This window comes from Mustela nigripes, chromosome 16, assembly GCF_022355385.1.
Source record: "Mustela nigripes isolate SB6536 chromosome 16, MUSNIG.SB6536, whole genome shotgun sequence".
Classification (NCBI taxonomy): Eukaryota; Metazoa; Chordata; class Mammalia; order Carnivora; family Mustelidae; genus Mustela; species Mustela nigripes.
In genome coordinates, this window is record NC_081572.1 from 29462645 (window position 1) to 29523592 (window position 60948).

Genomic DNA, 60948 nt, shown 5'->3' on the forward strand with positions numbered 1-60948 from the left:
ACACATTTTTAAGTACTACTTGAAGTTCAAACATATCCAACATGCCCAGAGCTTCTTTCTAAAGGAAAGCCACACCAAATTAATCTGGTTGCATACGGTTTGTGCCATTTGTCTGAGTTTAACCAGTTGCCTTGGCCTCTAGTAATTAGACCAGTTACCAATGTCCCAACAAAGACACCCATTTATAGGCATTTGGTTGGCCAGTCACTTATGAGATGACTCCTGTGAAGCTTTGCCCAATGTAAGACCTTCATTTAGGATGGTGACAATGTCTCTGTCGTGGGATGAAGGCACAGTGAACGGAGGGCAGCTGCTCCTCTATACCCACATGGTAAGAGGCCATTGTTCCAGTTCTCCCCAGCTCTGCAGGATGCTTGTACATGGCACATGAGCACACGTGCTCTTAGCAGTTCTGTAGTCCTCCTGTCCACCAGATAAGATAAGATGGATAAGAAATCCATCAACTCAAGGCATCTAGTCTCGTATTTCTACTGTTCCTAAAGAGCCTAACACATAGCTGGAAAACTATTTATATTTTTTAAGATTTTTAAAGAAGTTTTTACTTATTTATTTGTCATAGGGAGAGCACACGCAGGCAGAGAGGCAGGCAGAGACAGAGAGAGAAGCAGGCTCCTTGCTGGACAAGGAGCCCCATGCGGGAATTGATCCCAGGACCCTGGAATCATGACCTGAGCTGAAGGCAGTCCCTGAAAGGTGACCCTGGAAAATTGTATTTTAGAGTGTGGTTGATGTAAGTCAGTTTTGCTAAACTTGATCAACCCTGGATCCTGAGCAATACTAAATTCTGAGTCCTGGTGACTGCATGCTTCTATTACTCAGCTGTTTCTAACTTCAGCTATATTTCCTTGATTTGACATAATTTTCCCTTGTTAATTAATCCACAAATTTCTATTCCTCTCATCCTTTAGGAAGATAAAGGAAATGGGCATCCCTTCCCTACTCTGCCTGAGGGGCTATTTGGAATCTGCTATATTTTGTTTTCCCACTGAACCTCAAACTCCCGTTTCTTTCGGGTCCTGGGAGCAGTAGAAGGTGTCTGCCCTGGTGGGAGAGAGAAAGAAGTGAAGAAAAAAGGACACACGTTTGGAGGGAAAGTAGCCTCTAAGATCACAGACTACACAGAGATGCAGACTCACGGGTGGGAGCGTCTCCAGAAAATGCAAATATGCCCCAATTAGCAAGTCATCACATTTGCTTGACTTTTCCCAAGTTACCAAGCATCTCCAGATGTGTGATCTCAGTTAGTCCCCCTAGCCACTCCAGGAGCTGGGAAAACACGGGCCTTAGTTTATATTTCACATAAAGAAGGGTGAGATCAGGGAGGTTATCCAAGGTTACAGGGCAGGGGCAGAATTTGAACCGATTGGAAGCCCCGTGAGTTTATTGGGTGGATGTTTGCTATTCACTTACGGCATCCAGGTTAAGAGCACAAGCTTCAGAGCTAAGCAAAGCTGTTTTCAACTCATAGCGTCTCCATGTATTAGCTAGCCATAGGAACATGCATGTCACTAATTTCTGTGACTCTCACTGTCCTCATCTGTAGAATGGGGATAAAAATCCCACATACCCTGTATCAGGGTTGAGAGTTATAAATGAGATAATATATGAAAATTGTTTAGGGGACACCTGGGTGGCTCAGACGGTTAAGCATCTGCCTTCGGCTCAGGTCATGATCCCAGGGTCCTGGGATCGAGTCCTGCATTAGGCTCCCTGCTCAGCGGAGAGTCTGCTTCTCCCTCTCCCTCTCTCTCTGCCACTCCCCCTACTTGTGCTATCTCTCTCTCTCAAATAAATAAAAAGTCTTTATAAATAAATAAAATATCTAAAAAAAAAATTTTTTTTTAAGTGTTTAATGCTGTGCCAGAACCCAGTTAGGCACACAATAAATGTGCCTTCTCCTCATCATACTGCTGTGGTTATTATTTTGGTAGGCGTAGTAGTAAACACCAATGTCTGGCCCCAAACAATTCCATTACAAAGCCCTGCACGGATCTTTTCCCTCACCTTTTACCACACATATCCTTTCTTTCTTTCTCTTCTACGCTCTTTTCCTCCTACTACCTTCCTGTCCCCTTTACATAAAGCCTCTAACTCTTAAACACACACCCTTGGGTTGCTGCCCCTTATGTCTGTCTTAGTCTTTCTCACTGGAGTTTACTAGAGCACCACAGGACTCTGAGAAGAGGTAGGAAAGCCCAGCCTTGGTCTTTGACACGAGTCACCCTTTGGAGGGGAGCTTAGCATTCCCAACACATGTTTTTTTGTTTGTTTGTTTCAGGTTTGCATGTTCCTGTCTCAAGCAAATAGATTTGAGGGTCTCCAGGAATTAAGGCAGTGCGATATAATTTTCCTCTTCAGTGTTGTAGCTGGGTTAGAGGTTTCAGGGAGGAGGAGGACAAGCTAGGTTAGGCGTATCCTGCTGAACTCCCATGTGATGCCTTTCGCGTCTGAATTAATTCCCTGGACAAAGTGCCCTTTCTGGCAACAAGATAAACAGGTTCATCTAGAGGTTTGGCTCAGTGGTGTATAAAGCCCTTCATAACCACAAAGTTGGGCTCTTTCCACCCCAGGCTCCCAGCCCCTGGTAGGGTACAGTGGCAGGCATTGTATGCTCAGCAAGGTTTCACACCCATTGGGAATCTGAAACACAGACACTGCTTACACCTCAAATGAGCTCTTTCTGCCAACCTGTGGCGCTGGGGCCGACAATGGCCGCCTCACATCCACGCCCACTGGGCTGCGAGAAAGACTTCCCTCCCCTACCCCACTACTCAAAATCCTGAAATGACTGGACAGGTGGAAACCACTGGCTGGGCAGAAGCCGATTTCCAGAGCTTCAGAGCAGGGTCAGGCTGTGCTGGCGTCTTTTAAGAAGTTGGTTCTGAGAAACCTTTCTTCTATGATCATTCCTATTTTTAGAACCATTTCACACCTCGGGAGCCTCTACTATCCTTCCCTCCTTGAAGAGTTTTCCACTGACTTGTCAAATGTTCTTTTTATGGTCTTTATTAGTTTGGCTTTTTCCAACAAAGTATTTGATTTTGACCTTTTTTTTTCTTTTTCTCTTTAAAGCATTGAAATATTGATAGTGGTAACCAGGAGCCTCCAAGAGACAAATATTTGCTTGTGTACATAAAAAGCAAGTTGGCCATTGCTTCTGCCTCCAGGCTTTTAAGTTAATATAGATAACTTTGTAGACGGTCTTGTAACAAACCAAATGAGCCATTGAAAGCAAGCCCTTTATTTTAGCCATGAACTTTGATGAACTTTGTTCTGTTGCTTGATAACAATCAGAGCCTAGGAAACTTATAAATAAAATTATTCTATCCTTGAATATTTTGTCCCTTGAGGGCAGAGGTTTTGATCAGGAATGCCTGGGTGGCTCAGTCAGTTAAGCATCTCCCTTCAGCTCAGGTCAGGATCCCAGCATCCTGGATCAGGCTCCTTGCTCACCAGAGAACCTGCTTCTCCCTCTGCCTGCTGCTCCCCCTGCTTGTGTACTGTCTGTCTCTATCTCTCTCTCTCTCTGACAAATAAATAAATAAAATATTTTTTTAAAAAAAAGATTTGGACAACCCGCAAATATACAGTCATATAAATGCACCAGATAATTTTAAATATTTTATTTATTTATTTGACAGACAGAGATCATAGATAGGCAGAGAGACAGGCATAGAGAGAAGGCTCCCTGCTGAGCAGAGAGCCTGATGTGGGGCTTGATCCCAGGACCCTGAGATCATTACCTGAGTGAAGGCAGAGGCTTAACCCACTGAGCCACCCAGGGACCCTACACCAGATAATTTAAGGGGGAAATGAACATCTTTTCAACAGTTGCTGCTAGAACAATTGGGAGTCCTCATGAGACAAACGAGAAAAAAAAAAAAAAAACTTCAACCCCTACCTCAATTCTAGATACAAAATTAATTTGAGATAAATCATAGACCTAAATGGAAAACTTTAAACTATAACGGTTTTAAAGGAAAATATTTCCAAGACTTCAAGTGGCCAAAGGTGTCTTAGTTCACTGAAAGTAATAACCATAAAAAACAAGTTTGTAAATTGAACTTCATCAAATTTAAAAACTTCCGCTCATGGAAAGACAATGTTAAAACATTAATGGGCAAGCCACAGGCTGGAAAAAAATATCCACAACACATATATCTGGTAAGGGAACCTGTATCCCAAATATGTAAAGAACTCCTAAATTCAATAAAAACAAGACAACCCAATTTTTTTTTAAAAGATTTTGTTTATTTGACAGAGAGCACAAGCAGACAGAGAGGCAGGCAGAGGGTGGGGAGGACCAGGCTCCCTGCTGAGCAGAGAGCCCAATGTGGGGCTCAAACCCAGGAGCCTGGGATCATCACCTGAGCCAAAGGCAGAGGCTTTAACTCACTGAGCCACGCAGCCGCCCCTAGACACTCAATTTTAAAATGGGCCAGAAACTTGAACAGATACTTTTCAAAGGGACATACACAATGACTAAGGAGCACATGAAAAAGCGGTTAACATCGTTTGTCATCAGGAAAATTAACTTAAAAGCACAATGAGACATTGCTATCCACACACTTAACATGACTCAAATTTTAAGAAACCGACACCACCAAAAGTTGGTGAGAATCCAGAGAGAGCAGAACTCTCGACTGCTGCTGGCCATGCAGGAGAATTCACCTAATACAGAAAATAAAACCGGTTGGCAGTCCTTACAAAGTCAAACATAACTCTCCCCCACGTTATAGCAATTCCGCTCCGATTTCCTTATCCAAGAGAAATGAAAACATATTCACAAATTGTGTCTGCCGGTTTCCTTTCCCCGTATCTTCCCCCTGTGCCATTTGCTTCTGGAATCCCTTTTCTCCTGTTCCTGTCCCTCTGACTTCTGCCTGTGTAAATATTGTGCATCCTGAAATCCTGGTCTCATGGGACTGTCCTCAATGTGGCCCATGTCCAGAGTTGATCAGAAGAGCTGAATTGTATGAACCAAATTCCCAAGAGACTGGTTGATCAATCAGGATGCCAGTGTGTTCATTTGCAATGAGAAATCTAATTTCAAGCCACAGTGTTAGGTCCTCTCCAGTGGTAAGGACCGCGATCGCTCTGGGAAACAAGATCACTTGAACAGATAGAGGTTTCATGGGAAATGCTAATGGACTGTTACCCTTGGGCGCACCTGGGATCTGTAATCTATTTCTGACCAGTCCAAGAGGATGCTCTCAGCTATCCTACTTAATGGGTTTACAGGTAGGTAGAGGAATGAAGGCAGGGAAATAGTCTCTTCCTCTCTGAAGGATGGTGGAAGAGTCCTTTCTTCTGTGAAAAACAGTATAATAGAATTGCGGGATTTGGGAAATTCATGAAAGACCTTTAGCTCTGTGCCCAACTCAGACACCTTCTCTAGAATCCCTCTCCTCATACAAGTACCTGTGTCACCTTCGTGTACACATTTTTGTTCTATTAAGACTATATTATAGGGGCACCTGGGTGGCTCAGTGGGTTAAAGCCTCTGCCTTCAGCTCAGGTCATGATCTCAGGGTCCTGGGATGGAGCCCCAAATCGGGCTCTCTGCTCAGCAGGGAGTGTGCGTGCGTGTGTGTTTGTGTGTGTGTGTGTCTCTCTCTGCCTGCCTCTCTGCCTACTTGTGATCTCGGTCTGTCAAACAAAGAAATAAATAAATAAAATCTTAAAAAAAAAAAAAGACTATATTATAGTGTTTGCATATGTCAGGCCATAACCTATTCCATTAGAATTATGTCTTTTACATCTTTTTCTCCCCAGTCCCAGCACAGTCCTTGGCATACAGTTGGGACTCAACAAATGTAGGTGGCATTAGCTAAGAGGCTGATTTTTTCAGACTTTGGCTGAAATTTGAAACATCATCACACTATCTCAGAATGTTACTTTTTCATTATCATTTTAGAGTGAAGAGAACTTCAGAGGTCACTTGATCACAGCCCAGCTGAGAGGAGAAGGCATTCGATAGAAGTCACCATGCCTGGTGCCCATGTGTGGTCTCCTGGCTTTCCTGGCTCCTGGCTCCTGGTCTCCTGGCTTTCAGGTGCCTTTTCTCTTACACTTCTCTTCTGGGGTGAATTTCAGGAAAATTCATCGAGACTCCACCATATCCCACCTCAGAGATAGCCTTGTGTCTCATAGAAAGAACATTTTCTTTAATTTGTGCCTATACCTTCTTGCAGACCTTTCCCCAGATCATGCTGCTGTGATCTTAGCATGGAGTTGTGGGGAGAGTGGGAAGACACTGCCTGCCCACCTGGAGCTCTTCAGGCCTGAGGCCAGTGTCCAGCCCCATCGTGGGCAGAAGGCCTCGGGGCTCTAGCAACTGCAGGTGCCTTGTGCTGGAACCCTCAGGGCCAGATGCTGAAGCCACTGCAATGGCAATGAAGCCCCAGACCCTTCTTCTTCTTCTTCTTCTTTTTTTTTTTTTTTAAGATTTACTTATTTGTCAGACAGAGTGAGCACAGGCAGACAGAGTGGCTGGCAGAGGCAGAGGGAGAAGCAGGCTCTCTACTGAGCAAGGAGCCCGATGTGGGACTCAATCCCAGAACCCTGGGATCATGACCTGAGCTGAAGGCAGCCACTTAACCAACTGAGCCACCCAGGCATCCCCCGAGACCCTTCTTAAGGAATACTTTAAATAATTATTTTAATTACTGTGCAAACCTTGTAACCTGACCAGGGCACAGTCATCTGTACTCTCCTACAACACGTATTTCTTGCTCCCCAGGGAACCTGCTTCTCCCTCTGCCTGCTGCCCATATTTCTGAAACCCCATTTAGTGTGCGTGCGTGTGTGTTTGTGTGTGTGTCTCCTCTGCCTTTATTCACTCTCGGGCAAATGTGTATCCCTCTGAATGCCCTCCTGACAGCATGGGAAACTGATGACAGCGCCCCCTCTGTTACTCTCTCTTCACTCTACCTTTGTATCTCATTAGAACTTCTAAGCAAGTCGTTATTTTTCAGTAGTTTTGGGACCAGGGCAAGAGAGAGGATGTTAAGCTTGCCTGTGGCCAGGAGGGACATTTAGAGGAGCATTTACCTGCCATTCGAACTAAACCAGTCATTCTCGAACTTGCTGCTCGTTGGAATCACCCTGGGGAACTTCAGAAACTAATGATGCCTGGATGTCAGCCCAGAGGTCTGATTTAATTGATCTGAGATGCTGCCTGAGCATCTGGGTTTTTGTTTTTGTTTTGTTTTGTTTTTTTACTCCCCAGATTATTTCCATGTTGAAAACTACTGGGAAAAAAAAAAAAAATCCTCATTCCTCTTCCTCCTCTGAAAAAGTTGAGCCCAGCCCAAATCGGTGATCCAGGGGATCTGGCACCTGTCATTTCACCTTGGGCTAGCTCTGCAGGATCTTGGAAAATCCGCGCGCGCGACGACGCTAAACACGTGGCGGCGGGGCGGGCGGGGCGGGTGGGGCAGGCGGGCGGTGCCGCGCGTGGCCCCGCCCCTGCACGCCTATCGGCGCGCGGTGCGGGCCCTGACGTCACTCTTGTCAGGGCCGCGGCACATGGGCGGCCGGATGCACTGAGCCCGGCGCTGCGGGGCCGCGGAGCGCGGGGGAGCAGCGGCCGCCGGCGCGGGGAGGGGGGTGGGGTGGGACGGCGCCCAGCCTCGGGTGCTGGCGCGTGGGGGCCGGGCCGCGCGGTGCCTTCCGCCCTTCTGCAGCCATCTGCATATTTTTTCTTTCTTTTTCGCAATTTTGAACATTTTGCAGGACGAGGGGTTCGAGGCAGGTGAGAGCATCCTGCACGTAGCCGAGGAGCCCGCGGGGCGCTTGGCGCGCTCTCCGGGGACCATCTGCACTGGGAACCCGAAAGTTTTTTGTTTTTATTTTCTTATGCAGATGTATTTATAAAGATATAAGTAATTTTTTTTTCTTGTCTCCACCGCCTTGAAAGCGAGTACTTTTGGCAAAGGACGGAGGAAAAAGCTCAGCAACATTTTGGGGGGCGGTTGGGCTTTTTTTTTTTTTTTTTTTTTTTTTTAGAAAAAAAATTTGAGTGCATCGCGATGGAGAAAATGTCCCGACCGCTCCCCCTGAATCCCACCTTTATTCCGCCTCCCTACGGCGTGCTCAGGTCCTTGTTGGAGAACCCGCTGAAGCTCCCCCTTCATCACGAAGACGGTGAGCGCTGCCTTCCTGGCTGCCCCGCTCTGGGAAGAAACGACGCTCCTGGGGTCCCTTTCCCTGGCTGGGCAACCCTGCTGGAGCATCTATCCCCTCCCTCCCTGTCCCCTGGCACCCTATCCCTGCTTTGTTGAAATTTGAAGCGCTCACCCATCACCCCCCTCCTCCTCCAAAGGAGCGGGAGGGGGAATCCCCTCACTGAGCAACGTTTAAAATAGTGCTGGGACCGACCCAGGCTCTCTGGGTCCCGGTCCTCCGGCGCAGGTGGGAGTCATAACTTGACAGGTCAGTGCTCCCTAGATGGAGGCTTCCCCGCACGCAGAGTGAAACCGCCTGCGCGAGGGCAGAGCTTCGCGGGCTGGGGAGGAGAAACCAGAGGGCCTGGTTCTGTTGTGGCCCGGGGAGGGGGCGGGGGGTGTCCCGCAGCGTAGCCTGTGTATTGGGTTCGTGCTATTGTTTGTGTGTTAGTTGGCGTCCGGAGCTCGCGAGGTGTGAGCGGAGCCTCATGCTCTCCCTGCCAGGGGTAATTCAAAAAGCGGGGTGGGGGCTGGAGCTGGCGGGGGGGCGGGGGGGAGTGGTCTCCGGGCGGGAAGCTGTGCACGCCTCCAGCTCTGACACTTTCCCCGTGCACTTTTCCTGGTGGGAGGGGAGAGCGGAGTAGGCTCACGTGTAACCGCGCTGGAGCCTCCTCTGGCTTGAACCCTATCTTGGTAAGTCCCAAACCTCCCCCAGGCAACCTTGGCTGGAGCGGGAGAGGAGGGGTCGGGGCGAGAAGGCGCCCAACCGAGCTCGTGCCGCCAGGGATTTGTCAAATTGGGCTGATGCGGTTTCATGCCTTCGATGTCACAGTAGCCAATGCGAACCGTGCGGCTTTGAGTGTAAAAGTCTTGAAAGATCATTTGGCTACAAATAGCTTGGGAGTACTCGCATCTTCTAGCAGGGGGACAACTTGTTGCTTTGCAAGAGTTGAGGGGTTTGGTTCGCCTTCTGTAAAGTATAGCTTCCCTTTTAACTCTCCTTTAAGGAGTAGCACTTGGGAGGAAGGTGCTGCCTGCAGTCTTTTGCATCTGTGGGTGTTTTAAGTCAAATTCTCAGGAGATGAGACTAGAGGATTAGAATGGATGGCAGCGGAGGCTGTGTTTCTCTGAGGAAGAAACTCAGAAGCCAGATTCCCTAATCCCAGATTCCACCCGCGCCTGAGTACTAGAATGGGCAAAATCCAACCTGGGGTGAGAGGTTCTTCCAGGTAGGACAGAACGGCATACCTCCCTTAGTGGTATGTAATCACCTTTCCCATAGCTGAGCTTTTGACAGATTGCATACATGTGTAATTTTTGTGAATTGGATCATACTTAAGCTTTGGGGAGGGGGAGGGGGAAAAAAAAGCAAAACAAAAGAAAACAAAAAACCATCCTTTTGTAAAATACAAAGTTCCCCAGCGGCTTTCTAAACAAACATATGCAGGCTCAGGAAATTCTCAGTTTTCTCCTCTGTCAGCATGAGGCATTGGTCAGTTCCTTCAGGTCTTAGAGCCTCTGTGTCTTCCTTACAAATGGGGATAATAGCTCTTTGCAGGTTTATTATGAGATTTCTGGAGGCAATATGTGGAAAGTATCAGGTATATAGTAGGTGCTCAATGCATGCTTTCAAAGGAGGGTGGAGAGTCCCTACTTTACCAAAATTAGACTCCTCAGCTCACTGGCTAAGTTTGAATGACCTCATATTACTGTAATGAATTTCCTGGAAGAGAAATCATGCCTGGTTATTGGCTGTTTTCTTTAAAAATCACAGCATTTGTATGTAACTGCAGGTGTTACTTTCTCACTGTAGATCTAAATTATTTGTCTCCTCAAATCATGTACTTGAAAACTGCATTCCCTTGTTTATATCCTAGATCAGCTTGTAACCCTGTCCCAAGGACTGGGACTAGAGCTTTCTTTCCAAAGTAAATAGGAAGATGTTGAAAAACAGGCAGAGATCCATGTCCTGTCTGAACTTTTAACTCTAGATCCACAAAAGCCAGCAGCCAGAGAAGAATCCTGGTGTTTGTGAGAACATTTTGAACGTGGTGTTTTGTAGCAGAGGCCAGGAGGGGTGATTTAAAAAGCGACACTTTTTTTTTCTTTTTTAAAGTCCTAATTTCCCCTTTTTCTGCAGCATTTAGTAAAGATAAAGATAAGGAAAAGAAGCTGGATGATGAGAGTAATAGCCCGACGGTCCCCCAGTCGGCGTTCTTGGGACCCACCTTATGGGACAAAACCCTTCCCTATGACGGAGATACTTTCCAGTTGGAATACATGGACCTGGAGGAGTTTTTGTCGGAAAATGGCATTCCCCCCAGCCCGTCCCAGCACGACCACAGCCCTCACCCTCCCGGGCTGCAGCCGGCTTCCTCCGCAGCCCCCTCCGTCATGGACCTCAGCAGTCGGGCGTCTGCACCCATTCACCCTGGCATCCCGTCCCCGAACTGCATGCAGAGCCCCATCAGACCAGGTAAATTCTAAAACGATTCTCCCTTCAGGTGGGGAAGAGGGTCAAAGGGAGGGACAGGGTGGGGGGGGCGGGGAGGCACAAATACCCTCCCAGGGAAGCCAGCTGGCCTGGAAGAGGAAGCTTGTATTTCACTCACAGCCCATATCAGTGAGCATCCGCATGTCCCGGAGAGTCAGCTAATGCAGATTCTGTGGACCTACCTCTAGAAATTCAGATTTTTCAGGGCTGGGGTAAGGGCCCAGGAATATGCATTTTGAACCCAGGGGAATACTGATGCAGCTGATCTGAGGACAGCATTGAAGAAACACCAGCCTACAGTGAATGCTTTAGATACTGTAGGCACCCTTCTCTCCTGCCCTTTGGTCTCCTCCCCAAATACACAGATACGGGATCTTGCTGAACGATGTGGGTAGACTCTCCAAGGCTGTGTATGGTTCACCTACATTCATTTTTCTCTCACCTGAAGGGAAAAAAATAGGGGTGTGGGGCCAATCACCTTTTTAACCTTTTCCTTTTGCATTCTCCTTGATTGAGAAATGAATGTAAAAGCGCCTCTCCCTGTTAAGCTTGGTTTAGCCTTCTGCAGAGCCGGAACCCCATTATTCCTACAAACCAAATAGTTCTTCCAGTATCTTTTTTTCCATTTTCGTCTGTTCATTGCACTTAATCCATGTCTGGATGCCTGCAAGGTCGGCTGTAAGCAGTGTTGAACTACATAAAACATCACCTGAATTGTCCAGGACTTCAAAACCCACTGCTCAGTGCTCAGATAGAAACACAGGCTGAGGTGGACTGGCCCTGGCTTCATGCTGTTAACACTCTGTGGTGCAAAATGAACAGGAAGAAAGCGCATTTCACGTGCACAGGTAACCAGGAACAAAGATTGAGCCAGAGAAATTGCCAGGAAGGTCACTGAGCAGAGGTCCTTTGCTGCAGGGGACACAGAAAGCAGGACAATGGAGGACTTGTGCTGGAGATCATTCCTGAACTCCGTGTCCTTGCCTCGTGTAGAATTTCTGTGACATGCAGAGCAAGACTAAAATGGAAGGAAATGATTTAAAGGAGGAAACTAACACCCTTGCCTTGAAATATTAGTACCGGAGTTCAGGTCTTTATTTCTGTGCCAGCCCCCTTCTCCAGAACCTACTCTGAGTGATAACTCAAGGCCGCTGGCTGGAATAGAATTAAATCTTAACCTCTTCCCAGCCCAGAAGGCTGCAGAAGCTGGGAAATATACTCCTTGGTGTGACCCCCAAACCCCTTATTCCTTGTAGTGCACAGGGCCATGGTTTTGTTTCTTCCCAGGAACAGATAATCAGCTGAATAAACATTGAAACCAGGGAGAAGGGGCTGGAGCCCAATGAGAAGGTGCCTCGTATCTCCGTCACTCTGCTCTGCAGAGTGAGACTCAACCACTTTGTAGCTTTAGGAAGTGATGTTACCTCTCAGAGCCTCAGTTTACCTTTGTATAGAAGGGTATAATTTTTATAAGATTGGGTTAATGTGAAAGTTACATGTAGTATGTATAAAGGGTCCAATGACTAGCAGTAGATGTTCTGTTAATGAGAGCAGTAGTGATTGTTGTACCTGTCTCAACTTTTATCATTGATTTCAATCCTGTCTTCTGAAATACCTTCTTAAAATACTTAGGAACAGTATATAACCCTCCCCCCTCCTGGAAAGAAATATCAAGAGATTTTGGCCAATAGTTACTGGATTGGTACGTACCAGTCCTAACACTTAATTTCTCCATCCCCTGGCAAATACAAGATGTTTTGCCAGGTTGGAAATATGTATTTTTCTCCCCAAAGGCAGGTAAATATTGAGTCCCCACATCTTGGTCCTACTGAGAATCAAGAATTAGGGTTTGAGATTTGGAGGCTTCCTTAGAAGCCATTTGTCAGGGCTTTTAGAATCAGTGCTGACCGATGACTCTCAAAAACTTGGGGTGCCCCCCCCCGGCATTGCTCTAGCTGCAATGTCCACAATAGCCAGTCTCTGGAAAGAGCTCAGATGTTCATGGACAGGTGACGGGGTAAAGAAGATGTGGTATGTATATACAATTGAATACTGCTCAGTTATCCAGAAAATGAGATCTTGCCATTTGTGATAACATAGATGAAACTAGAGGGTATTATGCTAAGTGAGATAAGTCAGTCAGAGAAAGAGAATTATCATAGGATCTCACTCATATGTGGATTTAAGAAACAGAACAGAGGCTTAAAGGGGAAGAGAGGGGAAAATAAAACAAGATGAAATCAGAGAGGGAGACAAACCATCAGAGACTCTTAATTATAGGAAATAAATGGAGGACTGCTGGAGGGGAGGAAGGTTGTGGGGATGGGATAACTGGGTGATGACATTAAGGAGGGCACTGATGTAATGGGCACTGGGTAGATAATAAGACTATGAATCACTCATCTCTGCTTCTGAAACTAATGATACATTATATATTAATTAATTGAATTTTTAAAAATACAAAAATATAGCAATATTAAATATAATATTGGGGAGGCAAAAAAATAAATAAAATCTGCCTAAGAATAAAAGAATAAAATTTAAAAAAAAAAAACACTTGGGGTGCCCCAATCAGATTTGCAAACTGTGACAAAGAACTCCTGAGTTTCAGCAGAAATCATTTTGTTAGGTTATAGGGGAAAGGTACTAGGATTAAAGAGGGCACTGGAATCTAGAAATAAGCTCTTCACTTAAATGTCTTTTTTTGGAAATGGAAACATATTTCAAAATAATCTTCACATCGAAAACTCAGTACTACTCAATATTCCTCACAAGAAGGGGGAAAAACCTGAAGGTCTTCTTCAAGTGCCAAGTACAGAGATAGTAACACTCTTCCAATAACAACTCATACCGTGTTGGTCATTATAAAGCTTATAAAGCAAAATAAATGTCTAAGGGATGTGGACATGATGGATGGATGATGTGTCCCAAACAAAACTGAAAAGGAAGAAAGTTCTCGATCGTTCATGTAATCACAGTCGTGACCAGAACAGAAATACCAAGTTAATTTTGAGGAAAAGAATTCCCCAGAAGGGAAGAGCACGTGTGTAGCCTCGAGCGTTCTGGGAACTGGATCATTTCAGTCTAGATCAAGATTTCTCAGTCTTGGCACTGTTAAGGTTTCGCATAAGTCTTTGCTGTGGGCCACTGTCCTGAGCCTTGTAGGATGTGCAGTAGCGTCCCTGGCCCCGAGCCCTTGAATGCCAGTCACTATCTGCCCCCCTGCCCTGCCCCTGCCCTGTGACAAGTAAAAATGTCTCCAGTCACTGCCAGCTGTCCCCCAGGGGGCAAAATCACCCCTACTGATAGAGACTTTGAATTTGGACAGCAAAATCTGGGCATAACTCGGTATCCTGTCACACACACATGGATGCTTTTAGCCTCCTGTAATGCTTTCTGGCAAAACTTTTGAGAAGGTCAGGCAACATTAGGTTGCCAAGAAGAAAGATCATGTTAATAAGAGCATGGTTAGACGCTGCTAGTTGATGAAACTATGACATCCGGCGAATCGGAAGATAATTGCAAAGTAATTTTATTAAACATTTGTTTTCTGTATTTGCTCAGCATGCGGTTTTTGAGTTATGCTCAGTAGCCTGGTGTCATTAGTGCCACCTGTCTGGTTGAAAGGAAATTAAGCCATAAGCTGACAACTAATGCATTTCTAGGTCTACCCCAAGTGTGTCTTGGAGCGACAAGGTCAGCACTCTTACAAATAATCTTACCGCTTAGCATCATGGCTCCCCCAGCCCCCGTTCCTGTTTGGTGCCCCCCATCCTTATTCCTCCTTCTAGGTGTCTGATCAAAGAATAAATCAAATATCTAAGAAATGCAGTTTTCCTTGAAGAAAGAACCCAGGGATTCCCCCCCCTCAGCCACAGGAGGTGGGGTGACGGCTCAGCTGGCTGGGCTGACGTCTTGATGAGGAAAGAGTAGTGGTTGCTGGCTGCTGTAGCCACCTGCACCATCTTCTCTGGCATCCAGGGTGCCCCATTCCGGATGGCCTCAGGTCAGCGGAGATGGCAGGAGTCATCCCGACCGCTGTGAAGTTTGCCTTTCAGATCCTATCAGAGATGGTACCCGGGAGTGCTCTCCTCGAGGTATGCACCGGTACGGAAAAAATAAGAATCTGTTTGCCCAAAGAACGGAGCGATTGCTTTAAGGACAGCAGTCCCTTTAGGGAAAGTCATCTGTAGCAGACAAAGGCAGAGTTATTTTTAAATCACATGCTTGTAAAGCCAGATTTGAAATCGTTTCCTCTGGTGGTTTTTCTTTGAATAGCTTGGGGGTGTCCTACCCCTGTTAGACCCATATTCAGCTGAGAATTAAGAAGGCTGTCTTTCTAGTTGTGAGCACAGACAGCGGGTCATGATGAAGGCTGGTTACGGAGTGAAGTGAAAATCCTTCCATGTGGTGGTGTGTGGGAAGAGGAGGGTAGAAGTGGGCGGCCGACAAAGGGTGGGGAGGTGTGGGAGAACCCATTGTACCTTTGCAAGATGGCATGTGTGTTCTGTTCCTGCTGACCTTCCTTCACGATCTGGTTTTGGCATGGAAGGAGCATGCTGGCCGTGGGGTCTGAGCAAGGACAGAGGGGAATCTTGTGCTGGTGGGTCTGGGCTTGTGGGAGGTCCTGCCCAGGCGACAGGATTCTTTTGCTTTTCTCAACATCAGGAGATGAAGCTTCAGTCTCTCCCTCCCCCTTCAGGGTGTGCGGTTCTGTATTTTCCCCTCCAGCACACTGAGATGTCTGCAGGTTGGGAGCTTCGTGATGGATAGTTGCTGTGCAGCGCACCTCAAGTATCTTGGAAGTGTTTTGCATTCACTGGGATCAAGGACATCATGAAGGGGAGAGAGTCAGCTTTCTTCTGGAGGCAGGCAGCTGTTCTGTTTCTTGTGAGAATGTATCTTCCTCACCACACCCTGTAAAGGACAGGCTTGTCATTGTCTCTTCACTTTGACCTGTTGTGACATTCCCAGGACAGGAGTTCCCTGACTTCCGGCAAGAGGGGTTTTCCGGTGGTTGTGGAAGGCGGGGTGGTGGTGAAGACCGTAAGCTCTGGTCCTGGGGGCCTGGGTTCCCATCCTGGACCCACATCGGCTTCTGGCAACTTTGGGTCGATGTCCATACATCTTTAAGCCTTGGGTTACGTCTCAGGAGTGTGGAGATGATAAACAGTCCCCTTCCCATGGGGGTTTTGCAGGGTTAAATGGGGTGGCACCTGACCGTCGGGCATGGTGTGGGGCACAGGAATACTCAGGGCCTGGAGCTGCTGTTCTGATGTCAGTGATATGGGAGCAGGGAAGGAACTAGACTGTATTCCCAACCCCCGTTTTCCATTTAGGGATTTGTTTCATCCAGTCCCCTTCTCTCTGCAAAAATAGGACATGCTTTTTTTTTTTTTTTTTCCCTCCAGCATGCCCAATCCTTCTTCTGTGTAGTCTGCTTGACTTTGCTCCTTCATTCTGGGTTAGGACAAGTGACTTCCTGGTGTTAACCCAGCAGCTTCGCTGCTGGGTTAGCAGTGCCTATTCTGCCAGTGTGGAAAGAGCCACCAGCTTGGTACCCAACCCCTTCCCCACCCCTGGCTCTCGTGCAAGCCCTGCAACCCTGGCCGCCTGCCTGCATGACCGTGTGCTTCAGGCATGTGGCTGTGCCCTGTCAAGCTTGCCCAGCTCGGGGTGGCGTGCTGGCTCGCTCCCGTCCCCCGCCCCAGCCCTTGCTTCTCTTCCCAGGCGAGCTACAGCAAGCGCCAGCAAGAAATTGTAATCCTGACCCTGGCATGAGAAAGCTGAGCCCTGTAGGGCAGTTCATACACCAGGGAAACCTGCTCTGCCCGGCACTGTAGCCAGACCCCGGACTCGGCCCTCTCTGCCGTGCCTGTCTGCCCAGAGGCCCTGTCTTCTCTGCACCGCTGCAGCGGGCAGGATTCCTCGAGGCCGGCTCCTGCCAAGGGTCTTGGCAGAGTCTTTCCAGTTGAGCACTGTGCCTAGCAGACTAGAAAAATAGCAAGATGAAGACAGAACTAGGTGGAGGAGAAAGGAAGGGGTAGGCAAGGAGGGACGTGCAAAGCTTTGATAACATCCCAATGTAGAAAGCCGGAGGATGAGAAGACGGCAAGGATCCACTGGGCTTCTCTGGAAGCTCTCCTGCAACGGATCACTCTTCCCTGGGAGTCATTTTTTTATGTCTCAGCAGTGAAAATGGAGGGAAGAGGGAAGTAGCAGGGGAAGTCACAGGATTAAAAAACACTTTGGGGAGGGATAGGGTCTGCATTTGATTCTGTAATGGACATGGCTGAGAATACCTTTCACTTAGTATATATCTGATATTCCTCTAGCAAATATGTTGAACCAAAAGCCCCATTGTTTTCTAATGAACCTCAATTTCCTGAAGACCTTGATTTTTGCAGGGCGCAGGGCAGGTTTGGGGGGGCTCCTCCCATTCACAGCACCCATCCGAGCGGCCCTGTGTCTGAGGCAGTTCTGCAAGGGCCTAGAGCAATGGCTCAGAGCTTACAATCCAACCAACCCAACCCATCCGGGTGTGAACCCTGACTTGTGCTTGCTTAGGATGTGGGGCAGGTCATTTAAATGATCTGCTTCTGATTTCCCATCTGGAACTTTGGAAATAATCACTGGATCTACCTGGTGGGGTTGGGGAAGGTCCTGTGAGCCGGGGCAGAGCTCGCGCTTGGCACCATGCCTGGCACGCAGGAAGTGCTCAGCAACCGTCCCTAACTGCCTGTGAGTGGAGTCCTCACGCCGTCTCATCTTTCTCCTGGGAGGACCTAGCACTGGCCTCCTGGTGAGTCTGCAGACGCTGTCTCTCCTCGTGCATGAAGGCCTCTGGTCCAGGAACTTGAACTTCTCCTCTGCTCCTCTGCGCAGTCTTGCTTGCCCCTCTCAGCCTCTGAGTTTTAGGGAATCTGGGGTAGTTCAGTGCAACCTGTGACCGTTCCTCCTTGCTCTAGAGATTAAAAATCAAAACAGACAAAACGCAGTTCAAAGAGGTTCCCAATTAGAAGGTTTATTCTTGACATATTTGCTAGCAAATCAATCAATTGATGTTTCCATTGCATTTCTAATAATAGGCGTTCGTAATTTGACTGGAAGGCAATGGAAGGACCTCAGGAGTAAAGAAGCTATAAGGCCTGTCAGGGTGCTGGAGGAGGAGAGAAGTCTAGTTCACCCCCCTCCCGTTTACAAGCAAGACTTTGCATAAACATTCCAGAATAATAATTCCTCTTTCCCCCAAAGGGTCCTATAATGGATAAATCCTTACTCTTCCTGTACCTTCCTTTTCTCATCTGCCAGGTAACATCTTTGTTGGGTTTCTGTGAACTTGGTAGAGGCATTATGCACAAAGGGTCCAGCATGGCCCCTGGCCCACAGGGGGCCGGCCTTTACCACGCGTGAGTCTGTTCTGTTACTTTTCTCTTGTCGATGTGAAGGTTAAGGAGCGACAGAGGAAGATTTAGGAGCAGCCTGGCTTGTCCCCAGAAATAGCATCAGCTTTCACTTTGTGGTGTGCCCCGGGGAAGACAGACAAGGGTATAGCTTGGCTTCTGGTCTCAAAGAAATGGCCATTTAGTCGGGAAGATAGAACTTTTAGGTAAAAGGGTGAGTGACAGGACAGAGTAGCATGTCCTTGGTGCCAAAAGATGGGGACAGAGAGGCCTCCAATAAATCTACTGAAAAGAGGCTGTGGAAGAGTGATCAAGTAAGTGAGTAGAACGCTTAAAAATAAATAAGGGAGCAGTGCAGGCAATAGGAAACCACAACAGATCTCACAGGAAGCAGCCACTGCCTGGGGTAAGAGTGCCCGAGGCAAGTCTTCTTGGAGGCGCTGGAGCCGGAGCTGGGTCTGGGAATGAGAGGTGCAGAGCCAGAATGGTGAGTGGGAGGCCAGCGAGGCAGAGTTGAAGAGGTGGGAACGCCCACGGGGCGGTGAGGGAACAAGGTGTAGATCCAGTTTGGCTGGAGCAGGAAATGCGTATGAAGGAGTCAGGGAGAGGAGTCTGGAGAGGCAGGTGCCAGGCAGGCTGGCAGCTTCGGGAATGCCTGGCTGTGCAGCTTGAACTTTATCCAGTAGGCAGTGGGGAGCCACTGAGGGTTTGCGAGGAGGGAAGTGGCATGTGGCCGGTTCCACTCCGGTTCAAGGTTGGATCTGAGACATTTTTAGATACTTCACAATAGTTTCCTCTGGCAAACTGGGACTTCCTTATTATTATTATTTTGAAAATAAATACTCTCCCTTGAACATCAAACAGCTTTTGCAAACACAATGTTCTAATGATCTAGAGAAAGTAATTCAAAAACACAGGGTTTAGGTTTCACTTGTAAAGCCCATCATTTGGGGCTTTATGATTTTAGATTGGGGGAAACACTCTTTGACAAGAAAATAGTTGGAGGGATTTGAATGGTTCAGAATTTAAAAGTCCAAAAGCAGGCCTGGTCTCAAAGGAGTAGAGAAGTAGATTTTAATAAACCCAGCCCATTAACATTCATCACTTTTAAATGCCTCTATTTTATAAGCTTACTAGGTTTGCAAACAAGTGTATGGAACTGACTTCCAAGTGTAGTTTTGTTGTTCTGTGTGTATATATGTATGTGAGAAAAAGAAGACATTAATGCCTCAATGGTACAAATAGTAGTTGATTATAAGGATTACCTGCAGCAGTAATATCTAGCTAAAAATACTTAGCCAGGTTTCTGGCCAGCTGATTAATTTTACTCCCGAGAGACAAAGGAATCATTATAGTTTCGCATTCTTGAGTCCTGACCTTGTATTTGTGGCTTCCTTCTTCCCTGAAACCGGAATTAATTGCTCATCATGCTTGTATATGGTGGCTATGGGGTGGGTGTGTTGCTTTGAGAATGCTGCTGGAGGGAAGGGGTTTTGTGTGTGTTGTGGGGACAGGGTCTGGGGGGGGGATGGGGTTCGCCAAACGGCACGTGCATCAGGTGACTTGCCCAAATACCACTGAAGTGTACTCTGCTATGAAGCCAAGATTACAGAAAGCTGGAGGAGTTGCCGAACCCAAACCAGTTAACTTAAATAAAGAAATAACAGTCACTGTGTGCAGTTTCACCTCCGGCCATGTGCAGTAGACAATTACAGGAGTGTTGGCAGAATTGAGGGTCTGTTGGGGGAAAACCGCACAGTACTTGTTTCTGTGGAATTGGCTACTGGTGGATACATACTCTGGGACTGAAGGTGGAAATTCCTAAAATGTTTGTTTTCTTTCTCTTCTGACTTTAACAAATGTCCTTACTGTCTTGACTCTTGGATGGGAACCTCCAGCCTCTCTTTCTGTCCTGAAAAATCACACAGTTCCACTGTCACGTGAGGTTCCTGAAACTTTTGTTTTTAGAAGTTTAATCTGGGATTTTTTTTTTTTCATTAATGATTTTTGGAAGAATGCTTTGGAATTTGAGGTCTTAACTGAGAGATGGCTTGTGGCTAATGAAACCTCTTTCCCTCTCAAATCTTGCCCGGGAGACCGTAGATTCCTAAAAACAATGAGTGCCTGCTACAGAAAGATGCTCCAGGGAGCTACAACACTAAATCATCTGTGACAAAATGTTCTCTTAGAAAGTGGGATTGCATAAATGGATCAGCAAAAATAAGTGCTCTGGCAGAAAACTCCTCGAGTGGGGAAGAGCAATGCTTTCTTTTCCTAATTAGCTCTGGGTTTAACAGTCTGATTCGCTGTCTTTGCGATGGAATCCAGGCCCGGACAGCAGAGCAGAGAAGGAGAGTCTTGTTGCTGCTCTGTAAGTGCTTCTACACTTAATGGAAAGAGTTAAGAAGCGACGCTGTTCATTCATGCACGATAAAGCCTCTTGAACTGAACTGAATGGGGAGACGGAAGGTTTGTTTGGGGAAGGATGCCACCCGGTCCTGACCAATGGGAATCCATGCTAGGAACCAGAAGAACAAGATCATGTAGATATGCAGTAATCAGATTACCCAGATGGAGATCTCAGTAGCCTAAGATATGAAGAGTACTTCTAAGGAGAGTGACACAGTCCAACTCCATCTGCCCTGAGGATTAAACAGAAGACTCCCGTCCACCTTAGAATCGAGTTATTATGCTGTGGGCTTCATTAGTTAGTATCGCTAAGGAGATTATGGAGGCTTTTAGGAAAGGAAAGTTTAAAAATAGGATGGGGACCTCAGATCCAGTCAAAATAGTATTGCTTTTAAGAGGCCAAAGGCCACTGAAAGATTTGGAGAGGAAAGAGTGATGATCTAGAAAGCATAGAGAGAAGTAAAATGCCTTAATTGACTTTCCGAGGATAAATTTATAAAACTGACTTCGTAAAGAATTTCTTAGAATTTATTTCATTACAGTTATTAGTATACTTTCCCAAGGTGCCCAGGGCAGGGACGGGGGGCGGGCATTGGTGTCCTTTTTTTCCTGATAGAATCTAGCGTATGTTTATTTCAAATGGCTGGTAACCACTTGAATGATTTTTAAGATAATATTTACATCTGTGTCAAAAAGTGAGTATTTTTCAGCATTGTAAGTGAAATTTCCTCAAACGGAACAGACCATTTAGTAGCATTTAGTGACTGCATTCCTTACAAGTTTGAAGACGAATGAAAAACTTCACTACTTCAAAAACTGGGTGTGAAGAAGCAATTTAGATTTAGTTATATTGTTTCTCTTCCTACCCTTCAGCTCTCCTGACGGTCATACCGCATCGATTCAGATTTTGTGATCATTTGACCTTTTATTGATGAAGCTGAAATTTACTTCCTCTTTATGAAGAAAGATATCACCAAGCAGATTAACTGTGCAAATATAATCTTAGGCACATTTAACTTCAGTACAAACTTGTTTTTAAAGGCTTTACCTGTGTGTATATAAATTGATTGTTTGTAATTGTAGTGTGTACTAGTGAGTGGCAGGAGACTGTCTGTCCTTTGGACACTGGCCGCAGTACTGATTGGAGTTCCCACCAAATTGTTGCAGCTTCTCTCTGTCTCCCTCCCTCCCCCACCTGTTCCACCACACTTACCTTTTATATTCATTAAGCTTAAATTTTCCTATATACTAAGTGTATGGAACGCAAAGAGCATTTTTGTTCATTTACCTACCACCGAAGAGGATGTCCTAGACCAATCCCGAAGGATGGTGTTTTGTTTTGTTTTTCCTTGAATTTGACTAATGATCAGCTGTTGGTGCAGCTTCCCCTCATTCTTACTATTCTCTGCATCAAAGAGCAGCATAACATGGGGGTTAAACCTCTGGCCTGAACGTAGATCTTGGCTCTGTAACTTTTCTATCTTGTTTTTTGCTCTGAACACGGGGGAGATCATTCCTGTTCCAGAGGACTCCTGGAGGAGTAAACAAAGTGATGCATTCAAAGCCCTTGAGCAGTACTCAATATAGGAGTGGTAGCTTTCATCACTGGGACCTCTCTTTGACTCTTTCTTCTCTTCCTCTGCCTCCCTCATCGTATGGTCCTCTGAGTAGGAGCGTGTCTCATGCTATGGCACTGATGGCCTCGAAACGGCTCCCCACCTTCTGCGTCACTGTAGGGAAGAAAGAGTCACGAGGAGGCAAAAGCTAAGTATTGGGGGTGTTGACTTCTATGGAAAGATCTACTCCATCTCCAAACCCTGGCTGTGGTCCTGTAACAGTGTAACCACCTGCTTCCTTGGGTGGCTCTGCTAGATGTATGCTCCATAGGCCGGGGCTGCGTCTCTCATCTCCATCCCCCTACCAGCGTCTGACCCTGTGCCTGAAGGAGCTTGGGAGGGGGGAAGGAAGAAATGGAACTTAGAGACATCTCCCTGGGGACTCTCAAGCATTTCCAACACGCTATAAGATTTCTGAGTTGGGTTTCTTCTTTTTTAATTTAGGTGACACCTTTGGGTCATGCAGTGGAGAACTAGTAGCCTCCCCATCCCCCCCCCCCCCGTCAGTTGTTGGTGATGGACTGTTGGGTGGGGAGAAGCAGGATGGTGGGACCCAGAGGTAGCCAGGTCCCTGGCCTTCTGCTCCCCCTAGTGTAAACCTCTTAGACATGTTCTTCTTATCTCCCCCTGCAAGGTGGAAAAGTGTCATGGAGGTCTCCAGATAGGAAAAATGGACCCTTCTGTTGAAGCAGAAGGGGAATGTGAGGAAATTGAGAAAATCAAAGTAGATTATTTGGAAGGAGAGTATGAAAATAGAATTGGGATTAACCTGATATGACTTTGTTTTTCAACCAGATTAGAGATGTGGCGTTCTTGGCATAGGTCTTGCTATAGTACTTAGTGTACTGTACATATGGGTGTGGCAGGGTAAAGCTTTTCAAGGTACAACAGTCCTGTCTAAGATTAACGAAGTTTATTAAACTAAGTAAGATTTCCCCCTCTGGATTCCAGCTAGAGCTCCCTGAGCATATTTTTACATCTAATGAAATATCTCTGTGCTTTCCTAAAAGAGTAGGCACAATGCTCCTAAGTTTAAATCAGCTAAATGCATATGAAATCATAGCAATACCCATTATGTGTTAAAGCCAGGATGGTGCTAAGCACTTAATGGAAGCGGTTGTAGGAAATCAGCTCATATTAGGAATGATGTTGCTTCCTGGAGTTTAGTCTGCTCTCAAGAGGATTGCATATTGTGGCTATGTCGCCAAAGTACGTTTTCTCTTTTCTTCATCAGCCCTTCCACTCTCATTACAGGCAGCTTAAAAATAAATTTGGGCATGTCTCCGTGGCCAAAAACCATGGAGATCAGAATGAAATCATCTTCAAGGCAGAAATAACAAGCTCTGATAAAGATATTCAAAGAAACGCAGTCCTAATAGCACAAGCATGTCATGGTTGGACCCTCTAGGCACTAAACTAAATTGGATTTGGAGTTGGAGGTCTCCTGAGAACCCATGATACTTTGGGCAGGTCACTTAAATTATGAGCCCCTCCCCCACCTCTCCTACCTGGAACGTGGCAGCCAATCATAGGATGGTCATGGGGGTAAATTACATTAAATGGGCAAATCAGTGAAGGGATCTGGGATTGTGCCTGTTCACAGTTGTCACTCAGTATAAGTTTTAACTCAGAGTGACAATCTGGTACTTATTTTTTTAAATTTTATTTATTTGAGAGAGAGAGAGAGGGAGAGAGAGGGAGAAGCAGACTCCCCACTGAGCAGAGAGCCTGATGTGGGGCTCCATCCCAGGACCCCAAGCCAAAGGCAAACGCTTATCTACTGAACTACACAGCCCACCCCCCCCCCAGCCCCCTGGAGTCTGGTATTTAAAGATTACTTTCTAAAAGGTACTTGTAGTTCAGTGTTGGGACTCCTAGATTTCTGCATTGTCAGGCTGAGTCTTTGTAAAGCCCCATGATGTTTCTTTAGGTGCACCAAAAGATCTACTTTATAGTCCCAGCTGTGCTATGAAACGTCTTAAGCAAGTTGTCAACCTCTCTTGCGTTTTACTTCTTTATCTGTAAGATGAGAATAATCTATATCCTTCTAATTTATAAGTATGTCATAAATATAATTTAGCCAATTAGAAAATTGACCAAAGTAAATTCAAATTAAAGCATACATTGGGTTAGCATTATTATTTTCATTGGGTTTTAAATGGCAGGAGGGGTTGGGGCACCTGGGTGGCTCAGTCCAGCCTCTGACTTCAGCTCAGGTCATGATCTCAGGGTCCTGGGATCAAATCCCATGCTGGGCTCCCTGATCAGTGGGGAGTCTGCTTGTCCCTCCGCCCCTTGCCCCCCCAAACCCGAGCCCCATTCTCCCTCTCTCTTTCTCTCTTTCAAATAAATAAAATCTTTAAAAAAGAGAGATAGAAAAAAAAAAAAAAAAAAAAGACCTGAACTGAAAAAAGAGAGATAGAACATGTAGCAGCAATTGGAAGGCCATTTAAAAGGGCACTGCATTTGGAGTCAGCCAAATTGGGGTTCTGGAGCTAGTTTACCAGGATTAGGTTGTGTGTCCCTGGTCACCCAATCTCTCAAGGCCTCCGTTTTCTTGTCTGTAAAACATGGCTGCTATTTTTAGCTCTGTGACTCTGTTCTAAGACTACTAGGAGCTGGAAGACTAACATTCAAATCTTGGTGCAAAACATGCAGAGCCTCTTGGGCTGATGGTACTGCTCTCAGGCAAGGAGGTGGATTAAGAATCAGACCTTCTGGCTCTCATAAAGAGTGATGGGGTTTAAAAAAGTTGAGCTGAAAAGCAAAAGACATTTGACACCTTTGGGAAAAAAGAACAGCCTTAAAGCTAGTTTCTCCCTTAAAAAATGGCCTTCGTTCTGAATGGGAACCTCTGGCTTCTGGTATTCGGCATTCCCAGGTTCCCCCGTAAACAGGATATCTGGCTGGAATTACTGCTCCAGGAGTTGGATTTTTTAGCAGCAGTTGATTAGGCAGACAAAATAAATTTTTTAAGTGGGGTGGGGGGGAGGGTGGGGGGTGGATCCCTGAGGCCCACAGCTAGCTCTTTTGATAGTGACTTCTCCAGAAGGGCAGTGGCCAGCTCTGCTTTCAGCTTGCTCCCCTGCATGCCTGGATCCAGGGCTATGTGTCCCCCCGTTCCCCCACCCCGGGCACCACGGCAGCAGGTTCCAGCTCCCAGTCAGCTGCAGTGCACTGCTAGGTGGCTGGAATGTCCTCTGGAAAGACTGAAGCCTGGGCTGGGCTCAGTGGAAAGAGTTTTGTGATGAATTAGGGATGTCTGCCACAGGCACAGGTGGGACAGTATTTGTGGCAGGTATTTGCTGCCCCGACAGAGCAGGTTGGAAAGATCCTTCAGAACTTGTCCCTCCGCTGGGCAAAAGATCAAGGACTCAGGCCAGTACGGTTTCTGGTGTCCTGGAAAAGTGTTCTTCCGAGCCCCTGGCACATACTAGTTTGTGCTTTGCAGGAGGCTTCTGGGGAGTTTGATAGAATGGAAGAAGGGATATCTTTTGATTCTGCGCTGCGATCAGGGGGCAGGAGTTGCAAGATGGACAGAAGCTGTAAACGCAACACTCCCCATCAGGTTCCAGTGGACACTGCCGTAGAGGTCAGGCTTGGGTGGGCGCTCACTGCTCCAGCAAAGGTTGCTACAAACCATCGAGCCTGGCAGGTGCAGCCAGCAGTTATGGCTGCAGATTCCCTGGGAAACCTGGACCTTGGAATGACCAGGAGGCTGGGCCCCTCAGTACCCCACACTGGGATTCTTGTGCCACCACCTTCTCAAAGAAGGCACTGGAAAGTTTACCAGTCCGCTTGGGCTCGGGATGAACTTCCATTATCCAGGCTGATGGAACGGATATTCCAAAGTCTATTTCTTTCTCTTCCCTTTTAGAATGAGCTTTATGTGTTTGTGCTGTGGATCTGTCTTCCTGGTGATGTTTGAACCTGTGATGCTGCTCACAGCTCCCCAAGTATGCCTCCCATAGGCAGCCACATGTCTCCTAGCTTTAGATCCAGGCACTGAGCTGGTGGAGTAATCGTGGTCCCATTTTATTGAGAACTTACTCTGTGCTCCTTGGGATCAAGGTTACTGTGTGACAGGGGGTGGATCCAGGAGTATTTGAGGCAGTGGGGTGGTGGCCTTGAGGTTAAACATTGTGGGGAACCTTGAGGGTGGACCGAGAGAGATCGCAGAGAGTGGACCTGGCTTCCTCTGCTACTGTGGTTTCTTGATGTTTCCAATGACTGCACTTCAATTCTGCATACGATTAACTTTCAATTATCCTGAGGCTGATTAGCTGGTTTGCAGATTAACCAAGGTGAAGGCTCACCTGGGCCTGGGAAGTGCTCATCAACTCAGCTGCTCCAGAATTAGCTGGTTATGGCTGGTTGCCTGCCAGTGGTCAAGGAGCCTTGGGGCTGGGCTTCTGCAGGGGAGGTGAGCAGAAGAGCAGTATCTTCTAGGACTTTCCAGTCCTTTCAGCCACAGGAACCCTTTGGGCCATGAAGTCCTGCCTGGAGTCTCCAACATAGTCCCTGAGAGGTTCAGAAGCTCCCTGTGGTCCCTGACCTGTGGGCTCTGCCCCTGGTACCTCCAGCTTTCCACATTGGGAAGATCAGGTTGACCAGAGAGCATAGTGAATTGGAAAATCCCGGAGATTAAATGATCTCTGCTGTGTTAAAAGAGCCCCAGTGAGGGGGGAGGTTAATCCCCCTTTTCCTCCTTAGCTGGTGACCCTCCCCGCCAAAGATAGAGGTTGATGCATTGGGCAGTGATTCCTTCCTGAGGTCAGAAGGGACCAAAGTCACAGTGGTAATGAGGCAGGAGTTGGTGGCCACAGAAGCGAGGTGTTCACGGCCCAGGCTTTCCCATGGTGATTGTTCTGGTGACCTATGATTCCCTCACCATAGCTGCCTGTGTTCATAGAAAGCTGGCTGCCTTTGCTGGGCCCCTGTGGGGTGAGGGAATAGAAGTACATGTTCGCCGCCCCTTACACCCGCTCAGAATATATACCGTTGAACCTAGGAGTCAAGCTGCGTTATTTGGGGTAACCTCTGTGGAGGTGAGGTGCCCAGAATCCCAGGGACACTCCAGACCTTGAGAAGGTGTCCAGGAAGGACTACCAAGAAAGAATAAACATTTGTATGGGCTCATGGTTGATGGGATTCCATGGATTATTTTTCTTTCTCTAGCAGCATTTTCCTGACAGGTCTTTTCCTCTGGGACTCTGCTCTCCTTTTGCCCTGGCAGGCCGGGAATGCCTCACCTTGACACCAGTGAATTTGCCGGCAGTGCCGTCCCTTTGCAGCCGGGACCGTGGGTTTCCCTGGGTCCTTCTCCCTGGCTCACGTTTCCCCAGGGCTGCTGGCGTGTACCGTCTAGAGATCACATTTTATTAACACAAAGAAATCTGCTTGGGCTGCCTGGCTCTTGCAGTCACGTGGGGGGAAATGTGCTCCTTCAGTACCACCAGCCTGCAGCCCTCTGTGCAAAATACAGTCGAGAGCTGGGCGCCGGGCCAAGCTTACATTTCACTTTGGAACACACTTTCGCATCAGTCCTTGGCAGAACATCCACGGTAGTGTCTATTTGGGGAGTAAGTTAGAAAAGTGTTGTTTCCCTCTCATGAGTGCAGAGAGATAGGACCTTTAAAAAATATTTGACTTTTCCCCATCTTGGCCGTCTTCGGGGTGCGCAGGTAACAAGGCCATGCAGGCAGACGTGGAGGCCGGGCCTGAGAGACGCCCCTCTCCCTCCTGGGATGTCTTGTTTCCCTTGCTAAATCAGTAAACATAGCCAGGACCGCCTGGGACAGAGGAGCTTAGGCCAAGGTAATAACATCAAAACCAAAGTCCTGGAACTCTTGAGTAAACTCGTTACCCTCCCAGATAAAACAACTTTGTTGTCCAAATCTTTCTTTCCAAAGATCTAAGACTTTCAAGCGTTGGTCCAGAGCCAACCACTGAAGGCAGGAACTTCAGCAAACCTCCTGGAATGGCAAACACTGTGAAAATAAACAAATGGACCTCTTCCATTCAGTTTTCCCTCCCTGGTCTATTTTTATTTATTTCCCCCGCCCCTTGTACTTTACCGTTTTGTAATACCACCAGCCGCAACAACCCCCCCCCCCTTTACCTCTGGTCCTATCTGTGGCTGATCATTTTTCCTTCAGGAAAACACAGATCTAATTTCAAAAAGAGGAATCGAATCGGAGGGGAGAGGTGATAGAAAAGACTTCTTGTGGTATCCCCTCCTGCTCAGTTATTCTAGGTGGCTGTCTGGTGCCTGACTTGGGTTTGAAAATAAAATCGCTTCTGGAATTTTAAACCATCCTTAGAAAAGATGAAAATGATTCAAAAGCAAAGATTTATGGGAGTAATGCTAACTTCTCTTCTGTCAATGGAATAGACCCCTCTTGTAACAAATGACTGAGAATAAACTCCTCCTTCCCTGTCGTGCCAACCCATAAATTCTGCAGGGATTTCCCAAGTGCTGAGCCTTACTCTGATTCTAGTGTTTTCGGGTTTGGACTGTTGCTGTTGCTGTCAGTCCCATCCAGCCAAGCAACAATGAATCAAGATTTAAAGAAATTTTCCAGCAGGGTGCCTGTGCCAGGGGGCCATTTCATAGGACAGACCACCAATGGGAAGCCCCCTTATTTGTAAAAGATGCCCAGAAACTCAGGGAGCAGGCTGCAGCCTCCTGCCGGTCACCTGGTGAAGCCTTTGCTTACTCTGCGGAAGGGAAGTGACAGAAACACATTCCACCTGTCGCAAAAACCTGCTGGTAATTAGCTTTAAAAATAATGCCAAGTTCTCACATGGCTGGTAGAGGCATCAGCTCGGGGGGGGGGGGGGGGGGGGGGGGGGGGCGTGGGGGGGGGGTGGGCGGGGAACGAGTGCTCCTTGACAGAGTGATACTGTTGCAATCACATTAGTCATTCCAGGTGAGGTTAGAGAAGGTTACTGGGGAGATGGCGGTCGCCCTGCCATTTCAAAGAGGTCTCCTGAAAGTACTGAGAAACGGTTGAGGTTCAGAAGTTTATTTGAAGCTTTGTTCCCCTTCCCCTTATAAGCCAGACATGTGTTTTTTAAACGCATTTTCCTTTTCAAGGGACAGCAGCTCTAGCAGATGATGGAGATGGCCTGTGGTCAGCATCAGGTGTCAGTTCTCCCTTGCTCGTGCGGATTCTCTGCTTGGTATGTCAGCCATGGTAAATGTGTAAGCCCTGGCTAGTTGCCACTCACCACCCAGCCAGACGCTTCCCCCAGCCCTCTACCCCCTACCCTCCTCTGGGGAAGGGTTCAGGGAATGTAATTTTATTTTATAATTAACTGAGGCAATGCACTGTGCATTTCTTCACGCATTGTAACAGCAGAGCTGTTATCAGTCAGAACGCACTGCTTTGAAAATCAGTAGGTTAGGTGGTTGGTCTTGAGTCTGGTCTGTCCTCTTACCAGTGTGAGTATTTTAATCCCATAGGGTTTTGTAGCTTTTTTTTTTCATTTTACATGAAATGAAGTCCGTGAAGGTGTGTTGAAGCCTATGCTCTCGTCTCCCAGAGCACTCCTGCGGTTAGGTGCTTGTTGACTCCGCACCTGACTCGGAGTTTCCAGAGGCTTTTCTTCCCAGCACCTAAACACAGGCTTAGGACCACAGCTGGCATTCAGGAAACATTTGCTGAAATAACCAAGACATTACTTTCATTATAAGTGATTTAAAAGAGAATGTACGCTGACTTTCCTATGTTCAGGGGTGCTGGCAGGACTGTGTTGAACATGGGGAGCCTTTGCAAAGGGATAGGATGGCATGGTGAGGTCCTCTGGGACAGAGCTGAGTCAGGGTGGTCTCGGAGGAGGCGAGGCGCAGACACAGCCCTGCTGACCCGGTGAGAGCTCCCGAGTGTCTCAGAAGGCTCCGGTGAGCTGGTCTTCATGTGAACCTTTTGCTGTTTACCAGTTGATTCTTTAATAGGCAAGAATGAAGAATGTTTTCAGACAAGAGCATTTCTATGCTCACAAATAAAAGTATAAATTGACCCCTCCCCCAATTTTCCCTCCCTCCATGACAGGCGGAGTTGGAAGTGGCCAGCTCCAGCCTGCACGTTCCCAGTCACCTGGGAGAGCTCTGAAAACTCATCCAACAGGATCTTGATTGGGGTTTTAGCGGGGTAAGTAGCAGAGTTCCATGTTGGGTTGGGGGAAGGGAGAAATGGTGGGAAGAGTGCAGAGAATTATTCAAGCCACTGAGGTGTTTTAAAATACAGGGGCGCCTGGGTGGCTCAGTGGGTTAAGCCTCTGCCTTTGGCTCAGGTCATGGTCTCAGGGTCCTGGGATCAAGTCCTGCATCGGGCTCTCTGCTCAGCAGGGAGCCTGCTTCCCTTCCTCTCTCTCTGCCTGCCTCTCTGCCTACTTGTGATCTCTGTCAAATAAATAAATAAAATCTTAAAAAAAGTTTTAAAATACAAAAACATAGTACACAGCAGTCACCCTTCCTTCAGTCTCCCCAAAATAACAATGGGACATGCTGACCTTGGGTATCCATATGCAAATGTATGTACCCAGTTGTGTATGAATTGAAACATTACAGGGCGCTTTGGGGCCTTGGAGAACTTCTTAAAAAAGAGAAATGTCTTAACTCCTAAAGCAGCCCCGAAATCATTCCAAGCCTGTTTCCTCAGGTCTTAACTCCCTCCTAGCACCTTGCTTGTGTGGTATTAATAAGTCATCCTGTTTTTAGTCTAGAAAAAAGGCCAGGCCGGTTCAGTAGAACGCCACTGCCTTTTCTCAGGTTGCACTTTGTCAGAGGTGGGGAGGCTCTTCCGCAGGCCTCCTGGGTGTTTCCCTCTGAAAGTAAAAGGGACATCCTTTAACCCTTGACCTTCCTCTAAGCCAAAGACAAACAGACAACTACGCAAAACTAACATTAAAAGAAGGGCTTGGTGTGCAGCCCGAGGACTCCAGGAGGGGCCCTGTGATGCCGACTTGCCCCCAGCAACCTGGGGTTCCTGCTTGTCACTCTGCTCTTACTCTCCTGACTGATGAGATCTGGAGGATCATTTGGCAGCGGGGACCAGTTTCTTCTCTGAACCCAGGGCTTCCAACAGACAGGGTGGGCAGGAAAGACACGAGACTAGCTCACCCTTCTTCCGCACTTAGTCTGGGCACTAGGCTGCGTGCTTTAGGTGTATGATGTCATTAAAACTCAACGCCACCTCTGGGTACTACTATTATTAGCCCTGGGTAGGCACCACCGGCGTCCTTTCATGGGTGAGAAAACGGGCCCAGGGAACAGGAGACAAAGCTGAACGGCACATGCCCAGAGGACCTAGGGTGGGAACGTGAGCACATGTGGTCAGATGCTGGAACTCACCACTGCTTCTCCGCAGAGGGCACTTAGCCTGTGGAAGGCAGAAGTCTTGGAGCGTCTGAACACCTGTGTCAGGGGTACAACACAGTGACACATGCGCCCCGGGCAGCTAGAGGTGGAAGGGGCCGCCGCAGTCAGACCCCACTGCGTGTCCCTGGCCTACTCAGTTCTCGGTCAGTTGCCAGGGAAGTCTGATGTTCAAGGACACAGAGCGGCCGATTTTCAAAATACAGGCTTTACTGATACATCAAGAAGGATTTAACTGAAAAATGAATTCTGCTCTTTTGTGTGACTCTGAAATCCACCCTGCCTTCCAATATAGTTTTAAGTGTGAAACACCATGAAATGATAAACAGGCAGACCCAGGAAGACATACAGATACTCTAGTGGGGGTAGTAGGAACATTTAATGCCTCTGAAATCAGCCCACCGTATGGTTTTTGTGAGTCAAGACAGGATTCAGCCTCCCGCGGCCCACCCTCTGCCTACCTGCCCCAGTGCAACAGGGAAACCAGGGGATTTTCCGCCTTCCCCACCCAAAGACATCCTGGGGGAAACACCCATGGGTACATGGAGATGCTGGGCATCAGCTCTGCATGGCCATCAGCTGGGTGAACGCAAGCAGTTGGAGGCACTCGCTCTGCATCCGCCTCTGTGTGCTTCTCAGAAACATGCTTGGTGAGAGCTGCTTGCAGAACAAGGGGCTGAGATCTCCTGGAGGGCTGCGTAAGTGAAGCAGCAGAGAGCATGCAACCAGCACTTGGTAAATATTGGTTCCCTTCCCCTTCCTGTGTGTGAGGCGAGTTGTATGAGTGAAGCATCAGCAGTTCGGAATGCAAAAAATAGATCTCCATGTGAGGATATGGCCTCTTTTCCCCGAGTGCGGACCAGATGTCAGGCTGCCTGCTGAGGACTCCAGGAATGTGGTCGCTTCCTTCTTTGGGGCTTTGTTGCTTCTCCCCATATGGAGAAGCCTCCCTTTCAGTGCACTTCTTGGATCAGAAAAAAACAAGAATGAAAAAGAAGATGGTATAAAAGTCTTAGGAATGAACTTTCTGTATCCCCCACCCCTTAAAAGGGATTTGTACTGTTACTTAGATCTTAACGTCTGATACCTGGTCATCCCATCATGATTCCTGTTACTTACTAACATAATAAAAATTAATGGAGAATCACAAGCAAATGAACATTTGTTTTGGAGTGCATTTACCCACTTCCTCACCAGATATTTTACTGAGAACAGACTGCTTACCAGGCACTGAACTAGGAGTTGAGGATTCAGAGATGAAAAAGATACTGGCCCTTGAACTTGAGAAGCTCTTGAGGCAAGAGTGGTCAGCCCTGAATGAGGTGTATAGGGAATATCAGAGAGAATCCTTGACTGTGTCTTGAAGAATGAGCAAAAATTATGTTAATAGGAAGAATGCATTTAAGTGACTCATTGAGTTTTTCTTGACTGATGTTAAGAATTAGTCTCTATTAAATATGCAGAGAAAAAAGTGTACTGGAAACAATTCAGATCATAGTGTTATGTGATAACACTGAACTGGAATAAAAAAAAAAAAAAAAGGAGGGGAAAACAAGAGACTAAAAAGAATGTATACGGTGGTTAATCCACAAAGGGGCAAACTCCCTCCAACCTAGAGAAAGGAAACTTTGCTGTATGGTAAGGGGCCTGGTGCTCCGTGCTTCCAGCCACGTGTCTTACGCGTGGTGTGTTTAAAGAAGGTGTTGGGAGGTTAGAGGCGGCATAATTGATGTGATTTGACAGTTGCTGTGGCAACACACCCACTTGCAGAAAATCAGTGTTAGTGGGAGGGCAGGAAAACTCGTGGCACTTGCCCTAGGCTGCCCTGTGCCCCATACTTTCTGGGCCAAAGGTGTGGATAGATTTAGAAGGACAAATGCCCCACATAGCTGATTACCGCCAGCCTTTGTGGCTTCGACTCTGGAATAAGATAAGGAGATGAGTAAACCAGAGCAAACACAACAGGGAGACAGTGCTGAGGAGGAGGGGGTGGTCTGAGCAAGCATTGCCAATTCCTTTTAGGAAAACATCTTCCCAGTGTTGTATTTGAATATATTGAACGGCCCGTGGATTTCTATGAAAAAAAAAAAAAAAAAAAAAAAAAGTATGACATAAATGTGTGTAAACCTCTGTTTATGGAAACAGCAGGAAAGAATGCTTTGGACGTACATAAAATAATCCTTAGAGTAGTAAAAAGACTGGGGTTAATGAAAAATTGGTTTTGACAAGTTTTGACTGAAGAGCTGGATGATTGCCTCCGGGGCTCCATCTTCTGGCCAGTCGGAAGTATGACATGGTGTGAACACTCGTGCTTGCGTGGGCGGTGGGTTTTTCTTAACCAGTTTGAGTGTCTGAGCTCCTTATATCCACAGGGGCTATTTCCCCTGGATCATTGCTTCTCAACCTTGGCCCCATCTGAGAGTTGCCAGTGGAGGCCTTTGAAACAACAAAATACTGAATTACAAAAGTAATATGTGATCGCAAAATTAAGTCAGAACTGTACAAGTGTACAGCTTGAGCTCTTCTATCTCATTCCCAGATTTAAGCGTCAACAGTTTCTTGGACACTCTTCCATTTTCTTTGTGTTTATAAGCATGTTTGTGTATGGGAACATATTTATGTACACATACTGTACATAGAATAGTATGCACACTGGGGCACCTGGGTGCTCAGTCAGTTAAGGGTCTGACTCTTGATTTTGGCTCAGGTCGTGATCGTAGGGTTGTGAGAGAGATCTCTGCTTTCAGCTCCGCACTGGGCGTGGAACCTAAGATTCTCTGCTGCTCCCTCTCCCTCTGTCATTGCCACCCCTACCAGCTCACACACATGTGCGCCAACAACAACGAGAAGAAAAGATTAGTGTGTATACTACACATAGTATGTGTATACTATCCATAATGTTATGCAACTTCCCCTTTTTACTTAATACCTTTTGGATATCATTCCACAAGAGCATATATAGACACACTAGCCGCATGGAATCCCACTGTCAGGATCTATGCCGTAATTTATAAAGCAAGTACCTTTAGCTTGTTTTCATCCTTGGGTGCCCTTTTTTTGGGTTTTTTGTTTTTGTTTTTACATTTGGGTGTCATATCTAAAGTTTAGATTCCTAGACGTGGAATTGCTTGATCAAAGTGTATAGGAGGACCCCAAGGAATTGTTCTAGTTCATACTCCCAGCAAAAGTGTCTGAGAAGACTATTTCCTCTCTCATTAAAACAAAACGAATGAAACACAACAATCCTACAGAGCCCAGGTCCCGTTTTCAGAGCTTCTTACTGTAATAGGAGGGATGCTGAGCTTCTGTATTTTTTAAAAGTTCCTTAGGTGAATCTGGTCCCTAGCTGGGGGTGGGAACTATGGCCTTAGCTAAAAGGGGTAAAATTAAGATTTTAATCTTGTGCTCCTAAATGATGATGCCTTGGTCATGCCCTTTTAGATCCATACAGTGAGACTCGCCTTAATGTGGTTGGTCAGTTGGAGAAATGGAACCATCCATTTTCTGTGAAGTTCCTGTTGAACCAGAGATCTTTATTTAGATATAAATGTTAAATGAATCTGTATTAAAGTAGTATAGGATTCAAGCTACAAGACTCAAGAGAGTGAACACCTAGGTACAGTTTGAAACTTTTCTCACTATTCTTTTCATTATGTAGCCATAACCCCTTTCTTCTTTTTATAGGCCTTTAAGAAAGAATCATTTCATTCCTTTTGGTGTGGCCTCAGATTCCATCAGAAGTAGGTAGAGTTTGTGGGTATTAAAAGTCAATACCTCCTTCCTCTGATTTCAGTATGAAAAGTCCCTAGGCTGGTACATGGCTTGGCAGCTCTGGGAATTAAATTGTCTCCTTTCTCTTGCCTAGTTAGCTTCAATAGATTGAAGAGGGGGAGCGTGGGGGCAGGGGGAGAGAGAGAGAGAGAGAGAATAGACATTTCTTCTCCAGGAAACTGGTTTTAAGAATTACCCATCCTGGGGTGCCTGGGTGGCGTATCGGGGTAAGCCTCTGCCTTCGGCTCAGGTCATGATCTCAGGGTCCTGGGATCAAGCCCTGTATCAGGCTCTCTGCTCAGCAGGGGGCCTGCTTCCCTTCCTCTCTCTCTGCCTGCCTCTCTGCCTACTTGTGATCTCCCTCTGTCAAATAAATACATTTTTTTTAAAACCTTAAAAAAAAAAAAAAAATTATCCATCCTAAGGAATTATTCTAGTTAATGACCTTCTTTCATAGCCTGTTTTAGAAAAAGGAAACAAAAAACTCACCAACCTTCAGTTTTTTATCCTCCTCCTTGAGGCCATACCTTGGCATCCTCTTCTCTGTGTCTACTGAATGGCTGCCAGAGACGATGTCCCTTGCTGTGTGGCTTTAGGAAGCCACATGACACCTTCAGTCCTCACACCCCCACCCACCTGAGGACCATTTGACTTCCTCTAACAGCGGGTTCCAACTCCTGCCTCTCCCACCTGTCATTTGCCCAACATATCCTTAGAGTTGGTGTCCTTGTCAACCAACTCACCCTGGTGATTAAGACCTGCCTTCTGTGAAGGGAGTTTTGTGTTAGGAAATCTGAGCTGATTGGCATGGGGGCGGGGGGCAGTTGTCCACACATTGGAACAGCCAAGGATTTCAGAGGTACTGGAATGTTCTTGGTCCACTTAGACTGTGGTGGGACTTCCCTTTGCAGGCCTGGTCCCAGTGGGCACTGGCTTGAGGAACTAAAGGAAAAAGTGTTTGATAATAGCTTGGTGTCTAGTGTCTGTTTACCCAAGAGGCACACAGATCTCACCCCATGAGATATATAAAGGCAGATTTTTGTCCCATGCTGATTTCTCCATAGACCACATTAGGCAGGAGCCAGATGGGTTTAGCTTGGCTACAAACCCTTTGTGCAAGGTGGAAAATTTTCAATTTTTCTGAAACCACACATTTCTAAGAAACTGTCTGGTCTAGGATATTATGGTAGTGTATGTTAAGGAACTGTAGGACTCTAGGCTGACTCACTGCAGGCATATAAATATGGGCGAAAACTGACCTGTGTCTCCCCCCCGCCCCAACATGGTGGTAGGAACTAGATTTAATAAACCCCTCCACTTTTCTTGTGAATCAGTGGCTGTCTGGCTTTTTGTCCCCCCTAGGTGGGACTTGAATTTATTTAAGAAAATGGGAGTGTATGCCTTTTTCCAAGCCTTGGCTTGCATTTGAATGTAAAAACCAGGAGACTGCTGTAAACTACATATTTTACTCCGTAGCTCTGCCCTTCCCTCTCCCTAAACGACTGAGACCGAGCTGTCACCTCTTTATAACGGAATTCCTTCCATGACACCTCATCACAAAGGTGTATGCCAGTCGGACAATGACAAGATTTGTGCAGTGAACACTTACATGAAGCTGAAGTGCCCCCTGCCCACTGCCCCCCTGCCCCCCGGAGAGGGCAGCAGTTTCAAGGGCCGGCACTATTAGGGGATTGCTCACCTCAGCCCAAATGAGACACTCAGGGTACAACGTCCATTTTGTTTAGATAAGAGCTGACTCCATAGAATTCAGTTGAGTCCCCCAAGAATCCACATCCCTGACTTAGCATAAACCCCCCTCGGCAGTTCCTATTGCCTAGCAACTCTTATCTAGCAACCTTTCAGAATTATCATTAACTAATGAGGAGAAGAGAGAATGTCCTTGTTCCGTGTTACATACCCAGCCTGTGGTACAGACATCTCTGATCGTGGGCTAGAGAGGGAACCTCTCCAGGCATTTTCACCCACCACCCTCCCTACCTCCACTGCATACCCTCCCAACATACGCTTGCCAGACCGAGGATACGAAAGTAGTTCTGGGAACTTAAGGTGGTAGGTGCAACGGACACACAGCAAAGGGAAATACCTCTGTTAGGCACGGTTGCTCAGCACCCGAACGCCCTTGAAAGCACCCCTGACATAATCCCCCCGCGGAGACTGGAAAGTAGATGCCTGACCTCCCTAGATGTGCGCCAGAGCCCTAGGATCCCTGCCTCCTGCAAAGGGATGGGACGTGTTCCCTGAAGGCATTTCTCAGACGCCAGCCTTTGGCCCCGGATTTGCTGTGGACGCATCTGGGTGCGTGTGTGAGGGCCCAGGAGCTAGCCCTAATTCGGATGGAGGCCCTTGCAACTATTTGACCTTGAGTAAATCACTTGATCTGCCTTGTTGTATTGCTTCTCATTTGTTTAATGGAGGTAATAATGGAGCTCCTTGATGAGGAGGCACAGTGACTGCCCATCAGGGATTCACAATATAATTAGGAGAACCATCTTTTTGGTCAGTCCCATTTCATTCACCAACTTGTCCAAGAAACTAGTTTACCTCCTCTCTCTCTGTCTCTGAAGTACCATCCGTGGAGTCCTTTTCTCCCTGGCCCTACGCGGCCCTAAAGTGTCAGTGTTCCCCTAGGATCTTTTCTCTGCTCTTCTTCATGCTCAGTGCCCTCTCCTGGGGGTATTTCAAGATCATTAAATCTATGTGTCTTTAGGGTTGCTCTCCCAAAGCCTAGACTCGCGGACAAAGCTGAGATCCATGTGCTCCAGCTTCTTCCTCGGGAATGCACAGGCACCCCAGACTGGCTGGGCCCACACCCAGACACTGTGTTTTCCTTCAGATGTGCTCACTCCACTGTATTTCCTATTTCCAGTGACTTTTAACCACCTCCTTTCCAGTTGTCCAGGCCAGAAACTTACAAGTTTATCTTGCTCTTTCCTTCTCTTTTCCCCATATGCGAGTTGGGGAACCCACCTCATCGGTAACTCTTAAACCTCCTCGGTTCTCCGCCATTTCGGGGGTGAGGGGGACCCTCATTTCTAGTCTCTCCTGCGATCCCTCATCCCCTCAGGGCCGCAGCAATATTTCATCCATCGCTCCCATTCCCTTGAGGATCAGATCTGAGTACCTGAAGCCAGGCTTTGGTCTCCACTCTTCCTACCCCTCTCTCTGCCCTCTGAGCTCCCGCCACACCAGCCATTCAGTTCCCTGACTGGCCCATGAATTTCCTCACATCTTCATGCCTGCGCATATTCTGTTCCCTCTACCTTGGCCACCCCGGTGCCTTGACTCCGGCGGCCAATTTTGGGAGTCTGCCAAGATGCCAGCTCCATCGGAGTAGCCATTCCTGACGTCCCTGCCATCTCTGCAGGGATCTGGGTTAATGATCAACCTTTGAACTCCGACCTTTGGTCCTTTGGTTCCCTGGTCAAGGCTCTGGCAGAGCGCTTAGCACGCGTATTGTAATCATCTGCTTGTCACTGTTTCCGCCTCCAGTGTGCTCCCAGGGGTTGGGTTTTATTCATAAATTCTCAGAGCCTTGTCCACAGTGGCTCCATAGCTGCTCCGTGAATGTTTGTTACACAAATCAATGTTTTCTGGTTTTCTTTTAAAGATTGACTGACTGACTTTAGAGAAAGAAGGCATGGTGGGGGGGGGGGGGGGGGGGGGGGGGGGGGGGGGCGGGGGGAGAGGGAGGGAGAACCTCAAGCAGCCTCCTGCTGAGTCCAGAGCCCAACACCGAGTGGGATCCCAGGACCCTGGGATCGTGACCTGAGCTGAAATCAATAGTCAGATGCTGCGCCACCCGGGCGTCCCCACAAATGAATGTTTTAATCAGCAAGCCTTTGTTAATCACCTTTTATGCAAGGCGTCAGCAAGGCTTTTCCCTGAAAAGATTTCCAGTCTAATTTGAGAATAGGTCATTGCTTAGAAGTTGTAGAGTGACTGGATCTGGTAAAAATTCTAGGCTGGCATGTGCTTCGTGTAATATGATCTAGACACTGAGAGGGAAATTAAAATTTGCCACCAACACTGGGGCAGTCAGCGGGAGGAGGGCTTGAATCCAGCCTCGGTGGGTGACGGGACAGGTAGAGGATGTGAAGCAAGGATGTCGGGGAAGCCAGGCAGAGCAGCTCGGCTCCAGCGGAGACTACAAGGCGTGAGGGCTTGTGTGCCTGAGTCAGGAGGTCCTTGACTGTCTGTGGTTAAACTGGGAAGCAGTGGCGAGCCATTGGCTACCTTTGATCCTGGAGATGTTCTAGGAAGAGTAACCTGATGGCCATGTCAGCCGACAGGATCGCAGGCATTAGAGAGACTGGCTAGGAAGGTGCTCCAGTTGCCTGGGTCCTCTGTAGAATGGCCTGCACCTGGCCTCCAGCGGGGATCTAAACCACAAGGAAAGATCTCCCATGAGCCGCAGGAATAATTTATTGCCAGAACTGGAACGAGCCTTTGTTATCATTCCAGCCTCCCATCCTGTTATTTAATGGGGGGTGGGGGGGGGGGGGGTCAAAGGGAAGCCCAGGGAATCTCCCTATGGTTTCTGTAAGGGATGGACTCTTGGGATCCGGATCCATGGCTCACGTCTCCCTCCCGGATGAGAGGTGTGGGGTTGATATTTGAAGCCTGATGGGATGGAGACATGGACAGTTGGCAGGCATGCGAGGCTGCTGCTCCCTGGGAGCTCGGAGGATGGGTTTGGTCTAAACACCCTGGCCGGGAGGTGACAGCAAGATCGGAGGGATCGGATCTGAGGTGACACCCAGATCGGGCCAGCACTCTGTGAACTTCGGAGGGAGACAACCACACCGAGCCCTGGCCCCGAGCCAAGGCAAGGAGGCTCTGGAAAAGCATGTTTACTTTTGGGTGCTCAGCTTGGAGTCGTGCACAGGAAAGAATTTTTGTGAATCTCCTTGAGAAGCTGCAGAGCCACAGACACACCTGAATCCTATTCATGTTCATCCGGAAGCTCGGGCTTTAAAACAATCCTGTTTTTCTTCCTATGTTTGTTTGGTTTGGGTTGGGGGTTGGGGGGAGGAGGAAGGGTGTTGTTCCGGGAGAGTGTGGGCCGTTTGTTTGCCGCGGGTGCCTGGGTTCGCAGGGAGCCGTTGGCAAGCCTCACCCCTTATCTGGTCTCCTGTTTCACTCCCTCCCCTAAGTCCAAACAAAAAAATTTAACATCGCCCCAAGGAGAATGGACAGTTTAATAACTCGCCATGGCAGCACTTTGAGAACTGCCGGTTTCAAATGACTAGGCCTGCACATTTTCACCAACTCAGAAAATTAAAGAGACTCCGGGGACCTGGGGGGTGCTGATTCTAGTGGTGCACGCTGTCATTAAAAATGGAAAGAGCCTCTGGAAATAGACTCCAGGTTGGGAAAGCTTGTTTCTCTGCTTGATCAGAAAGTAACCCCATCCCACGGGGACCGAGGGAAACCGCTCAGTGGCTCTCTTTCTCCATTGGAAACGACGTCCATTGGTCCTACCTACTTCCCAGGGCTGCCAGGAGGGTGGAGTGAGGCCGCAGTGACGCAGCGTGCCGCCGGCCCGGGGCCAGGCGCAGCTGTGAGTGCGGGCGGGAGCTGCTGCTTGTCTGCGGAGCGGGGTGGGTCTGGAGGGCACCCCTACGGTGCCCCCCACGGCAGGGGTCTGATGCCACACGTCAGTGTCCACTTGGTCCTCTCCACGTGTCTCCTGTCGCTTGTCTTCTGGGGTGTGGAGGGGCAGGGAGGCTTGAGATGGCCATCCTTGGCCACTCGCCGCCGGCCCTGTGGCAGCTTTGGGAGGGATTGGGCCTCCCGACCTTCAGTAGGGAGAGCTGGCGTACAAAACTACTTGAAGACTTGGAGCTAGCCCACGGGTGGCTGGGATTTCACCTTCTAGCTCTTGGGTCTTCACCCCGCCCTGCATTCCCTGCACGGGCAAGGGGGCCCCATCTTTTCCCGCCGTAGCGCCACCGCTTTGGGGTGCGGTGGGGGTGGGGTATGAGTGTGTGGGAGGAGGACAGGGCCTCTCTTGTTCCCTGTTCACGACCCTCCATAACCACCCTAGGATCCAGGGTTGCCCGATCAGAGATACACCTCATTTGGGCCCCAGTCTTCAGCCCTGAGTTCATTTCCGGCCCATATTTTACTTTCCTGCACCCGGCGTGCTGTGGCGGCAATGGGGAGAGGCTCTTGGCCCCCAAGGGGGGGAGATGGAAGGTGGGGGGCCTCAGGGGCCACGGCAGGAAGGCTGGTGGGCCCAAGCGTGTCATGACCTCTAGCTGGAGCATCAGTTCTGCCCCCTGTTGGCCTGACTTGCAGCAGGCTGTGGTTGGAGCTCCTCTGGCTTCACCTTTCCGAGGGTTCAAGCAGGCAGGATTCTTGCTGACGCCGTTGGCAAGAAGCGCGATGATAAACAGCTCAGCGTGAGAGGCCTGGTTAATCCGGTCCTAGCTCCTGCCAAGTTCGGAGCTGCCCAGTCAGGTCAGGGCCATTTCGGGTCCCGATGCACAATCCCAGGGCAAAGTGCTTGTCCTGGACATGGGGTCACTGGGTGGGGACACGGACGCTGGGGCCGCAGCTATGGGAGAACAGGTGCGGGGGAGCGTGCGGGAGGGACACGTGGACTCCAGGCCCGGCCCCACTGCCCACCTCATCCAGCCCCACTTGGCAGAGGAGGGAACAAGACTCTGCCAGCTGCAGGGACAGCCTCAGGCCACATGGCCGTGCAGGGGCAAAGCCATGTTGCGTCCAAGTCTGTCTAAGCTTTTGATGAACCACGCTGTCTCACAGGATGGGGCAAAGCGGAGGGATGAAGGCCAGAGCTGAATCTCAGAAGAGAGTTCCGGCTGGCTGGCTGTCTTTGCCTGGGGAGTTCCAGCTGTCTCTCTTTGCCCAAACCCAGACCGAGCCCCCATTGGCATAGTGCTCATTGAACGGCATAGAGGTAGAACACGCCTCCCCCACGAAGTGACCTTTGAAGCCAGCGTCCTAGCCACACAACAGTATGTTACACACCCTTTCTTCCAGGGATCCTCGTCCTTCTCTTTGGGAGGCATGGTCTTTGGCTATCCCAAAGCTCGTTAAAGAAGCTAGTGAGCAAGACATCACGTGGACAGGAGCCCTGAGCCTGTGGCCGGCAGTGGCGCTGTCAGAGGCAGAGGTGCCCTCAGCACAGGCTGGCCATTCAGGGGGACGGAGGTGGTGGAGGGGAGAGGAGGGAACTTGGAGGAGAAGAGGGAACAGAGGGAGAGGAAATGGGTGGTTGGCTGCCCATAACTTCCTGGGGGCCCTTGTCCATGGGCTCTTCCCACCTCTTTGGGAGTCCATCTGCTGCTTGCCCATGCTGGGCTAGAGAGAAGGGAACCTGCGGAGGTCTCCCCACCCTTGTCTGCTCCTCGGAGGAAAGCAGAGTAGAAAGAGCATGGGCTGTGGATTGAGCAGACTTGAGTCTGAGCTCCACCCGACACTGCCCTCCCCAGATTTCTAGCTGCATGACTTGATGCAGGTGACCAAAGGTCTCCTCATCCATAAAATGCAGGACACGATCCACCCCCGCCCCCGCAGGAGGCAGGCTGATGGTTCAGTGGAATGTTAGGCTCCTAGCCCCGGTCCCGACACAGGACTCTCACTCCGGAAATGAGAGTCTCTTGCTTTCCACTGACACAGGGCTAGGTTCTCTGGCCTCAACTTCTGGGGCATTCTTGGGGTGCCGGAGGTGGCTCAGTAGGTTGAGTATCCAACACCTGATCTCGGCTCAGGTCATGATCTCAGGGTGGTGAGATTGAGCCCGGCATCAGGCTCTGTGCTCAGTGTGGAGTCCGCTTGAGATTTTCTCTTCCTCTGTCCTCTTTAAAATAAACAAATCTTTAAAAAAAAAAAAAAAAACCAACAACAACAACTTGGGTTTCAGAGTCAGAAAAATGGGGAGGGGAGTCCCCCTCTACTAGTTGGGCAACCTTTGGCAAATTATTTAGCATATCTGAGCTTGCCTTAAATTGTTTCCACTTCTTTATTTCCACATCTGGGAAAGGAGAATACTGATGATTCCACCTTCACACAGCCATGGTGAGGATTCAATGAGGCGGCCCGTCAGAGGGGCCTGCTGGGGAGTAAGGGCCCCACCCAGTCAGCCAGTGGGTGGGGCGTGCCCGCCTGCTAGCCCAGGGGACGGCACATGGGCACTGATGATCCCACGTAAGGGACCAGGTTGGCTTTCAGCATCAAGCCTAACCCAGACTTCTGCTGATGCTCGTCCTGTGTGAAGGGAGGCACGGGCGAAGAGCTCCTTGGATGAAAACCATCTTTGTTGTGAGCCTTTTGGTGCACCTGTTCAGCGGTCATGGGCAGCACCTGCTGGGAGCCCTGTCTGACTCTGACACACACAGAGGGAGATTCCTTTGTGCCTCACGTCCGTGTGTCTGCCGTGTAAGGCTCAGGACACTTGAATAGTGTCAACATCATGTCCGATTCCCAGCAGCTGGGATCCAGAAGGACATTCCCCATTTTAGTCTTCCCCTGACTCTTCCCTTTCCTCTCCCCCACCTTTCTCTCTGCTTTCTCTTCCTTTCTGTGCCCGTCTGTCCTTCCACGTTTCCTCCCTCCCTGCCTGCCCCTTTCTCCCACTTCTTTCATTCATCCTGTATTCCCGCTTTAGTTCCTTGATTCCTCCCTCTTCTTCTCTCTGTTCGTCCTCTGCCCTGTTCTCCTATCTCTCTTTGGTCTGCTCTGTCTCCTCCTCTCCTTCCTCTTCTTCTTTTCTAGGGACTCGAGCGGGCTTCCCTCAGCCACATCTCGCACGGGCTCCTGGAGGGATTATGTGCAAAATGAAGCAGCGCCCATTCTTTAAAAAGTAATGCTTTGGTTTCTGACCTTGGAAATGAAAGATGCTCATTGTAGACAATTTGCAAAATGTAATAAGAGAGAACAGTCCCTGTTTCCCGACATAGTCCTTGTTAGGATCTGGGGGTATTTATTTCTGGTTACTCAGTGGTGTGTACCGAGGGCCATACAGAAGCCGGGGTGGCGGCAGCAAACGGGACAGGGTCCCTGGCCCATGGAGCTTCCGGGCTGGTGGAGGGAGGCGGTCGGCACACATCAAGCAAACACAAAAGACAATTTGGGGTGGAGATGGCTGTGGTAAAGGTGACCAGACGGGTGGTCAGGAAGGCGGAGTGCGGGGGCAAGTCACAGGCTCAAGGAGATGCCGCGAGCTGGTGTCTAAATGACGCAAAAGGACTGGGCAGACAGAGAGCAGGGGAGGAAGGGTTTAGGGGGAGAGAAGGCTGAGCACAAAAGGCCTGGGTGGGGTCCTGCTTGGGGTATGTGAGGAGCAGAAAGAAGGCCAGCATGGCTAAGCATATTGAGTGAGGGGGAGTCTTGAATGTTATCATATGTGGCGATGGAAAGCCTTTGGAGGGTTTTGGTATGGGGGAGTGCCCTGCATAGGTCTGCATTTTTAGAATACCTTCTGGTAGCTGCGTGGAGAGTGCATTGTAGAGACACGAATGGGAGGAAGAAGAGCCGTTAGGGGGCTGTGGCAGTCATGGGGGGAGACTGGGTGGGCTTGGGCAAGCGGCCATAGTCTTTCTTTTTTTTTTCTTTTTAAAGTATCTGTGATTATAGTATGTATATTGTGTAATTGTGCTTATATCTAAATCATTTATTGAGTACTTTCCAGGTACTAGGCATTGTGTGAAGCATTTTATTTATATATACATTATCTCATTCATTTTTCACACAACCCTATGAGGCTGGCATAGTAATCTTCGTTTGCAGATGAAGAAACCGAAACTCAGAAAGGGAAATACAAGAAAGGGGAGGGGGAGCACGAAAAGTTCTTGTTCCTTAAAACGGACCTTATTAGGAAATGGCGGGGGTATTTTTTTCTGATCCCTTATTCACCAGCACCTGAGTTTGTAACATCCTGGTGGCAGAATCAGAATTCCAATCCAAGTCTAACTCCCTTCACGCTTCAACCGCTAGCCTGGATGTCGAAAACCCTGCTAGACTCAGTGTTACTATATAAGCAGCTTCCTGTTGGCAGTAGCTCAGCCTTGCAGGTCACTCCTCTGTTCTCAACATTGTATCTGCCAAATAGTCACATGCACAAATGAAGGTTTCTTGTTTACTTACCTGGAAATTCTATGGGTCCGTCAGGTGGCTCTGCTGAGCAGGGCTGGGCTCATGTCTCAAGGGAGCAGACCTGGACTGGCCTGTGCCATGTGCCCACGTCCCCTTCACTCCCCGGTAGGCTGGACCAAGCCTGTGTCGGGGGTGACCAGGTGCTGGAGAGAAGCCGGAGCATGCAGTCTCTTTAGGTCCAGGCTCAGGTCGACACTGTCACGCCTCTCACACTCTGTTGGCCAGTGCAAGTCACAATGCCAGCCCAGATTCAAGGCACAGGGCAACTGACTCTGCTTGAACTGCAAAGCCACACGGAACAGAACAGGGGTGGAGGGGAGGGTGAGGCCTTTGACCTTTAGGATGGAGCTGCTTTTGCAGACTTGCTTGATGAACAAGAGAAGAGGTTCCTGCCATTGGAACAGAGACAAGCTAATCGGCCTCGGGGTCTACAAAGCCCATATCCTTCGGAGGTACTTGTGAGATTTTTATTTAATCCCTGTGCATATCGTGAACACTCTTTTGGGATTCGCTAGTGTTACTACGTTCTTCTAAGTTAATTGGCTCCCTGTAAAGGAAAGGCTTCTCAGAAGCAGGGGTGTTTTGTAGCGAAATAGGCTGTGATTCCCTGATGGTGGTTTTCTTCTGAAAGCAGTGGGTGTGAAGAGGGTAAACGGTGCGATTTCAGATCAGTTTATGGCCATCACTGTCCAGAAGGTGACGGCAAGCCAATGGACCACAAACTGGTTATGGGGAAGAGAGACCATGGGCCAAGCTCAGGGAACAGTCTTCGAATTACGAGCAAGTTCACCCATCATTGCTAACAGAGAACACTCCAGCCAAAACCAGATTACTTTCTCTTTCCTCGGCCATCCTTTATAGAGAATAATGCTTGCCAGTGATAAACACTGGAGTGTTACCTGTCCTGACATGACTGCTGGGGATCTAAGGTTGGGTTTACTTAACTGCCTGAACAAGAAGCACAACCAAAGTGTTGGAGGTGTCTCAATTAGCCTTGAGGATGAACTAGCTGCTACAGCTAGACTTATTATCACTTTGATGACACCATAAATTAAACAAACCATTGACTTGGAAAGAGATCAGGACCCAGGACACAGATTGCTGCTGTCCCCATTCACTGGTGACTTCTAGCCAATCAGCTAATTGAACACAAGGTGCTTACTTCTTGTTAAAGCACATAAGAAATCACCAATCTCCGGTTACACTATTTGGAGGTTTAGTCACAGTTAATCTGTGACAAAAGTGGAGGCCTGTTCTGGGTTTGAAGGTAATTTCTAATCTTCTTCCAGATTTAAGTTCTTTTGTTCCACCCTTTCCTCCAGAAATCCCCCCTGGCTCTTTTGGAAGTGATTTTTTTCATCAAGATATTTTTAAAAAGAAGAAAATAGTGTGCCTGCAAATTGTAGTCTAGATCATGGGGTGGATCTTTCAAAGCAAGCCTTGGAGAAACCCCGGGCTCAGACTTATCAAATACAGGAGAAAACCACACGATCATCTCAACAGATTCTAAAAAGGCATTTGAAGAAATGTAATGCACCATTTTTTATTTTAAAAAAACAAAAACAAACAACTCTCAGTATTACTAATACGTTGGAACTGTTCTTGTTTGTCAGACTGCACCTGTTAGGTCGCTAGAAAACAAACCTTCATCCTTGAACACTTCCTAGAAGTATTAAAAACTTTTTCCATTAAAGGCTGGGACAAGCAGCAATCTCTAGTCTTTACTTGTGTTACTCCTCCTTGTCTTGCAGAGCCTAGCTCATGCAGTGAGGTTCTGTAAAAGTAGGAATTACCAACATGGAAAGGCTAATTATCAAATAATTATCAATTGTCCCTAGAGGAGCAGACAAGAGTATGTTAGTTTTCTCTTAGAAAACCAAGTTGGCAATGTTAGAGCAATTAGGACTAATAAGAGAGTAAACTGGCTGTATATAAACCCAGCATTTTAAAATCAGTAGTTTCAGACACTTGGGTGGCTCAGTTGGTTAGGTGACTGCCTTCGGCTCAGGTCATGATCCCGGAGTCCTGGGATCGAGTCCCGCATCCGGCTCCCAGCTCAGTGGGGAGTCCGCTTCTCCCTCTGACCTTCTCCCCTCCTATACTCTCTCTCGTGCGTGCGTGCTCTCTCTCTCTCCCTCAAATAAATAAATAAACTCTTTTAAAAAAGAAATATAAAACCGGCAGTTTCCTCGACGCCAGCAATAACCAATTAGGAAGTATCCTGGAAATTTTACACTAGGAACAACTACTATAAAACGTTTAAGAGATATACCTAGCAATAAACGTAAATAGTTAAAGTGAAGGAAATTATAAGCCTTAACTGCTACATGTGAGTAAAAGACCAAAAAAAATAAAAATGGACAGTTATACTATGGGTATACTCAGTATTTTGAAAACCTCACTTGTCCCCAAATTGACTCATAGCTTTCATGCAGTCTTCATTCAAAAATTTCAAAAGAGGGGCACCTGGGTGACTCAGTGGGTTGAGCCTCTGCCTTCAGCTCGGGTCGTGATCTCAGGGTCCTGGGATCGAGTCCTGCATTGGGCTCTCTGCTCGGTGGGGAGCCTGCTTCCCCCTCTCTGCCTGCCTCTCTGCCTGCTTATGATCTCTCTCTCTCAAATAAATAAATTAAAATCTTTTAAAAAAATCTCAAAAGAAAAACCCAACAAAAATCTCAATAATAATTTTAAATATAACTTAATTGTTATACTCTGGGATGCACCTTGAAGAGTATAAGAATACCAAAGAAAATTTTTGAAGGATGCCTGGGTGGCTCAGTGGGTTAAGCCTCTGCCCTCAGCTCAGGTCATGATCCCAGGGTCCTGGGATCAAGCCCCGCATCGGGCTCTCTGCTCAGCAGGGAGCCTGCTTCCTCCTCTCTCTGCCTGCCTCTGCCTACTTGTGATCTCTGTCAAATAAATAAAATCTTTAAAAAATAAATAAATAATTAAACAATTAAAAAGGAAACTTTATTAAAAAGAACAAAAAGGAAGAATACCAAAGAAAACTTTCTAAAAAGAACAGTAAGATGTGCAGAACTTGCCTTGTCAAATATCAAGCCTTACTGATACCATTATATTAAGATATTTAGAAAACATTAAGTAAAATTCCTTGCTTATACACAAAACTAAATCCTAGGTGATTCACAACTCTCAAAATACAAATCCATTATAGTTGTATTAGAGAAAAGTGTAGAGTAATATACATATATAAATACATATATATACACATAGAGATGTATACATATGTCTGCATATGTAATATAATTTAGGGGTAGAAGGTAAGAAATTAGAAGCCATAAAGGAAAAGATTTCAAGCTATTACTACATTACAATGTAAGGTCTTTTCAATACTGGAAAAATCGACAAAGTTAGAAAACAAACAATAGTATGGGAGAAAATAATTTCTATAGATAAATCAGACGAAAGGATTATATCCAATCTATTAAGAGTTCTTGCAAATGAATATACAACAAAATCCACTTAAAAGGGAGCAAAAGACAGGAAGAGGTGGTACGTAGCAAAAGAAATAAATAATAAATAGTTGAGACATTCAGGGGCACCTGGGTGACTCCTTCGTTAAGTGTCTACTTTCAGCTCAGGTCATGATTCCAGGGTTCTGGGATCAAGCCCCACATCAGGCTCCCTGCTCAGCGGGGAGCCTGCTTCTCCCTCTCCCACTCCCCCTGCTTGTGTTCCCTCTCTCGCTGTGTCTCTCTCTGTCAAATAAATAAATAAAATCTTAAAAAATAAAAAATAGTTGAGCTGTTCAGTCTCACTGGTAATAAGGGAAATGCAAATTAAAATTATAGTGATATTTTTGTCTATCAGACCAACATTTTAAAAATTAATACTGTGCAGAAATGCACTCATAAATGTTGGTACAAGAAGTGTAAGTAGCTATGACAGTTTAGCAGTACAGTTATAAATATAAAATGTACATACCTTTTGGATGAGCAGCCCCACTTCTAGGACTCTCTTCTACAAAAATACTCATCTAAAAATCCATCAGTTGGGAATGAGTAGGTAAATACTACTCACCCCTTTTTTTTTTATGGTTTTTATTTATTGGGCACCTGGGTGGCTCCTGGCTTGGCAGAGAGTCTCTTTGTCCCTCTGCCCCTTACCCAACTCATGGTCACTCTCTTGCACATGGTGCACACGTGCGCTCTCTCTCTCTCTCTCTCAAATAAATATGTTTGAAATTTTCAAAAAAAATTTTTTATTTATTTTTGAGAGAGTGAGCAAGAGAGATCACAGAGGGAGAAGGAGAAGCAGACTCCCCACTGAGCGGAAAGCCCAGTGTGGGGCTCAATTCCAGGACTCTCAAATCATGACCTGAGCCAAAGGCCACCCAGGTGCCTCGGTACTATTCACCCTTTAAAAAGAACAAAGTAGTTCTATCTGTACTAACATGGGAAATTGTATATGGTGTATTGAAAAAGTAATTTAAGATATGTGGGTAGTATAATCCTACTTGGGTTCAATCATTTATGTGTTAAAACTAAGGTTCACACCAAGCAGTTAAGGGCAGTCACCTCTGGGAAGAGAGGGAAGATGGATTGGGGACAGAGGAGAGGAGAACTTCTTGACCCATTTCTGCACTTGTTGGAACTTTGCAATGAACATTTTGGTAATTTACAAAATTTATGTGATGATGCATTCTTAGGTTGAAAATTCTTCCATTAAAATTTTAAAAATCCACAAAAGTAGGACAAAGAACTAAAAAGATCCTCCTTTCCATGACCCAATGGCACCGTTGACGTTTTCGGATAAAAGGGAGAAAAGTGAGTCCAGCAGAGTCCACTCCTTAGAAAACAAGATGAACAAGATGGCACGAGGGTATCTTTGGGGAGAAAGAGGACCTGGTTGTGTTTCTCAGGTTTGCTTGGGTCTGTTGCCATTCGCTATCTGACCCTGGGGAAGCCACTGCCCTTGTCTATGGTCCAGTTAGGTTTTCTGCATTTTGCAGGTAGGTGTGACCTACTTCCGTGGAAGAAAGGGCTGGAGAGAAAGAATGCCAAGAAAGGTTCTGCCTGAATGTGCAGTGTTATTGTTAGAATGTCCACAAATGAATGTCAGAACCCAGGGTCTCAGAGGGCCCCCGTTAAATGGAGAACTCTTTGTAAATGCTGACCTCTAAAGGAGGTACCACAGCAAAGGGGGGGGTGGGCATAAAGTAGATAAAACATGAAAGGCCCTGTTGTCCAGTAGAGGAGGGGGGTGTGTGTGTGTGTGTGTGTGTGTGTGTGTGTGTGTGTGTGTGAAGCTTCACGTTTATAAAGCAATAAAGGAGAACACTGTCATACAGCATCATTACAGAATTCTGAAGGAACTTAGAGCAATTAGGTTTGGGAAATATTAATTACGAGATACTTTCAGAGTGTAGGAGAGGGTGCATATGCCTGGGCGTGTGCCTGGGTTGTGGGGGAGGTGGCGGAGCAGCGGTGCCAGGAGCGACAGAGCTTTGGGAAGCTTTGTTACTAAGTTCAAAGAGAATGTCTAAAGGGAAAATAAAATCCCCATTTGACTCAGATATGGCTCATTGTCTGAGGCAATGTCAAGAGACACAAGATCAAATCTAGCTTGACACCGTCCAATACTGAACCCAGCAGTCTCTAGAAGCCGTTGCTGCGCGGCAGCTTGGCTAATGAGAAATCTCTGTCCTCTGCCAATGCCTCGGGGGCCCAGCTCTTCCTCTTTGGCAAGCAGGATACAAAGAGAGCTCAAAGCAGAGTGAGGACCTCAAAGGTCACCCCGAACATTCATTCTGCAGGCTCCCCACCAGGCCTTTCCAGAAAACAGATGAGCGTGGTTTTACAGTTCAGCTAGAACAGGAGCCAGAGGCTTCGTGCTTCGACCTGGGGTAGGTTTTAATGAAACCTGAAGGATGTTTCACACGTTGTCCAGCCATTAGCGGGAGGTGGGGGGGCGGCGTGCCAAACACCACCAGGCTGTTGCCTCTCGTTTATTCTCTGGGTGTTAAAGGAGCAATTGTAAAATTCAGAGGCAATTAGAAATTAATACTCAGAACCGTCCACGTCAACATCGCGGGCTATTACTAAGTTCACTTTCACCAGGAGGACACATCCCGTTATTTGGGGGACGACGTTTGTGCATTTCAGCGGTTGGGCCTGCAGAACCCACACGTGGAAGTCAGGTCCTCCCCTGGTGTGTCCTTTCTAATTTGTGAAATGCTTCTTGAACCTGTCCTCTTCCCCCTGTCCCCGCTGCTGCATGCGGGAGTCATCCCAGCAGTCTGGACACCGAGCTCCCGTCTCCAGCTGTGCCTCCTTCAGGCCATTCCTCACGCTGCCTGAGCCCTCTTTCCAAACTTGAGCTCTGCTTGTCCTTTCAGAGCTCAGGATCCTTTGGTGGCCTTCAGGGCCTGGTCCAGTATCCCCACCGTGCACCCTCCTGACCGCACGTCCTGCGTTGTGCCTCTCTCCACTCCAGCACTTCATCATGCGCTCTGAGCCAGTGCTGTGGCTACCCAACACTGCGGTGGCCCCTTACAAAGATCGCCCTCCGGCCGCTTTCTGTCCCTGGATTACCTTTTTTGCCAATTACTACTTGTCTCATGTTTTAGCTATACCTGTCACCTCTAGAAAGTGTCCCAAACCTCCTTTGTCTTAGGTACTGTCCCCCACGCACTGGAAGCATATTGGGTTTACTTCTGTCCCCTGCCCCTTCACTGTACTCGTGTCCCTTCACACAGACTCCTTATGGGTCTGATTCCTTGACTCACCTGGAAAATGCCTTAAAGGTAAAAATCAGAAGCACATCGTTGGTGCTTCATGAATGTGTTATAGGAAAGAATGAATGCATGTAATTTTTTAAAATTTAGTTTGCAAACGTGCATGTGGGTCTTTGTTTTGCCTGATCTGACATGAGTCAAGTCATATCCAGCCTGCTGTGTTCTTAGTAACATGACGAAAATGAATAAAATAAGCAATGTTAGTCATCTAGTAAGTCGAAGACTCTTGCCTCTCTTCCTGGAGTTTCATGAAGTAGTTGTCTAATGGGGCTCCCGTGGTGTTTCTGAATGAAAGCTCCTGCCTTCTTCCAGGTCAGCTGTTGCCAGCAAACCGCAATACACCGAGTCCCATCGATCCTGACACCATCCAGGTCCCGGTGGGTTATGAGCCAGACCCGGCAGACCTTGCCCTCTCCAGCATCCCTGGCCAGGAAATGTTCGATCCCCGCAAACGCAAGTTCTCAGAGGAGGAACTGAAGCCACAGCCCATGATCAAGAAAGCACGCAAGGTCTTCATCCCCGACGATCTGAAGGTAAATTGGAACCGGTCATCAGCCTCGGGCACATGGAGGGTGGGATCAAGAGGCAGATAAGAAGCATGACCTCCAGGAAGATCACATAAGCCAGTGAACAAAGAACTTGTGATTTCTTATCCTATTTCTTGGCATGTGACTCTAGGCAAGTTGCTTTCTCCCTGGGTGTCTTCTGAAATATGCCTTTCATGTATTGATATAGCACAGAAATAAGGAGAAGCAATAAAGTGTTGGAAAGATTTACAACCCATGAAAAAACCAACCTGGTACTATCTGCAGGGAAGCCTGTGAAAGCCCCATAAAATCAAACCAAAATCTTTCAGGGTTGGAAAGAGAAAGGAAATTATTTGCAAAGGACGTCTGGACCACAAAGTCCTTCAAGGGTTACCTTCCCTAGGGAAATTGATAACCAATTGCTGCCTTTGCCTTATAGACCCCAGGGAGTAACAACCAGAGATAGGATCTCCCCTCCACCCTTGGATGACTTGGGTGGGGTTTTCTTAAGGAAGCTTGTAGGTTCGCTTACAAATTTATATGTAATGTTTACTCTGTGTCTTAAATAATGATCGCTTGACTATCTCAAGAAAAGGTTAATTCCAGATGTTTGCTACTATATTGAAAGGACACATTCTTTAGAAGGGAAAATAGATTTACCTTACAAAGTCTGATACAACTTGAAACAAAATTAATCGGACATATTTAATAATAATTGGGAAGAGGATTCTTTCCAAAACTATGCCATGTCCACTAATCCCAAAATAGAACCATTTTGGATTAGCCATGGCTTAGAACTTTTTGTGTTTATGGTTCCTTCCAATCATATGGACAATAGAGATAGATTATATGCATTTGAGGCCTTGAAATCAGGCACAATTAGCCATTTTCTAGCTCCTGATCCCCCATTTCTCAAAACTAACTGTGGTGTGGATGGAGAGTCACTTGTAGGCTGGGCACAGGGGAGTTTGGGACGTGGTCCTAGAACCAGTTTGGACCAGATGACCTGTTTATGCTATCTAGAAAGAGCACTAGGGGAAAAGGAAATCAGCAGATTGAAATCACTGCTGTTATCTACAGACCCGAGAGATTATCTTGAGTGAGGCAGACTCATCGAATGTCGGGCTGAAAGGGACCTCAGAGGTTCGTTAGACCAAAATTACCATTTTGCAGTTGAGGAAATGGAGCAGGGAGAGAGGCGAAGTGAGGTGAACACCGCTGGTTTGTGGAAGGCCTGGTCCCTGAGTCTGCCGGTTTCCAGAAATGTCACTGCAGCATGTTGGCTATCACCAGTAGCTGTCACCCTAAGGATCCAAAGAGTGAAGTTCATAGTAGACACACCGTGAAATCTAAATGAGTCTGGGAACTGGTGGTCAGACAGCAAGAGGGGAGAAAGAGCCAGGCGATCAAGTCCTGGCAGCTGAGTCTCTCCATTGAACTGGATGCTTTTCCTCATCTTAGCCATCTGATCCTGCGTGTGTCCTCAAGCTCGTTGTCTTCAACTAACCGGGGAGTCATATGGCATGGGTCTGCTTTTGAACAGAGAGGCGTTTGGAAGGATGATCCTGAGTGGTAGCTCTGACTTGCAGGCAGAACTTGCCAGGGTCTCCAGGTTTACAAGTTCAAAGCAAAGAGCAGGCTTACTGAATAATCCAGGTCACACTCGCAACCAAGAGGCCATGGGAAAACTGTGTGCTGGAATTATGCATAGTACTCCTGTCACAGCCGGGCCTGACCTTTTCCCATGGCAGGTGGGTAGCAGGCAGGAATGTTCTCCTGCCAATTGTCCTTGGATATCTTCAGTTGTGAGGGAAGCTTCAGGGCCAGAGATGGTAATCTCACGTGGAAACGAGAAGCAGAGCTGTAACGAACGCAGTTCTTCTGGCAGAGAGGACTGAGCTGGAGTGGGTGGGAGAGGTATTTGTGGCCCCCAGCATGGCACGAGCACGCCAGTCAAGCGAAACGGCCCTGCCAGTAAATGGTCTTCCCCGCAGCTGCCTAAACCCTCCATGGAACCATTCACTTGGGTTAGCACGCATCTCCTGGGAGAAGTAAGCAGTGTGGGTCCTGGGACTCCTACCTGAGGAATCTGTCTCATCATCTTGACGTCTTCCTATTTGTAACTGTTCATTCATTTGCTTGACAAATATTTTTCAAATGCTTGTGTGTTCCAAGCCCTGGAGATACAGAGAGGTGAGCCAGAACTGCCATTGTTCCTACTCTCAAAGAACTTCTAGTCTGGCAAGAAAAAGGGATCGTTGACTTGTCATGAGGGAGGCAGTGCGGAACACGAGACCTTCGACCTTCGGGAAGATGATGGGGCAGGACTGGGCGGGCCCTTGCTGGGTGTGGCAGTAGGGTAGACAGATGGCTCTGGGCATAGAGGAGAAGAGGACAGGAATGTAGTGCCGGATTTGTCAGTCCCATTCGGTAGCCTGCTTCCCCCTCCCCCCACCCATTCCATGCTAACAAAGGGGGACCAGCTGCTTTTCTGGCCCATTGCAGTCCTCCGTCCATCATTCGTTCCTGCCTTCTGCGTCCTCCGCTCCACCCCGCCCCCCAGCTCCCCTTCCACCTGAAATGGTCCCCATTCTCCACCTTTCCTAGCTCCCCTGCTTATGTGGACAGGCGAGGCTGGGAATTAAAAACATCTTAGAAGGGAGAAGAGCTCCAAGAGACAGAAAAGTTGGTCGTTATCCTGAGGTCCGCTGCTGATTCCCCTGATCGTTGACACCCAGTCGCACACCTCTTCAGTCCAGGGCCCATGGCAGTCACCCCCCTTCCCTCCCCTCGGTCCTGCCCCCAGCCTCTGCCATCTCCCAGGGGCTCGTTCTCATGCCCTCCTTTACCTCCTGGGCTCCTGGCCCCCTGGGTCAGGTTCTGATACATTCTAAGCTCCTCTTTTGAATGATCTTGGAAACCACACACTTAAGGAACATGGACTGTGGTAAATTTACCCAGACTGTGGGGTGGGGGGCTTGTGGAATTGGGCCTTACATCAAAGTAATAGAACAGCTGCCATCAGGTCCTCCTACCTCTCTGGAGGCATTTGACTCTCTTTCGGCTCCTCCCAACTCACCCCATGCAGCTGGCCGGGCCTCGCCCCCCTTCCTTCAGTCCCCTGCCCCTTTTCGGAAGCACAGACGACAGTGGCGGCGGCACACCTGTCCCGGGCTGATTTACCCAGCTATTCTCCAGAGCACAGCCTTCTTCTCTAAAAGAAGGATGCTAGTGCCAGCTACTGGGAAGATCACTTTTTCACTTTGTTACATATTATTATGAAACAGGTAGAAGGCTGGGAGAGCTTTATAACTAAGATACCGGTACGGGACTGAGTGGCGGGCGGAAGGTGCCTGCGCATGCGCCCTCTCTCACGCTTCCTGTCTCGGGCCGGGGCACACACATTTGCCCGGGGTAATGGACCGGCATGAGGTTTCTCCACTGGCCCTGGCCCTTCCTTGCAGCCTTGGTCCCAACCCATGTGACCTCCCCCAAAGCCAACTGCCCCTTGTAGTCCTGGGGGAGGGTAAGGACTGTCCTCACCCCACTTATTGTGGGTGACCTGTAGCTGCGTAACTGGAAGGACTGGCCTAGCTAGGATGGAGGGGTCTGCTGTCGCAAGTCCTTGAAGAGAAAGGGTTGCAAAACACGCCGGCTGGCGCCATAGTTGAACTGGTGAGGCCTAAAAGAAGATTTACAGGGCGCCTGGGTGGCTCAGTGGGTTAAAGCCTCTGCCTTCCGCTCAGGTCATGATCCCAGGGTCCTGGGATGGAGCCCCACATGGGGCTCTCTGCTCAGCAGGGAGCCTGCTTCCTCCTCTCTCTCTGCCTGCCTCTCTGCCTACTTGTGATCTCTGTCTGTCAAATAAATAAATAAAAATCTTAAAAAAAAAAAAAAAAGATTTACATTTCTTAGTCTTCCTCAGAAAGTTTTCCTTTCTTTCGGCAGATGGAGCAGTGAAGAGCGGGAAGGGACACGATGCACACTTAAGTAGTACCGAGGCAAAGTAAGGCCTAGAGAAGAGTTAAACAGGAAATCAGAGTGAATTATTTAAATGCTAGCCACCAATATGAGCACACTGATCAGTGGTAGGTGGACGTTTTTGGTTTCTTGTTTTTTTAATTTGTTTCTAATTACCGAGACATACATCGGAAAGATAGAAAAGGTGGAAGCTCCGACCTTTCTCCTTGGCATCCCTCCTCCAATTCCCCTTGTAGAGGCACCGCTTTGAAGAGCTTGGTATAAATCCTTCCGGGCCTCTTTCTATGAATATACAATACTGTGATTTTTTAACCAAAGTGGGATGAGGCCATACATATTTATCAGCAAATTGCATTGGTTTCCACCCACGTCGTGGTTTATCATGAACATCTTTTGAGTTCAGCTGGATCATTATTTGTTAACAGCTGCCGAGTATCCTTTTGTATGACTCCACCGTCATGTACTTATTAAATCTCCTACTGATTAATTCCCCCCCCCCTGCTCTATTAGAAACAATGCCACAGTAAAAATTCTCTGCCCTTGTCTGTGTGCACACGCATGCAGATGGGCGGAGGCCGAGATCCTAGAAGGGGAGATGCTCTGTCAGTGGCTGTGCATTTCAATAGTTGATAGACATTGCCAAGTCGCCTTGCAACAGTATCCTGTGGACTTCTACCAACAAGCATTGGAGCACCCATGGAAGGAAAGGGTTCTTAAAATAACATTTTCACCAAAGAACACAGAGAGATCTGAAGGTAGTTTAGCGTGTGAAGTTGAGCTGCTTGCTTTCATGCAACCTATGGGGCCCCCCTCATCGGGCACATATTCGGGCAGAGAGGAAGGAGGGACACACCGTGACAGGTGCGTTCTTGCTGCGGGAGGGAAGCTGGGCACACAGCCCTCGCAGTCAGACAGATTGGCACAGACGGTCCCGGAAGGAGTCGCGAGGTGAGAGGTTGGGTCCCTGGTGCCCGGGCACCACCCTGAGCCCGCCCGAGGCTGAAATCTAACGTCTTGTTTCCTTCCCCCTGTGACTAATGAGCAGGACGACAAGTACTGGGCCCGGCGCAGGAAGAACAACATGGCAGCCAAGCGCTCCCGCGACGCCCGGAGGCTGAAGGAGAACCAGATCGCAATCCGGGCGTCCTTCCTGGAGAAGGAGAACTCGGCCCTGCGCCAGGAGGTGGCTGACTTGCGGAAGGAGCTGGGCAAATGCAAGAACATACTGGCCAAGTACGAGGCCCGGCACGGGCCCCTGTAGGCTGGCGGTTTTGTGGGCTGGCTTCCGAATAGATGGACAATGTGTTTCCCGCCCGCCCGATAGCACCACACCTGAAGCAACCTTTCTGACATCAGCACTTTACCGGAGGCGTAAACACAACTGACTCACGTTCTGGTGTACGTGCGCGCGTGCTTGTGCTCCCGTGTGGTCCAAGGCGCGCGCGCGTGCCTTTGCACTTGCCATGTTAAGGTAGCCCTCTCGTCGTCTTTCAGTTCCGAAAAAGAAAGGTGCCGTGTTTTTACTGGACTGAGGAGACACCCCCTGACACACACACACCCGTGGGGTCTCCTGCCCCTCCCTCCTCCTCCACTCCTCCCCCTTCCAGCGTCGCTCCCCGGTGACTCCCGCCTACTCTTCCAGGACTGTCTGCTGGGCTTCATCAAGCAGAGTCCTGGTAAACTAGTAGATCTCAGTTGTCAAGACTACGAGCTCTTGTTTCTGTTTAATCTGTAAGTTACCATGCTAATAAGGTGCACAAAAATCACTTAGCACTACACTGCAGCTGTCTCTCTCAGTTATAGGTTGCTTTCCTCATATTTTCAGTTTTGGTGATAATTGTCTTCAAATTTAAAGTGCTGTTTAGATTTACTAGATCCCATATTTACTTACTGCTATCTACTAAGTTTCCTTTTAATTCTACCAACCCCAGATAAGTAAGAATACTATTCTAGAACACAGAGTGTGTTTTTGCACTGTCTGTACCTAAAGCAATAATCCTACTGTACGCTAGAGCATGCTGCCTGAGTATTACTAGTGGGCATAGGATATGTTCCCTACCTAAGAATTTCACTGTCTTTTACAACACGAAAATTACAGTAATGCATTTGAGCATGCCCAGAACATCCCCAGGACAGGGAAGCAGAGGGAAATGCCAGGTCTCAGAACGAGGGGTTAACTTATCAGTGTAGGAGCCAAAAACAACTGCATCTTGGAACAGCTTTTGACATTGATCTGTCTGGTTTTGTTTTCTCCCCTCCCCCATCCCCCCCACCCTCCCCCTTTTCTAGTTACCTTTTTCCATATCCCTCTTGATACTCGAAACAATTACTTAAGATTCAGTTTTCCCCATTTTTTGTAATATATATATTTTTGTGAATTATACCTTGCTGTTTTTAAAAATCAGTTAATTAAGTTAATAAGTTGATGTTTTGTAAGACCCTTTTTCCTAGTGGTGTCGTTTTTGAATGCTTCATAAATTAATGATTCTGGAGCTTTTGTTTCTTATTTTCTGTTTGCTTTTTGAACGTATGTGCTCTTATAAAGTGGACTTCTGAAAAATGAATGTAAAAGACACTGGTGTATCTCAGAAGAGGAGGGTATTGTCACAAACTGTGGTTAATCCAATCAATTTAAATGTTTACTATAGACCAAAAGGAGAGATTATTAAAATTGTTTAATGTTTATACAGAGTAATTATAGGAAGTTCTTTTTTGTACAGTATTTTTCAGATATAAATACTGACAATGTATTTTGGAAGACATATATTATATATAGCAAAGAGAAAAGGAAAACTATTCCATGTTTTAAAATTATATAGCAAAGATATATATTCATCAATGTTGTACAGAGAAGAAGAGCTTGGGGGTTTTTGAAGTCTTTAATATTTTAAGCCTATCACTGATACATCAGCATGTTTTTTGCTTTAAATTAAAATTTTATGACAGTATCGAAGCTTGGTGTGACGAATCTCGCTCTAAAATATGGAAGGTTCTTTCTTGTTTCCTATTAGGTCTCAGAAAGAAGTTAACGTCACCCAAAAGCACAAAGTGGATGTTAGTCAAATATTTATTGGATGATACAGTGTTTTTTTAGGAAAAGCATCTGTCACGAAAATGTTCACTTCAAAGTTACGAATTCCTGGAATGAAATATCACTGCAAGCACCCCAAACAATTCTGTTCTCCTCTGTGGGCACGTGCGTCTTATGCAATATAAGGTTGATATCGGTGTTAAGTGTATGGTTTCTAATTTGATAGGTGTTTTGACTTCAAAGATGATTGTTCTTTTGTTTCACAAAGTTGTGTAATGTCAAGAGATTCTGCTGTTATTGCAAAGAAACAATTTGTGCTAGATTAAAACACCCTTTCATCAATGGGATTTTCTAGTCTCCTGCCTCCACAGTATCTAATGCTTTAATGACCTGGTGGTCTCCTGGTCAGTCTAGCAGCAGAGCTTCTGTCACAGTGTCCTCATCTTGGGAAACCTGACCAGCAAGATATTCCTAGGAATTTATTCCTACGAATTCATTCCTATGAATTCCAAGGTATTCATTTCATCCCAGGCCACAGCTGACAACTGATGTGGGAGAGCCTTAGAATCAAAATGCTTTGTTCGGGTATACAACTAGTAAAATAAATAAGACCTTCAGCCAAGTTCTCCAGCAGAACCGAGTAAGTGGTTTTCGGTAAGAGACACGGGTGGACGCACAAAGTTGGCGTTTTTAGAGGTAAAAAGACCAACAGCCAAGAGATTATTAAGAGGCAGTCGTTACTAAAACACAGGCCAGCAGTATCTTTAAGTGGAGAAGCAATGCACTGTGGACCATCTAAGTTCACTGCCCAGTGAAGTGGTAGCTGAGAAAACTACATTTGAGCACTGGGCGTTCTTGGAATTAGGTGGTTTGTATCAAACGAGGATCGCGGAAGAAACACAAAGATCATAAGAAAACTCCTCCTTTGGTGTGCCGGGAAAGGTTTCAGAAAACCTACCTCATTTTAAAATTTAAGAAACTTTGGAGTTTGTACGCAGGCCTTCTATGTAGGTCATTGTCAGCACACACACGTGAACACTCATTCCTGGAGTCCCTGCTTTCTGTCTAGGGCAGTTAACTAGTAAATAAGGCAGTTCTGCTAAATGACGTGGGAAGCCATGGCCTGATCTGGAACGACTCAGATCAACCAGGGTCAAATGAGTTCTGCAGACTGCAGCTATTAAAAATCCTGTTGTCATTTTTCACCTTTTCATCATAAGCATCTTTCAGAGATTAATTACTCAG

General features: G+C 47.4%; 1 protein-coding gene across 2 annotated transcripts; it reads left to right on the forward strand.

Moving 5' to 3' along the window:
* Window positions 1-7633: 7633 nt before the first annotated feature.
* HLF (HLF transcription factor, PAR bZIP family member) lies at window positions 7634-60050 on the forward strand. Of its 2 annotated transcripts, none has more exons than XM_059381059.1 (4): window positions 7634-8169; window positions 10330-10665; window positions 52477-52697; window positions 57715-60050. In XM_059381059.1, the coding sequence occupies exons 1-4, from the start codon at window positions 8055-8057 to the stop codon at window positions 57931-57933; spliced, it is 891 nt and encodes a 296-aa protein (XP_059237042.1). In that variant the 5' UTR covers window positions 7634-8054; the 3' UTR covers window positions 57934-60050. The 2 variants fall into 2 exon arrangements, with proteins under 2 accessions (XP_059237042.1, XP_059237044.1); XM_059381061.1 differs by having other exon boundaries at window positions 7636-8169; window positions 57718-60050.
* Window positions 60051-60948: the final 898 nt, after the last annotated feature.

What these genes read in the sequence shown, in the direction of transcription:
- HLF (XM_059381059.1), top strand. Translation starts at nt 8,055, where the DNA reads ATGGAGAAAATGTCCCGACCGCTCCCCCTGAATCCCACCTTTATTCCG. An exon ending in CCCCCTTCATCACGAAGACG is followed by an intron (nt 8,170 to 10,329) that starts GTGAGCGCTGCC and finishes CTTTTTCTGCAG; the next exon opens with CATTTAGTAAAGATAAAGAT. An exon ending in TCATCCCCGACGATCTGAAG is followed by an intron (nt 52,698 to 57,714) that starts GTAAATTGGAAC and finishes GTGACTAATGAG; the next exon opens with CAGGACGACAAGTACTGGGC.